Raw genomic sequence first — 72,089 nt, forward strand, 5'->3', positions numbered from 1 at the left:
AGAAAGTGGTCAGATTTCAGGTTTCATATTTTAGAAGAGAAAAGTGAATTTTTCAAAATTTAATCAAAAGGGGAAATGTCAGTTTTCTCAACCAAGGGGGAAAATAAAATATAATTTTAATTATTTTAATATTACTGATAAAATGACGATTTTACCTCTTAACCCTAACAGAAAATTTGTGAGAATATCCTAATAGATTAAAACTTAGGTGGGTACCTGAGTTTTTCATCTACTGCAGGTATATATTTGTCATTTTCACCAGAACTTGAGTGGAAAATTGTTCTTTTCAATTGAGGCATTTCAATTATTTCCAATCACACTTGTTTGCATACATTTAAATTTAAGTATTTATTGGTATGTTTTATTTTTTACTATTTTAATTAAGACGTCAAGTAGTGCATATTTGTTCAGGTTATATTCTATAGAGGGGTATGTATTTAAAAAGAGGTGTTACAAGGCAAGTTTCATTATCGAATTAATTTATTTGAGTAAAAATATACAATTAGATGATTATTATGCTGAGTTTTCGTATGTGCAAAGATTCCTTGTAAATCATTGAGTGAGCAAACTCAAGTGCAATGAGTCCCACAATTTCAAGGTTACAATAACAATCTATAGCCACAAGGACACCATAAAACACATAAGATCGAGATTAAATTCAACACAAAAACAACTATATAGGGAAACATGCCAAAGTTGTTTTCTTGACCTTAAGGACCACAAATACTATGTGATCTTGATACATTCAATTATTTTCAGATAAGTAAACAAGGGGATTCGAAAAGGGAGTTCTAATTTACGCTTAACAACATTTATGTACAATTTAGCATTGTTGAATTTACACTCATGATGAGGTTAGTAATAAATAGGGAGACATAAGCCCAGGCCTATGTCAACACATTAAGACACCCTAACTGAGGTACTTCCTTATGGTGGCAATTGTTTCTCATGAAGATCTACATCAAGCTTTTCACTAAGAGTAATAGGGGGACAAAGATAAGGATATTGTAAAATTGGTTGCACTTTATCGTTTCTATCATAGTATGATGGGAGTAGATAATAGGAAGGTCGCCTTTGATTACATCCTACATTTGGCAAATGATTTGGCGTTGTTTAATCGATTTTCATAGGAAAGCTTGGTGTGGAATATAAATGTAAACTCCATGAGACGGGTGGTGTAGAAGAGGTATGAGGACATTGCCTGTAAACATGCATCATTTTCAGATAACATCCCCACAATAAATTACATACTGATGGGATATCCATTAGCATTTCAAGTAACTTTATATGTGGATTTGATTATGTACATTTCATATATCCATTACTTTATAAATTTATAAAGTGAGCTTTTTCTTGGATGCATTTATGGAAATACAAAACCTTAGGTAATATAAAGGATTTCATCGATTGCAAGGTTACAAACAGTGCCCCTCACATGCTAAAATGAAGGATGGTTGAGCTCCCTAGTTAGAAGGATGTTAGTATAATTTTTGGGGCTTTTATGGTACGTACTGAATAATTATTTCTTCCTAAATGACCTTCAATATTTGTTCTGATTGTGTTGTCCTCATATATTTCAAGAAGGAAATGGAATACTTATGGTACATTAAAGTGATGGAATATATGAGGTATGTGGATGCACCAAAGTAGTATGGTAGGCTCGCTCCCTCTCCTTGCCCTGTACATACCTTTTATTTGATCATGAGGTCAAATACTACAATTGTCTAGTCCCTTCTTACGGTTGTGAGGTTACCTACTCTGGTTGCCCAGTCCCTACCTTTTTTTACAATCCCCTCCCCACATAGAGATCTACCAGACAAGGCTCACCATGTCCCAATGCTACTCAACTCCAAGAGAGGATCATCGAACAAGAGCATCTCTTGTGCAGATTTGTAACACCCCTCCCTAGAAATACTACCTACCGATAGAGAAATATTACGAATTAATATCCCGAGCGTTTATATTTTTTTCTTTTAAAATACTTTAAAATAAACGTATCACTAAAAGTGTTTACAAATTATTCTAAGAAAACTGAAAGTCTGGAAGCGAACAAAAGATGTATATACTCATATGAAAACTCACCTGAAAACATATGAAAATGTGAAGCAATTATATACAACTGTACCATCATCTCAAAAAGATCCAAAAGCAACAAGAACATGCGACTGTATGCATGTAATACAAACCAAAGATAACCTGCTCCAGCCGGATCTATTTTTACTGACCTAACCCTGCCTCGCAGCTACCTCGATCACCTGTACTTGTAATCATGACAGAAAAGGAAGTAAGTGATAAGAACACTCAGTAAGGGGAAAGAATTAAGTAAACTATTTTCTTTCCTGTTCTAAGTCACTCTCGGGACTCAACCTAACTCATAACCCCCCTAAGAGATTGAGGGGATAATCTAGTTTATTCTTTACTATTTGGGTCATACTTTGTCCCATCTAGTATCTATTTGATACTTTCTGGAAGCTAACTATAGGGATTTGACACTTTTCTAAGCTCAAGCTCTTTTTATTTCTTTCACTACACTATTTCTAAATCTGAATTGAGCTCTACTGCGAGCGGACCCTACTAGGGGTCTATGTCCTGCTACGAACGTGCCCTACTGCAGGCGGTGTAGTGTAAAGTGCCCCCTTCTAGTTTATAGCATGCATGCAGGTCTTATATCTTACTAATTTTGCTTCCATCTAAATTTATTCAAAACTCACTAGACATTACTCATGGGACGACCCCTAAATCTTAAGCCCCAAATTCCTTTTCTTGCTTTTCTTTCTTTTTCTTTTCTTTTTTTCTTTTTTTTTTCTCTTCTTTCTTTCCTTTCATTTCCTTTCTTTTCTTTTCTTTCTTCTTCCTTTCTTTTTTTTCTCCTCCTTTTCTTACTTTCTTTCTTGCCCAAAACTACAAAATACTGTTTATAGAACAGTCATTTAACAGGGCAGCTTTATTTTTTCATGCAATTTAATAGCCCAAACGGCTTCTAATTCATACAAGCTATATATCGTTGAAAAGAGGATTCAAAGATCTTTCCAACAAGCTATAATAGCACTCATAATTCAATAGATAAGGTAGTCAAAATGTGAGATAAAAGCAGTGGCAAAAACTATCTCGTCTATTTGTTTGGTAAAACAGTCCTTGTGGTTCATGCAATATTTAACAATTCAAATAATCCCCAATTCATACAAGATATATATCACTGAAAAGATAATTCAAAGATCTTTCCAACAAGATATAATAGCACTCATAAATCCTTAGATAAGATAGTCAAAACGTGAGATGAAATCAGTGGCAAAACTGCCTCCTCTGTTTATTTGGTAAAACAGTCTTTTTGGTTCATACAATATTTAACAGTCCAAATGATCACTAATTCATATAAGCTATATATAATTGGAAATAGAATTCAAGTAGCTTTCCAACAAGATATAATAGAACTCATAATTCATCAGATAAGGCAGTCAAAACATGGGACGAACTCAGTGGCAAACACTGTAAATATTATGTAACTTTCTGCCATGAACAAAATCACACACATAGACATCTCAAATGGCAAAACAACATTTCTCAACTTCAAAATCATCATTTATAAAATAGATCCAAAAAACCAAAAGCCTAAAATATGCAACATATCAAGGAGGATACCCCTTACCTTGTTTCAAGCCAAATATTTGCAAGTTGGCTTCCTTCTCTTTGTTTTGTTTCCTTTAACATCAAAATCACCTTAAATCAACATCAAACACACTAACATATTCATATAACATGCATCCAATACATATATATACATAGGTAAAGGGAAAAAGAAGAGATATTTTGGTTACCAAAGCTCCCAAAGTGTTTCCTCTTATTTTCCTTCCTTATTTATCTTCCAAAAGCCTTCCAAATTACCAACTTTTCTTCAAATTTCCAGCAAAAGCAAGAGGAAGGCTGCCTCCTTATGGAAGAGACGGGAGAATGATGGAAAAAAGGGTATAAGTTGCCCTTTTTGACTTTTTCTTCATTTATATGTAATCTTTATCCCTTTTCTCTTTATCTTTTTTTTTTCTTTTTGTATTTATATGCATATATATATTTATATAAACACACCCATACATAACATATATATATATATATATATATATATATATATATATATATATATATATATATATATATATATATATATATATTTAAAAAAATGGGAAGTATCTCAAAACAGGGTTAAAAGATGTAAATGCCCCTGAAACGTATTTGAGGGTATTACAGGATTTATGGAGTTAATGGATCAATGATTCAAGGACTTGGAGTAGTGTTTTTTTGCACAGTTACGAGATATCGAGTAGTGTTTCTCTACACTAAAGGTTATAATGGCAGAGCATTAGCGCATATTGGCTAGACATATTGGGACTCCCACTCTAGAAGAGGTTAGTATTATATATGATTTATATATTTAATTATTCATTATGTAAAAACATGTATGTAACCCATAATTATATCTAAATAATACAAGATGACATGACAAATATTATCATTAACATTTCCCTATATGATGATTCGATACTATTTAGGATAGCCTTCACCTTGGATCCCAATGACTTGTTTGCCTAGTCCAAAACTTAAAAGACGTTAAAAGTATGCATAGTTAAGTATCAAATCGGCCTCTAAGGCATAGGCAAGCATAAGACATCAAACAATAAATACTTGAGACTAATAAAGTCATTGAGAAGGCATCATTTTATATGCAGTAAGACTCAACTAATGATGACGAGGGTCTCATGGTGCTTTTTTTATTGGAGCCCAGGAAGAAGAAAGAATTGTGGGGAGTACTTATCAAGACAAAGGAATGGTTGATGGATAAGGTATGAGAGTTGATATTATTATTTTATAATAATAACAGACTAAGTAAAAACCCTAACTCATCATTATTTTTTTTTATTTTATAGCATATCGATAGCTATTTGGGAGTGTTATGACACTCAACTCCCAATGCAAATTGGACAAGTGTTGATACCATTTTTGTTAGGAGGCTACCTTCATTCATGAGAGAATGCATAGTGTTGGGTCAGAGTACAAGTGTGTTGACTCTAGGAGTCATTATGCTCTTATTTTATGATAACAAACTAATATGTCCCTTAGTATATTAACTAATGATTTTACTTGAGTATGTGTTTAGATTGCAAGAATTTATCTAATGCACTTAAAGGAGTTTCAAGATGAAAATGAAGACAAGACTCAAGTGAAGAATTCTTGAAGATTTGAAGTAAAACTCAAGTTTAGGTAGACATGTTTGTAATTTGGAGCATTTGTTTTGATTAGAATATTTATTTGTATGGGTAGCTCACTTGAAAACTCATTTTTATATTTTTCACATTTTGGGTTAAAATGTGGTTTTTCAAACTTATTGGGTTAAGCCAAGTTTTTCACTAAAGTTTATTAATTCATTTGAAATGATGAAGTTTTGTGAACTACATTTTCATATCTTAAAGTTGGTTTTGAAAGAATTTTCAAAAATGGGTTAAATTGTCACTTTTCAAAGTTTTAGGGGTCAAATCATGATTTTTGAAAATTTAGGGGGTAAAATGCGATCAAGTTCGATCTACCGAATTTGACCGATCGAATCAGCTTTTGAATTGTCCAGAAGCCATGTATTTTGGCTTCCAAAAATTTGGTCAACCGAATTAAATTCGATTGATTGAATTTTGGTTTGAATTTTCCAACGACTAGTGCCACGTAAGCTCCACGGAAGTGCCATGTCACATCCGACTGACCGAATTACATTCGATCGATCAAATTGTGTATTTTCTGGAAAACTAAAACGGCTATCTTTGTGCACAACGGTAACTTTCCTTATTTTCCCCTATATAAACCCAACCAATTTCGTTCGAAAAGAATTTTTGCCATAAAAAACTTTCATATATTTGAGAGCAAATTAGTTTTGAGCTATTTACTTGCAAATTCTTCTCTCTAATCAAAACCCTTGCTCATACACTTTGTAATTTCATTTGCATTGGGTTGTACTAAGCTTTAACTTTCATATACACTCTTGAGAGAGATCATATTTCAATTTCATACTAAAATTCGTGTTATAAAAGAGTGAGGTTCACTCTTGGAGAGATTAGAAAATTTCTTATGAGATAAATTGAGTTTTAACATTTGTAAAGGTTAATAGCACCTTGGAAGCTATTTTGGTTGTGAAGAAAAGCTTGGTTGAGGTTTAAGTCAACCAAGGATTAGTGGAATACTCTAAGGGAGAAAGCTTAGAGGAGTGGACGTGGGCCGGATTGAACCGAACCACTATACATCGCGTGTTTGATTTTCTCTTCCCTTAAACTCATACTTTATGTTATGTTGTTTTGATTGTATTGATTATTTGGAATATTTTAGTTATTCTCATAAATTGGATTAAAAATAGGCAACATTATTGATTTGAATAAATTGCTTTAATTCTCAAATTTAGTAAAGATTGTTTTAAAATTGCCTAATTCACCCTCCCTCTTAGGCCATTCGATCCTACAATTGGTATCAGAGCTTGGTTGCTCATTCTCATAAACTTAACCGTTTAGAGCAATGGCCATGAACCAAGGAAAATCTCATACCGTTAGTGAAAGGCTTACCCCTAATAGACAGCCATTGTTTGATGGCACCGGATATGCCCATTGAAAAAATCGTATGTCGATTTTCCTTCAAAGTGATTATGAATTATGGGATGTAGTACAAGATGGGCCTTTTGTTCCTAAGAAAGAAGTAGATGGAAAACAAGTGCCCAAAACTAGGGAAGAAATGACCCCTCAAGATAAGAAGAATATTGTCATTAATGCTAGAGCTATGAATGTGTTATATTGTGCATTAAATGAACATAACTTTAACAAGGTACAAGCTTGTACCTCTGCTAAAGAAATTTGGGAATTATTGATAGTGTCAAATGAGGGGACTTCACAAGTCAAGAAGACTAAAATTAGCATGCTCACACACTCATACGAGTTGTTTAAGATGAATGAAAATGAAACTATTAGTGACATGTTTGATAGATTTATTACTATTGTGAATGAATTGAAAAATCTTGGTAAAGTTTATACTAACCAAGAAAATGTAAAGAAACTTCTTAGATGTTTGCCTCCCTCTTGGGATCCCAAAGTGACGGCAATCGAAAAAGCAAAAGATGTGAAGACTCTACCTCTTGAAGAGCTTTTAGGTTCACTTCTCACTCATAAGCTTACTATGAAGCAACGACAAATTGAAGAAGTGGAGAAGAAGAAAAAAAGTATCGCCTTCAAATCATCCATCAAAGAGAATGAAAAGTTCCTAGAAGAGGAAGAGGAGACATCAAATGATGAAGATGAAGACATTTCACTCTTGAGTTGAAAGATTGGAAAGCTTCTAAGAAATAGAAAGCTAAGAAGAAATAGAAACTTCATAAAAAGGGATGCTTCTAAAAGTGAAAAGGGAGAAAGACAAAGGAGAGAACAAGTTGTGTGCTATGAATGCAAGAAGCCGGGACACATCAAATATGATTGCCCTCTCCTCAAAATTGGTAGATCGAAAAAGAAAGCAATGAAGGCTACGTAGGATGATAGCGATGAAAGTGAATCTGAAAATGAGGATAATGAAGTGACCAACATGTGTTTCATGACAATTACAAATAATGAGGTAACTAACTCTAACTCATCTAATACTTGTGATGATTTAGATGACCTAGATGATGAGATAGATGAAAACCCCTCATATGAAGAGTTATATGATACACTTGAAGAGATGAATGAAAAACTTGCTCTTTGCATGTCTAAAAATGCAACCCTTAAAAAGAAAAATTTTAATTTGGAAAAGGAAAATAAGTCCTTAAAGAAAGAAAATGAAAATCTTAAACAAAAAATCCTTAAGCTTAAAGGAAAAGAAAGTGAAGAAAACAAGTATTCCATTTTTGAAAAAGAAAAACAAAAGTTTGAAAATAATCTTTGCATAGTTAAAAGGGAGAATGAAATTATAGAAAATGAAATTGAAGTTTTAAAAAGGGGAGCAAAGGATTTAAGTGAAATAGTTTTAAAATTTAAAAATGGAAAAGATATTCTTGATAAAATGCTTGGTGTACAAAGGGAAGTCTTAAACAAAAGAGGACTTGATTATAAACCTTTTATCAAGACAAAATATTTAAAAATTTATTTTGTTAAAGCCTCAACTTCAAGTGAATCGAATATAACCTGTAATTATTGTGAAAATAAAGGTCATATCTCATCATCTTGCCCAATTCAAAAGAAACATCATAAGGGCACTGAGAAAGTGTGGGTTCCTAAGGGAACAAAAACTAACCACCAAGGACCCAAAATGATTTGGGTACCTAAGACAAATTCTTGAATCTCTCATTATGTTTAGGAACCAAAAAATAAAAGGAAGAAAAACAAATGGTTCTTCGATAGTGCTTGCTCAAGACACATGATCGGAGATATTTCACTTTTCTCGACAATAAGCAAGAAAGATAGAGGACATGTCACCTTTGGAGACAATACGAAGGGTAAAATTATTGGCATTGGAGATATTGGTAACAACTCTCATATTATCATTAAAAATGTTCTTTTGGTAGATAGTCTTAAGCATAATCTTCTTAGCATTAGTCAACTATGTGATAAAGGATTTAAAGTCATTTTTGAGCCAAATAGTTGCACTATAGAAAATATGAATGATGGAAAAACAAGTTGTGTAGAAAATAGAGATGGAAATGTTTACACCGTAGATGTAAAAAATGCATCTCATGAAAATCTATGTTTCTCCGCATTGCATGAAAATAGTTGGTTGTGGCATAGAAGATTAGGTCATGCTAGCATGGACTTGATTTCAAAAATCTCCAAGAAAGAGCTTGTAAAAGGTCTTTCGGAAATAGATTTTATTAAAGATAAAATTTATAATGCATGTCAATTTGGTAAACAAACAAAAAATTCTTTTAAAAGTAAAACTCATATTTCTACATCTAGACCTTTACAACTTCTTCATATTGATCTTTTTGGTCCTTCAAGAACCGCAAGCCTAAGTGGAAAACATTATGCTTTTGTTATTGTTGATGATTTTTCAAGATTCACTTAGGTACTTTTTCTTGCATCAAAAGATTAAGCCCTCCATGCATTTTCAAAATTTGTCAAGAAAATACAAAAAGAAAAATAAATGCATATTTCTTGCATTAGAAGTGATCATGGGGGAGAATTTGAAAATCATTTATTCGAAAACTTTTGTGATGAGCATGGTATTAAACATCAATTCTCTTGTCCTAGAACTACCTAACAAAATGGTGTTGTTGAAAGAAATAATAGGATAATTCAAGAGACGGCTAGAACCATGTTATATGAAAAAAATTTACCTCAATATTTTTGGGTGGAAGCCATAAACACCGCATGCTATGTTTTAAATAGTGTTTTAATAAGACCATCTTTAGATAAAACTTCATATGAACTTTGGAAAAACAAAAAACCAAATATTGGTTATTTTAAAGTTTTTGGATGCAAATGCTTTATTTTGAACACAAAAAAAAACTTAGGAAAATTTGATTCAAAATTGGACATTGGCATTTTTCTTGGATATGCATCATCTAGCAAAACATATAGAGTGTTTAACAAAAGGACACTAGTAGTTGAGGAATCCATGCATGTTATTTTTTATTAATCTAATCCTTCAACTAGTGTGCAAGTTGATATTGATGATGATCAAGTTAAAAATGGAGACCAAATGGAAATTCATGATTCACCAAATGATGATAAGGATGAAGCAAATCAAGAGCTAAAACATAAAGAAGATAAAGATAAAGATCTTCGTAAGGCTTGGAGGTATGCAAATGCTCATCCTAAAGAATTAATTATTGGTGAGGAAAATCAAGGTATTAAAACTAGATCAACATTTAATCTTTGTAATAATTTAGCATTTCTTTCACAATTTGAACCAAAAACATTTCGTGATGCATTAAATGATGAATTTTGAATTTTAGCCATGCAAGAGGAACTAAATCAATTCGAAATAAATAATGTTTGGGAACTAGTCCCTCGTCCGGATCATCAATCCGTTATTGGCACAAAATGGGATTTTAGAAACAAAATGGATGAGTCCGAAGTGGTTGTTAGAAATAAAGCTAGATTAGTGGCTCAAGGCTACAACCAAGAAGAGGGAATAGATTTTGAAGAAACTTTTGCACCGGTAGCTAGACTAGAATCCATTAGGATGTTTTTGGCATTTGCATGTTCTAAAAATTTTATTTTATATCAAATGGATGTCTAAAGTGCTTTCTTAAATGGATTTATCATGGAGGAAGTTTATGTTGAACAACCTCCTGGGTTTGAAAGTCATGATTTCCCAAACCATGTTTTTAAACTTCAAAAAGCTCTTTATGGTTTAAAACAAACACCTCGAGCATGGTATGAACGTTTGAGTAAATTCTTGCTTGAAAAAGACTTTTGCATTGGAAAAGTAGATACTACATTGTTTATAAAGAGAAAAGAAAATGATATTCTTTTGGTTCAAATTTATGTTGATGATATCATTTTTGGATCTACTAATGTCTCCTTGTGTGAAGAATTTTCTAACCTCATGAGCAAAGAATTTGAAATGAGCATGATGGGAGAACTCAAGTATTTTCTCGGACTTAATATCAAGCAAAGCAAAGAGGGTATCTTCATCAACCAATCTTCATACATCAAGGACTTATTAAAGAAGTTTGGGATGGAAGGATTAAAAGCTTCAAGCACACCAATGAGTTCAACTATCAAGCTCACCAAAGATGAAAGTGGGTCAAATGTTGATGTTAAAATGTATAGAGGTATGATTGGCTCTCTTTTATATTTAACCGCTAGTAGACCCGATATTATGTTTAGTGTGTGCTTGTGTGTTCGATTCCAATCATGTCCCAAGGAATCTCATTTAAAAGCCCTTAAAAGAATCTTCAAATATTTACATGACACTAGATTTTTAGGGTTATGGTATCCTAGAGAAACATCTTTTGACCTAGGGTGCTATTCGGATACCGACTTTGCCAGAAGCCAAATTGATAGAAAAAGTACTAGTGGTACTTGTCATTTTCTAGGTCATGCATTAGTTTCATGGTTTTCAAGGAAACAAAACTCCGTAGCTTTATCAACCGCGGAAGCGGAATATATTGCCGCCGGTAGTTATTGTGCTTAAGCCTTGTGGATGCAACAAACTCTTAGGGATTATGGAGTTAGCCTATCTAAAACTCCATCTTGTGTGACAACACAAGTGCTATTAGCTTATCCAAAAATCTCATTCAACACTCTCGAACCAAACATATAGAAATTAGATATCATTTTATTCGAGATCATGTTCAAAAGGGTGATATTTGTCTTGACTTTGTATCCACCGAAAATCAACTTGTGGATATCTTTACAAAACCTCTTAGGGAAGAACGTTTTTACAAAATTAGAGGTGAACTTGGGATCATGGAATCACCATATTAGCATTTGCACTTACATATCATTGTGGTTATGGTGTTTTTGCTTGAATTAAAAATATCAATATATGTTTTATGCTTCATTTTAATGTTTGATCATATTTGATGTTTCCTTTTGTATCAATTATTATTACATTGTTTTTAATATGCTTGATTTAAATTTTCATCATATTTTTGCATAGAATTACATTGCATTTCATGCATGATTGAATCAACAGTGCATAGTTGAATCATTTGGACTCATATATGTTCAAATTGAGAACACAAAATGCATAAAACAAGTTGACCATAATTTTACAAATTCGGCTACTGAATTGCAAAATCCGGTCGACTGAATTTTTTGCAAAATTCGATCGACCGAATTCTGGCAAATTTGGTCGACCGAATGGGCCAAATTCCAGCGTAAAAGGGCAATTTTCTTTCATTCTTTTCTCACAAAAACTCTAGCCCTCTTCCGATTCTCTCAACCTTTTTGCTCCACTCTTGCTTAATCCATTTTAAAACTCAAAATTTTTGTATCAAATCAATTCCCCACATCATTTCTACTTGTTCTAAGCCAAAATAACCTTCCAAAACACCACATTTTACCCAAAAATTCCCCCAAAATCTCATTAAACCCTAACCCTAGGTTTTTTAAATTTCATCCAAAATCCTCAAATTTTGTTGCGTTTTCATCAAATTGATCACAAAATCATCACTCCAAGCATCATTCTTCCAAGCTCTGAGCATCAATTTCTACATATTAGCCTTCCATCAAAAACCCCCAAATTCCATACCCATTTTCGGATTTGTTTCCAAAACTACCCCTTCCGGTCGACCCTTTTTACTTTCAAATATACCACTATCATCCTCTCATCCTCTCCAACTGAGGTGTGTAGTTAGTTTTCCAATTCGAGTTTGTTTATGCGAAATTATGATTCTGCCCTTATACGTACATTTGACGTAGCATTCCTTTTTTTGTCACATTTCATTGTGTTATTTGTGGTATTTCCTTTCTTGCTCTCTGTTTTATCCTTTAAAAATTTTCAATTTGTAATATGTTTGCATAAGTAGTTAGATTTTGTAGTTATTGTGTATATCCTCGTATTTTGCAATTATGGTTACCACTCGTCGTAGTAGTGCTAGGCGTTCCCCTAGACCATCTAGAAATATTAGAACTAGCTCTTTAGCACCTATTGCTCAAGATGAGCCTTTCGGGTCTCCCTTTGATGAGACTCGTTTTTGTTCTGCTCAAGATGCTGTGATTTTTGTTGAACGCTATAGTCGTCGTGGTTTGTGTAAAACTCGATGAGTTGATTTTAACTTGCTAGCATAGTTCCACTTCTAGCCTCTTTTTGATAGATTTAGATAGACTCGTTTTGTCACCTTAGGTGGTTTTGTCTATCTTACCCTTGTTCGTGAATTTTATGCGAACATGGTGTTTGATCGGCTTCATAACGAAGCCACCTCTTTCGTCCAAGGCCATGAGATTCATCTCTCTCCTGCTAGCCTTCGTGTCACCTTAAGTCTTCCAGTTGTCCGTGGTCCTCTTCCTCCCCCCCTCCCTTCTCCCCCCCGAGGGTGGCATTTTATTGACCCATTATATCTTGATGCCCTTCAAGCTATGACGGGCAATCCTGACCTTGATATAGTCTCTTGTCCACCCCATAAGCATCTCACTCTATTAGCCCGTCTACTTCATAACATTATTGGTTATACTCTTGCACCAAAATCTGGTCATTTTAATGAAGTCAGCACGGTTGACTTCTATCTGCTCTCACATCTCCTTCAGGGGCCTCCTATAGACCTTTGTCATGTCATCTTTGATTTGATGGTCTCTACACTATCTCATCGCACCCATTTTCTCCTTTATGCCCTTATTATCACATTGATTCTTTCGGAGATGGGTGTTTCCTTTCTTGAGGAGCCAAATATCGAGCTAGCTGCTGATCTATATACTGCTTCAAGCCTCCGTGCTATGGGCTTCTGATAGCACAATGATGTCTGGCATCATATTTCTGAGCTAGTACCTGGTGAAAGAGAGGCTGTCGCCGATCTAGGCACTGATATGGATGCTGAGCCCGAGGCTTCTGATACTCAAACTGATACTGATGACACTAACGATGAGGCAGATGAGGACCGAGACTCTTTTGAGTTCTAGGCACGTACTTCTGGCAAGAGATCTCGGATGGCTACTGGAGCGAGTTCATCTACTGAGCTAACCACCGTCTTAGCTACTGATCTTATATCTCTTTTATCTGTAGAGCTTGTTGAGGTTCGCTCAGATTTTACTGATTTTTGTGCTGAGGTTCGCTCTGATTTTACTGATGTTCATGCCAGTATTACCAATCTTCGAGGAGGCATCGCTGAGCTTCTTCGTCGTTTTCCTCTACCTTCTTAGTTTATCTATATTTTTCATTATCTTTTTGTTATGTATGGACTTTCATTATATACTTTTATTTTGCTGGTTTAGACATTGTCTTTATGCATTGCTATGGTTCTGGATGAGTATCGATATATTTTGACATTGTCTTGATGATTATTTTTGGACCATTTTTTGTGATCATTTATTTTTCCCTTATTTTATCTCTTTGCTCATCTCATTTTATCCATTGCCTTATTCTTTTTGATAATGACAAAGGGGGAGAAAAGTTTGATTGATGATTGATACTTTCATTTCATTGATATTGTGGATATTGTGGATATCTTGATAAAGATATATGTTATGGATATTTTGATGAGGATATATGTGATTGATGAGATTAATGTTGAACATATTATTATTTGCATATATTCAGGGGGAGGAAACTTGATTTTTTAAGGCAAACTCTTGCAAAATTTTTTAAAAATCAAGTGTTTCTTAACTTCAAGGAAATATATTCATTGATATATTTTATAAAATTCCTTGAAGTGCATATGTGTTTGTCATCATCAAAAAGGGGGAGACTGTTGACTGTAGGAGTCATTATGCTCTTATTTTGATGATAACAAACTAATATGTCTCTTAGCATATTAACTAATGATTTTACTTGAGTATGTGTTTAGATTGCAAGAATTTATCTAATGCACTTGAAGGAATTTCAAGATGAAAATGAAGACAAGACTCAAGTGAAGAATTCTTGAAGATTTGAAGTAAAACTCAAGTTTAGGTAGACATGTTTGTAATTTGAAGCATTTGTTTTGATTAGAATATTTATTTGTATGGGTAGCTCACTTGAAAACTCATTTTTATATTTTTCACATTTTGGGTTAAAATATCGTTTTTCAAACTTATTGGGTTAAGTCAAGTTTTTAACTAAAGTTTATTAATTCATTTAAAATGATGAAGTTTTGTGAACTACATTTTCATATCTTAAAGTTGGTTTTGAAAGAATTTTCAAAAATGGGTTAGATTGTCACTTTTCAAAGTTTTAGGGGTCAAATATGATTTTTGAAAATTTAGGGGGTAAATTGCGATCAAATTTGGTTGACTGAATTTGATCGATCGAATCAGCTTTCGAATTGTCCAGAAGCCATGTATTTTGGCTTCTAGAAATTCGGTCAACCGAATTAAATTCGGTCTACCGAATTTTGGTTTGAATTTTCCAATGGCTAGTGCCACGTAAGCTCCACGGAAGTGCCACATCACATCCAGCTATCCGAATTACATCTAGTCGATCGAATTGTGCATTTTCTGGAAAACTAAAACGGCTATCTTTGTGCACAACGGTAACTTTCCTTATTTTCCCCTATATAAACCCAACTAATTTCATTCGAAAAGAATTTTTGCCACAAAAAACTTTCATATATTTGAGAGCAAATTAGTTTTGAGCTATTTACTTGCAAATTCTTCTCTCTAATCAAAACCCTTGCTCATACACTTTGTAATTTCATTTGCATTGGGTTGTACTAAGCTTTAACTTTCATATACACTCTTGAGAGAGATCATATTTCAATTTCATACTAAAATTCGTGTTATAAAAGAGTGAGGTTCACTCTTGGAGAGATTAGAAAATTTCTTGTGAGAGAAATTGAGTTTTAACATTTGTAAAGGTTAATAGCACCTTGGAAGCTATTTTGGTTGTGAAGAAAAGCTTGGTTGAGGTTTAAGTCAACCAAGGATTAGTGGAATACTCCAAGGGAGAAAGCTTGAAGGAGTAGACGTAGGCCGGGTTGAGCCGAACCACTATACATCGCGTGTTTGATTTTCCCTTCCCTTAAACTCATACTTTATGTTATGTTGTTTTGATTGTATTGATTATTTGGAATATTTTAGTTATTCTCATAAATTGGATTAAAAATAGGCAACATTTATTGATATGAATAAATTGCTTTAATTCTCAAATTTGGTAAAGATTGTTTTAAAATTGCCTAATTCACCCCCCTTCTTCGGTCATTCGATCCTACAATTGGTATCAGAGCTTGGTTGCTATAATGTAATTGTTAGGTGTTGTGTCTCATTGGCAAGTGCATAGTTACCAAGTAATAAAATAGATATTGATCCCATAGAAATTGAGAGTCAACTACTAATTTGTTCTGCATACCAAATTAGCTAGGGAATCTGATCTAGGTTAAGACTATATTAAACTAATACAACTAAACTACTATTGGCTAAGCTATTAAACTAATGTGCCCATTTTGTTGTTAACCGAACTTCTATAATACGATCTCTAAGGCTTAAGATTTGACCGACAATCCTTTATAAACTTACAGTTAACCGTATATGTCTTCTCATGTTCGTGATGTATTGATGGTTGGTTATTTTATATTACCCTAGTTCCCCTTTCGAGGTTAACTAAACGTATAAGCCTTAAATATACACCTACTCTTGTGGTATTCAGTTAAAACAAACCTCTTAAGTTCTATGACATCAATGGCTCTACAAGGACTTAGTCTATCTCTAGAACTAAGTATTCAGGTTTAATGAATACAAGAACTAATTTTGTATCTATCTTATGATAGTCTACGCAAACCTACTGATATGCATAGAGTAAGACTCTTGACTTAACACAAGATAAGATGTACTAATTCACTAAATCAAACATCAGCGAAATATATTAATAATAAAATAAAGACTACAAGTTCGTGGGGATCAAATGATCCCTCTTAATCCCTAGAATCAAGAATTTAGCCTTTTATAGCTATGCAAAATAACACTCATATTTTTTTTCCATTGTAACTAGGGTGGTTCAAAATTGATTAATTGAACCAATTTGACAATATTTTGAACCAAATCAATTTTTTGTGTTTTCAAAAAATAATAAACTGAAGTTGAACTAGTTTTAAAATTAACTAACTTTGTACCAAACTAAAAATACTAATTAATTGAACTAAATTTTTGATTAATTGATTTTGAATCAAACTTGAAAAGATTATCCTACTTTATTTTTTTCTAATTTTTTAAAAATAAGTTACATACTTTATTAATTTTTTTGGTTCAATATTTAATATTGGTTTGATTCGGTTAACTAGCTTTGAAAATAGAAAAATCATTAACCGAACTGAAAAACTAGTTTTTTGATATTTTTTAATTGATATTCGAACTAATTTTTTAAATAACTTATTTGTTGGTTCGATTTTCAATTCAAAAATCAATTCGGGTTGGTTATCAAGTAATTTTGAACACCCCAAATTGTAACACCCATCATTGAAAGTCCTACCCTCTGTTGGAAATGTTATTCACTTAGTCTAAACATGTATTATTTAAGTACTTAAAACATTCTCAAACATGTGATAACTGCTAAAATACCCTTATTTAATATATGCGGTATAAACTCCAAGTATTATAATTAAAAGCAAATTGAATACAACCAATTATCATCCAAATCATTAACCAACATCCTAAAGTTTGTAAGAGTCCTTATCGTGTTATACCTCAACTGGCTAGTTGTCTCGACATCGCCATCTCAATACTTTCCTACAAAACAAATAAAAATGGGTGAGTGATAAAACACCCAATAAGTAAGAGTACTATCCTACAAAATAGCAATCTCAATTATCTCCTATTTTGTACTTATCTCACATTCCTAATGTATTGATTCTTTCATTATCTAGGGTTCATCTCTACCCTTTCTTAGATGACATAGAATGCATTGCATGTGTGTCATCCATTCTCTATGGTGAAAGCATTCATCCTTTATCTTATCTTATCTCTATGTCGAATAATTTAGGCTAAAATAGGGATTTGACACCTTATCCACATGAGTACTTTCTTAGGCTATAATAATTCACAATATACATGAACTTGTCCTAATATCTCTTTGTGGAAGCTAATCTATGAACTTTATCTTTTTCTCATAACACCTCTTTATAGGCGTCAACTCTTTATGGGTGCATATAGTGAATGATGTATCCTCTATATAGGTATAACACCTTTTTATTATCCCTCATAATAGACTTCTATAGAACATAAAAAGTTAGGCATGCCTCTCACATGTAATATCAGTCTATCTCTATCTCCAAATTCTTACATTTAACCTATTAAATCTTACATTTTCCCCCACACCAAAATTTTCATAAACCCACGAGATTACATTATTAGTGTGAACTAGAGGTGTGCATAATTCAGTTCAAATTGTAAAACCAAACTGAATAACTTAAAAATTATGGTTTGGTTTATAAAATAGTTTGGTTTAAGTTGAATTTTTTCAAATGATTTTTTTTAGTTCGGGTTACGATTTGGGAGATTTTCAAACCGAATCAAACAATAAACCGTATTTTTTTAAAATACATATATATAAGTATATTTGACAAAATTTTCTAATAAGCATTTAGATTTACAATTTGTTTTTTAATATTTATTTTATCATTTTCTTTACATTTATATTGTGTGTATGTGTATATATATATATATATATATATATATATATATATATATATATATATATATATATATATATATATATATATATATATATATATATATATATATATATATATATATATATATATATATATATTATTTTAAAAGATTTAAACTATAGTAGTTGAATCGTGTATCGTATGTAAAAAAATCTAATTTACCATATTGTGTATCATATCATATTATATACCTTTTAAAAATTAAAATAATAAAATATTAATAAAATAATAAAATATTATAATTGACATGTCATTATTTTAAAAAAATCACAAACACCTTTAACATTTCAAAGTTTTTCATATACACTTTTAATGCACTATCATTTTCTCTAAAAAAAGTATCAATTTGTATTGGTAATATATATCATATTATAGAATACATATTGTATCATATGATACGTTTACAATATCGTATTAATTTGATATATTTTATAATGTATATTGTTTTCCATCTGTATCATAGGATATGATACATATTGTGTATCGTAAGATATTGATAACTATAGTTCAAACCATAATTCAAACTTAACCAAACTGTTTTTTTTCAATTTAGTTTAATTTGATTTGTAATCTAAAATGGTTTGGTTTGATTTGAAAATTTTTCAAACCATTTTTTTCAATTTGGTTTGAATATACTTTTAAAATGCACCAAACCGAACTGTGCACACCCCTAGTGTGGACTCACGTATTTTTTATAACTTTTGATAAATTTTATATTCCCCCCTTAGCATATGTAATTCACAAATACAACCTAGTGCTAAAATACAAGTAAATGGGGTAAATTAACATATATATAAGCTACAAAGTTTCTTTGTAATTTCACCTGGTACACTAGATTATGACCCCCTTAATTTTTAAAATTTTCACATACAACCCCACACCAAATCTTGAATATGGCAATAATTGATAAATATAGAAGATATGAGTTTTATTTGTAATTTTCCCATGTAATATTGTTTTTATCCCTTAGTTTTCCAAATTTATGCCTATGACCTTAAATTAAACTTGCTAGCGCTACACGGATCGTTTTGGCAGGGAGTCTTGCAACATTTGTCCAGAGTAGAGATTATTTTCATTTGTAATGACTTTTTTTCTTTTACAATGAGCTTTGTCGGGGGAATCTATTTATCCCTTAATCATATTTTGAATATATTTCACGTGTCTTTGCTTGTAGCTCAAACCAAATGGGTGTCACCATCTTTGATTAATTTTAGAATTGTTTTGGACCCAATGAGTAACATTTGAATTATTCAAATGGTGAGGGATCTTTGGAGAATTCTTTCCAAGCAAAATATTCTTTTATTTTAGTATTCATCAAAATTTTGAATTTGATATTTTACAAGAGAAAATTTTTAGACATTCGTCTTGAGTCATTACTTCTTTGAATTGTTTGTATTGATTGGATCATCTTAAAGAGATTAGAGGATTCCAAAACAGTCATTCTCATTACTTTTGGCATAATTAATAAGGGAGCTTGAGTCTTGATGACCTTTGTCATCTTGTAGTTAAAACAACAAATTTTTCAATTGAAATTTTAATTCTTCCTTTGACTGGGCTCCAGCAAGAGATGATGAAACCATTGATTTGTTTTGTAAAAATTTGGCAATTTCAAGACTGATTACATTTTTCAATTGAGAGATATTTGATAAATATAATTGAACATTTTCTTTGGTGACATAAGAGTGGTCATTTTTTTCCCACCACTTCACTTTGAACTTTCTTGCTAGGTGTGGAATTTGGTTGTTTAATCCATCGGTTTTATATTCCTATGAAACAAATTCATGACAAATGAAACCTGAACAAGAAATGAAGGGTTGGTGGAAAATGAGATTTTCTTAAAAGAACATTTGAAGTTCAATTTGAAGAAATTAAAGACTCTTGAACAAATTGTGGAAATTTTTCTAGTATGACACCATATAGCGTCCACCATTGGACAAACCAAAAAAGAAATTTAAATATTATGTTTCTTTTTAAATAAATCATTCAAGAGTACTTGATTTGATTGTTTGGACAAAGCAAACATAAAACCAATTGTTTTGTTAATCCTAGTATGTATAACCAGAAAGGTCAAACACTTGAGAAAATTTTCTATGTTTTGATAGATCTTTACCTCATCCAAAAGGATTGAAGACTTTCATGATATAAAAGTAGGAATGGGTGATCAAGTCATGATTTTCTTTACTTTGGTGGTGTTTGAGTCCACAGGAATCATAATCCACTTAGATAAATTCATAAAAAATTTGAGTTTTTCTTAAATCATTTGGGATAAAATGAAATCCTTTTGGGAAACATTTTTTACTAAATTCTTGGATCTTCACTTTGAAATTAATTTTGTATGATTAAGATATTTACTGATGCTTCTTTTAAAAAATATTTTTGCCCTGATCGTAGAGTTTTTAAAAGAATTGAAATAACGTCTTCTTTTTGCTTTCAATATTCTTTGTTGCAATGATGGCTAAAGCCACTTCTAGAGTTTGTTGGAAGGATTCAATCCAGGATTGTATTCTCTAATCTCTGGAGTTGGGGGAAGAACTTGTTGAGGCTATGCCTTTTTATTTTTGATCTCCTTTTTGTTCCTTTTCTTAGGAGACAATTTCAAACCAAGTTTTGGTATTTTGGGGATTTTGAATATAAGATGTCTTTGTTTGTTTTTAGGTTGTGTTTTTGGGTGGCATGGTTACCTCCCATAAAGAAATTCACTGCTAAGAAAATCAGACAAAAAATTAGCTTCTCATTTGATGTGTTCAATTTCAAAGTAAAACATACATTAAATTACTTGTTATCATGCAAAAATCTATTTTGATGCAATATTTTAAACATTTTTTTTTTTGGACATAGAAAGTTGAGTAACTTCATGGAGATTTACTTAGTCTTATTAATTTTTTTAAATAAGTTGTTAATTCCTTTTTTAACAACATTCTTCTAATTTGACACTCATTTGGATTGATCTTATTTCTGTGGGAATATCTTTTTCATCGAAAGAATTTTCATAAGGTAATTCAATTATATGTTGTTTTCTTTTCTAGAAAGCATTTGGGACATTTGAGCATATTTGAATTTGAATTTGAATTTGAATTTTAAATTTTAATTCTTTTGTTAAATTTCTTTTAGTTAAAGTTGATCTTCTATTCTTTGTTGTTTTAGTTCATCCTTCAAATGTTTTTTATGTTTTTCTTTATTTTGGATAATATTATTTACTTTTCTTTTTTGGGTTGAAATTTCTTGGAGAATGATAAAATTTTGTTTTATCGGTTTGTAAGTAAATTCAAAAATTCTTTCTTCTCCCATAATATTGGTTTTAATACCATTATTATCAATTGTGAAAAATTGTATTTTTTTATATAAAAATGTGTTCCTAAAATCATTATTTCTGATAAATCATTTACTAAAACGAAGTTTGTTTTGAGGCAAATGTCTTAATTATAGACTTTTACATCAATCAATTTATCTTAGATGTGAAGTTTTGAACCGTTGTTAGACCTTATTGATTAATGTCTTAATTATATTTCTTTAATCTTCTTACTTAATCAACAATATCTGGACGTGTGTTCTTATTTTTAGCACCTCCAGCATATATATGTTTGTGAGGTTTTGAGTATTGTTTTTGGAAAATTCGTCTTACTACAAAGACAGTTACAATATTTAGATTTCTTAGTTTTTTTTTTTTTTTTTTGGTTTATGCTTTTTAGGATAAAGATTTTTGTGTTGAGAATCAAAGTGTTCACAAAATATTCTTAGTTTCTTACCTAATTGTTTTCTCTCTTTTTATCTTTGGTATGCAACTTTTTCATCTTTACATATTTTTATTCCATCCGTTTGAACAAAACTAAGTGTAATTGTCCATAAATTAAATTATCATTAAGTATTACTCCATCATATTGTTTTCTAATCTTTTCTGTAACATTTTCTCATAAAATATTTGGTGAGTCTACTAAAAATTTGACCTTCCAATAAACTTTTCCATTATATGACATTTACATTACTTTTACAAAGAAAATTTCTTTATATCATCTATAATCATACAGAGTTTTATATTTTAAATTCATTAATACTCTTCGACTTTAATCTTTAATGCTAGCACTTTTACAAAATGATAGTTGATTAATAAACTTGACAATTAATAAGTGAGGTTATTGTTTTGTTAGAAGAATTAAGTTTTGTTCTATAAACATTGTTTATCAATGTCATTTGTTTTAATGTTTCATTTATATTTATTTATAAAAAAGATTGACAATATATATATATATAATATATATATATATATATATATATATATATATATATATATATATATATATATATATATATATATATATATATATATACATATATATACATACATACATACACACACGAGGTGTGATTCCAATGATTTTAGGCTATATAATGTCAATCTTAAGTTTGATGCATAGAATAATTTTTTTAGTGTTTAATCTCAATTCAAGGCTTCAAACCCTAAACATGATTGCAACGATCTTGTTTAGCCCCTCTAGCTTTCTTACTTCATAGGTTTCATAGAAAATAACCCTTAGGGGATGTTTGATTTGAGTAATGTTTTATTATCAAAATATAAAGATTACCTTGAAGATAAATTACTTAGAAAATTACTGGATATAAATGATTACTATGTTTAATAAAATTTGGTAGGTATAAATAATTATTGTATTTGGTTAAAGATAATAAAAGATTACTAGTAAATTATTTTACTTAAATGCCCTTGAATATAATTATTTTTAAATATTTTTTATATTATTTTTCATATTAATTAAAAATAAATTTATTTTTGTCTCAAAAAATTAATAAATAATAATATAATTATAATAAAATCAAGATTACCCCAGTAATCTTTAAATATCTAAGGTGAAGGTGGTAATCAGATTACCACCTATATTACCTGTCACATCAGCATTGGTAATAAAATATTACTATAATTTTTTATTACTGATAAACAAAATAAGGGAATAAAATATAGATTACCAAGGTAATTTTAAAAAACCCAAATCAAACGCCCCCTTAAATTTTGTTCTTAACAAACCTCCTCATTTTAAGGTTGGGTGTTTATACAAAACTTTCTCAGAAATTTTGTGTGAACAGTAAAATTCCTTTTTGGGTTAAATTATTGACTTAATCAACTCTAAACTTGTTCAATCTACTTAAATCACATTCTAAACTCTATTAATTACAAAACAAATTCAAATCTTAATCAATTTGTAAATTTGAACTCTTAAATATAAATATACTCAATAATCAAGATTAACACAACATTTTCCACATGATTATACTTAAAATGTAATATCATTACACAAAATGGTAAAATCTTACATTTTTCCATTTCTTAGTTGATATCTAACTGAAGACAATGAAAAGAAGCTTGTCGACAGTGATGAAAGATAACAGCTAAGGTAAACTTTAAGAATTAAAAGTTTAGGAAAATTGTGTTTTTAAGCTTTGGAGTGTGAATGTAGGTGGTGCTTTGTCGAATTTTGGACAAAAATTGGCTAGGATTTTGGACATGGGCGATGAATGACGGACAACTCAGTTTATGTAGGTGGCATTCTCGTTGGATAGCAATTTGTTGATCATAGGTTTAGTCCTTCCAAATTTTGACATTTACTATAGCCTAGTCATTTTAATTAATAACCCTTTATTTTACTTTTTATCATAAAAAATTATTAATTTAAGCTATATATTCTTTTATTTCACATCCGCTAAATTAGGTTAATTTTTTGACAAATTATACTCTAATAAGAATACAAATTACAAAAACATAGTAAAAACTCGATGTAGAACAAGTTTTGTTTAGTTCTTGGCGGATAAAAAAATATCTAAATCGAAACATAATTCACTTAAGTCTTAACATAATTATCAATCATTAACGATTGGTATAAATACAACTATTATAAATATGTCATTATGTGAATAAGTAATTTTGAGTTAAAAATGAAATAACTCAAATCACATATTATTATATTAACATTTGTATTCGTATTTGTACTTGTTGTCAATACTTATACTATTAAAGTGCATCAAAGAAGGTGATTACAATTCTGTGTTAACTAAGTTTTAAAGTTTGGATACAGTTTGAAAGCCTAAAGTGAAACTGTCATTTATCTTTCCATCTTTCAAAGAAGTCCAAATGACTATTTCCCATCCAATGTTTGATGAAATGATATATTTATATCAATTTGTCCAAATATTAGAACAGAAATGTAATTAACTATATTTTATTCCCGAGGTTTAAAATATTACAATAACACCCTTATCTTGTCTAAAAAATTATTGCATCCTCATATATTTTTAAAATATAACTATAGCCCAATAGTTTGAATATGATATTTAAACATTTAATTTATTGCATTATGTTAATTTTTTAGAGGATGTAACTGTTATTTTTAAAACTATTGAAGGACATATTAGATATTTGAAAATTTCAAAAATACCTAATTTTTTTTTTCAAATTTCAAAAAACCTTTAAATTTCATTAACACATTTAAAATTTTAAAAATTGTTTTTGCCCCAAATTTACAGTTATATGTCATTAACACTTCTATAGATAGTTGTAGTAGTAAATTTTTTATTATTTTTATTGAAAATTATATAAATTAGGATTAAAAATTATTTTAAAAAATTTTGGAGACAAAGTGTTAGTTTGAGGGGTCTTTTGTTTTTTCAATAATTTTATAAAAGAAATTAACAAATTTTGTTAATAAATTTAATAAATAGGTAAAAATTGACTTTTTCAAATTTAAATAGTAAGAATTTGTTATTTCATCAAACATTGGTTGGGAAATACATTTGACCTTCAAAAAATTCAAAATTTTAGATTTACAAACAAAATGTCCATTTTTTGTAAGCATAGTCACAAAGAGGCTTATCAATTGGGTTAGACAAGTTCGAGATCCAATTGTTTGATTTTAAAAAATTAGTTTTAGGCTAAACATAATTTGGGTTTTAAGCAAGTCTAAATAAAAAATATTCTTATTAAGTTATCGTTCCTTTGTTCAAGCCCGAGGCACAATAGATTTCAAAAAGTAGTGCTTGTTAATTTATATTAATGTTATATTTGTGTATTATTTGTTTCACTTTAACTGAGTAAATTTGAAATGAATTTAAATATTAAGTGAACCTAAAACTAAATTTTGTGTGTGTGTGTGTGTGGAGACAAAGAGAAAGAGAGAGATTTTACAAGATTTCTCTAATTGTAATTTTTTAAATGGTTTATGTTTCAATATCAATTATTTTATACATTAATTTAATGTCTAAAACTATTTTTTTATCAATGTTTTGATAAAAAAAATATATAAAAATTATAATAATAGTTTATGGTGGTTTAGATTTGTCATTTTTTTATTGAAGAGATGTTTTATATGTTTTAAAATGGGAAATTAATTAAATTACCCATATTTTATGGGTAAAAAAAATTGCCCACATCTTTTTGGTTTAATAAAATGCCAAAAATATCAAGGAGTTAAACAAAATTGCCTCAAATATCTAATAGAGTATCAAAATTACCCTTGTTTCATTATATAAAAACTTTAACCTTATAATGCATTCACATATACAATTTCATTGATTATCTAACATTATGATTTCGATTTAAAGAAAATAAGTTCGTGATTATGATCGAAAAGAAAAAAAGTTCATAATATCAAAGTATTTATACATACAATAACTGTAAAAGTTATTACAAGTCAACAAGTCTCATGTCAATATATATTTAATCATGTCTATCACATCTTTATATTTGTGCATACTAACTTGAGCTTTAAAGTGCCGATTGATAGGGAATTTCATTTCCCCCTTTGTCTCATTCTTTTTTCTCTCTTGTGGTGGTCTTTGTAAGAAAAAAAATTGCAATTACATCAATTTTCTTTACAAATATTTTATTCAGAAATACAAACAAAAAATTTGAAATTTACTAGTTAAAAAACCTTTAAATGAAAAAAATTTCAATTCACTCACTGAATACAAAAGATAGCAAAGTATCCCCAAATTGAATATTTTGAAAAGGCCAAAGGACTATTTTCCACCCAAACTATACTGAATTCTTAAAGTTCCCCCGTTAACTTTGAAAATCTCATTTACCTACTCACAAGCTGTTAAACTTAACTGAGTCCGTTGCTCATATCATTTTCCCCCTCAAACCCTAAAAACTAACACTTTCTCCCCAACCTAAGTTTTCAAAAATTGCATTCTCCCCCTAGGGTTTCCAAACTTCAGATCTAATTTTTTCGACGACAACCAGCGATTTTCAAGCACCTACTCTCCCTCTTCGATGACCCCTCCTTTCGATTGTACACTTTCGATGTTGTATGACGTCTTCATCGAGACAAAGACGAATCGTCTTCGTTTCTGAACGAAGACGCATCGTCTTCGTCAATGACGACGCCTATGAGGGGAAGACGTCGCACGGTCGAAAAGAGGAGACGTCGGGGAGAAAGAGATGTTGCCTGGAGATCGTTGTCATTGTCAAAAAATTCAATCCAAAAGTTTGGAAACCCTATGGGGAAAAATAGTTAGTTGTTAGGGTTTGGGGGTAAAAAAGAAATTGAATTTAAGTTTATTTTTAATATTACAGATAAAATAACGATTTTATCCTTGAATCCGTCAATCTGAAGTTTTTTTTAACAGCCCATGGGTAGGTAAATGGGTTTTTCAAAGTTAACGAGTGGGAATTTGTGGAAAAAAACATACCTTGGGTGGGAAATAGTCCTTTGGCCTTTTGAAAAGTTATCTAGAATGCTTTATTTCATAATTTCAATGTTTTATGTAAACATACTAACAATTTATAAATTACAAGTCGAAACTCATTAAATTAAATGAAAAAATCCAAAATAATAAAAATGAGATCGATTTTCAAGATAATTGCATTACTAAAAAAAATAGATATAAAATTTGAAAAGTATACGTTTAAAAACCCTTAAATGAATAATTTTAATAAAAATTATCAATTTGCCCCCAACCATCAACACACAATTTTGTGTGGTGAAAAATGTTTGAAAAATTACAATTTGCCCCCACCACATGATTTGTGTGGCAAACTATTTGAAAAATTCACCTTTGCCGCCCCCCCAAACCCACACACATTTGTATAGTCTAAAGTTTAAAAAATAACAAAACCTCCCCATCTCACCACATTCGTGTGGTGAGATTTCACCTCTCAAACTCTGCTTTGCGAATCTCATTTCATCAAAAATCAACATTGTATTTATTTTAACAAAAAACCTCTAACAAAATTCATCCAAAACGTCAAGAATTTAAGTTATTCATTAAATATTTAAATCCAAAACCCTAGGCCTAAAAACACTCAAAAAAACTAGTCCAATCAACTTAATCTCTACACTAGAATGTATAAAACATAACAAAAATTGATTTACTAACCTTTGAGCCATTTAGGTTGCTGGAAAACTTATGAAAATCACCGATGAAGTTGGCCAATAGACAAAAGTGCGAATACTTGTGGTTGGGTTATATAATTCGTGTGTTGCTTTTTCCTTTTCCAGGATTCATTGTATTTAACTAAAAGGGCATTATCATCGTTACATGGTTATTGGGTTTATTAGTTTAATGTTGATAAAATTGGATAAATATGCTTTGGGCAATTGACTTTTGGGTATTTTAATTAATTTCCCTTTTAAAATGGGGAAAAGACTATTTCCCACCTAAATTTTAGCCTAAACTTAAAATCTTATCCACAACAATTGAAAAGGCCAAACGCTCACCCATAGACTAACTGTAGTCCAAATTTTCAATTAAAGATAGGGATAAAATCATTATTTTATTTATAAACTTTAAAATTTTGAAATTTTTATTATTTCCCCTTCAAGTTTTAAAAATTAACACTTCAATCCATCCTCAAAGTTTGAAAAGTTTAGATTTCACCCCTAGGGTTTGCTTCTTTCTCTAGCTACCATCATTCCGACTGATAGCTAGCGTTTTTCACCGATCTTCCATCTCTTGCTACAGAGGACGACGAAAGACGATCCTTCGTTGCCTAGATCTGGATGATGAAGTATCATCTAAAAGCAACGACGAAGAATGACAAAGTGTCATCTTTCGTTGTGTCACCTAGACGACGAAGAATGACACTTTGTTGTCTTTTGTCGTTGTGTCTGGACGAGGTGAAGAAGGACGATGAAGCGTCATCCTTCATCTCTTCTTCCAGATTTAGACGATGTTTTGCCGTCCAGATCTAGACAACCAAGGATCATCCTTCATAGTTGAAGATGAAAGATAGGTGGAAAGCGTCGGCCGTTGATCGGAATGATGGTAGCTAGAGAAGGAAACAAATCTTAAGGGTGAAATTTAAACTTTTTAAATTTTAAGGATGGGTTGAAGTGTTAGTTTTTAAAATTTGAAGGTGAAAATGATGAAACTTTCTAAGTTTTAAAGTTTATAGATAAAATAATGATTTTACCCTTGTCTTTAATTGAAATTTTGGATGATAGTTAGTTTATGAATAAGCATTTGAGTTTTTTATCTGTTATAAGTATGATTTTGGGATTGAAGTAAAATTTGGATGGAAAATTATTCTATTCCCTTTTAAAATTAGGGTGGGTTTACACGATCAGAGCTGAAATAGGATTCGATTTAATAAATCCGGCCCGGACTATAAATTTGAAACCCAAAATCTGAACTCCGAAATTTTTTTACTGAAACTTGAATAAACAGGACAGGACTGATCGAGTAGAAGAATGAATAGAAAATTCCTCCAATCACAAGCGCCCAACTCCCTGAATTTTACAATTCCAAACCAACCCTTTATCCTGACGCAATCTCTCCAAGTCTTCTCTCACTTACACCTTTTTCGTTCAATTTTTTAATTTGTGATTATTTTATTTTTTATAAAGAATTTTAGGGTTCTTTATTTTTTTTTTATAATCTTCTTCAAATTTGTTATGAGTTAAAAAGAACAATGCCAAACTCAAACCACCACGCTTCAATGTACCCTTGCGGGCCCATGATTTCTCACCAAGAAGAAGATGATGATGCCAATGGAGAGGAATCCATTGATAATCCTCCCCAGATTCACTACCAAAACGACACCGTCGTCTCGGTTATGAATGGCGGTGTTCAAAATATTGTTCCTCTCTCAAACGGTTCTTTTGTGCCGGGCTCCGACTTCCTTGCTGTTCCTGCTGGTTATAGCGCTTGTGATCAGCTTACGCTGTCGTTTCAAGGCGAGGTTTATGTATTCGACGCCGTTTCCCCTGATAAGGTTTAGTTTTCCTCTTTAAAATTTTCTTAATAATATTTTTTTTAATGTTTTGGCATCCGGGCTTTGCTTTGTTTCATGATTTTTAGTTCTAAGGTTTTGATTTTGGCCTCTGGGTACTGGTAATTTTGTGAATTGTTTATATGTTTGGTGCTAGTGTTTTGATCTCGACATATTTTTGAAGTGGCGCAGGTTCGGAATTTTCGGTTAATTTTTGGATTTGTTTATGTAGGCGCTCTTATTGATGATTGACTTTATGGTATGGTGTTTTTTGTGATTAGAAGTGTCTTATGCACTGAAGCGTGTTTATTAGATTTTGATTAATCACTGAAACTGTGGAGGTCATCAAACCATGGTCTGTTGATAAAAGTGTTGGCTTTCACTGAATGTGGGCTTTTAGTTTTGGCAATTCTGCTTTTAACATCTGTCAGATCTTTCTGTTGATTAATTCATTTATGTTGTGTTGCTTTTTAGAATATTAAGGGATCATGTGAGGCAGGCATTGTAAATTTTTGTTGTTGATTTTCGCAGGTCCAGGCAGTGTTGTTACTTTTGGGCGGATGTGAAATCCCTTCCGCCATTCCTGCCCTGGGGACAGTCCCAGTTAATCAAAAGGTACTTGATTATCTCAATTCTGTTATTTATCTTTCTGAGTCAGCATTATTTGGTTATTATTCTTATTGCTGCTTTAATATTTCTCCTAGGACATGGGTGACTTTTCTGCACGATCAATTCAACCACAGAGAGTTGCATCTTTAAACCGATTCCGAGAGAAAAGAAAAGAAAGATGTTTTGATAAGAAAATTCGATACAGTGTGCGGAAAGAAGTAGCACTTAGGTATTCTAAAGAGTGATTCCTATTCTATTGTTCGTTTTTCTTTTTCCAGATTGAGGTTCTCTTCTCTTGTGTGGAAACTGTGATCAACAAAAATAGTGTATAAACGTTGTTTGATAATAGAACTTGCTTAATAGACGCCTATCATTCTTTTTTCAGCCTAGAAATAAGAATGACACCTTGTTTTTTTGGGGGTCTTTTTTTTCTCTTTCCTTCAGTAGTTAATTAGCATGGGAAGAACCTTAAATTTATTTTGCAGCTCTAGTGCTTCCGTGATGTGGAGTAGAGAATGCAAAGAAAAGATAGTCAAACCATGTATTTCACCTCTTTTTAGTCTCCAGGCAAAGATTAATTTCTGTCCATAGAAAAACTGGGATAGACACACCTGTTCTGATGGAACACACGTCGAATTCCACAAAGTATTATGGTTAAATTTGTATATGTAACAATGATTTTTGGTAGAATTGGGAATCACTTAAGAGGGAATCTTCCCTCAAATTTTGTAGTAAAGATACCCGAAATGGGATGAATCATGCAGTATCGCCATTTGAAGATAATTTTTTATTCTCCAGTACCTTCCTAAAAATTTAAATTCTCAAATTGGAGGTCAAAATTTGTTATGAACTTATTAAAATCGTCCTTGTTTGTCTAAAATACAAATTTTCATGTATTGTATATGTGGAAATTGTTGCAATAATCTTGTGACTTTTTTATGTACCTTTTTCTTTTTGAATGCTATAATAAGTTTAGAGATTTTGAAGAACTATTGAGACTAGATTGTGGAACTAAAAGAAGAATGCGTGTTCTTTGCTCTACTGTCATTGTGTGCCATTTTATCTACTCTACAGACCAGCTCTTTTGCTCATTATGAATACATTGCTGACCTCCCCTTTGTTTCAGTTTCCCTTTTTTTCATTTTCTGTATCTCTTTTCTCTTGTTACTCTAGTTTTTGTTTTTCCTGTGATGTTCTAATACACCTTACATTGTCATGTCAGGATGCAGCGCAAGAAGGGCCAGTTTATATCCTCCAAAGCCAGTTCTGATGAACTGGGTTCAGCTTCATCGGGTTGGAATGGAGCTGGTTCAGGAACAGATGAAAGTGCACAGGAAATTTCGTGAGTGTCAATCTTTTAGCCATTGTTAAGTGAACCGTATAATTTTTCATATTGGTGTTATGTTTAGGAAAGGTTTGGGTGGGAATTCCAATTTTCTCGGTTCAAGATAAATGCTGATTATAGATTTCTTTTTTAAACGTTTCTTGATGCTTTTGTAGATGTACTCACTGTGGAATCGGTTCCAAGTCAACTCCAATGATGCGTCGTGGGCCTGCTGGTCCAAGGTCTCTCTGTAATGCATGTGGGCTCAAGTGGGCTAACAAGGTTTGCATTTTATAAAAATTTTCTTGTTCATTAAATTTTTTTTGTTTAATTAAATACATGTACTTTTCTTAGGAATTTTTGCATTTAGTGTCTGATGAATATTAGTGCTAGTTGGGTGGTTATTAATTTCAAGTCTTGTCTGTTGCATTGACTGTATACATGGTTGTTTTTTTTGTGAAATAGGATGATTAGAGAGCTGTGTAAAATATCACTCATTTCTATTATCTGTTACTTTTAAAGAAATAGTTGAGAAGCTTATTGTTGGACCGTTATTCTGTGTGTAAGCTTTTAAATCAGATGGTTTCTTAGGATGGTACCAGAGTAAGGTTGACCAAGTTGTCTTGTCTGAATATATTTTAATTAAATCGCATTAGCTGTATTTCTAATCCAAGGTTACCTTGTGGTAAAACCCCTTGGTTTCAACTAAGAGGTCAAGAGTTGAAATCCATTTTGAGCCACCAACGTGAAATATAATACCCACCGAATTTCTTGGCTGCCAAACATTGTAGGATCTGGAAAGCAGCCTGAGTTTGAATCTCCTAAAGTATGTTGGAAAAGTCTAAACATTTTTGGGTATCAATAATTTTTTTGTTTAAATGTACTTGTGATTATGGTTGTATTTGTTATTCTGTCCTTATCTATCAGCCCCAAATTATAGGCCCAGAGGTTTCTTAAAAGCTACTTTGATTCTAGGACTTTCAACATAGCATTGCGGATTCTCTTATAAGAAACGGCATTCTGTTTTGCTCTAGAGATAGATTACATAAGATTCACTTTGAAAGATCTTCATATTAATGGATTTTGAGAATATGGACTTCAATTTCAATTAGTGGGAAAATACATTTGAACTCTTAGACTATAATTTAAGCAGAAGTAATTTGTTTTCTTTTCATAGTAATGAGACTGAAAAGATATTGTCTGTGTTATCAGTGAGTATCTGTATTTTGTATAAGAGAAATTACTATGAAAGGGATTATGATGCCAACAATCTGTCCTGGAACATGGTGTTGGAATTGACTGTTAATATTTTCATCATGGTAAAAGGTGCTAGTATTCAAGATGCGCATCCAAAAGTATCCTTCAAGTAAATCTGGATGTTGAGGTAATTGAGTTGCACATGCACAGAGATGGATGTCGAACTTTCAATGAATGTGTCATTTTGATGAATAATCTAGGAATCTAGGCTTAACATTTATATGCTTTTTGTGAATCTTATTCCCAATTCTGAATGCATGAGAAATAAAGAATGAAAAAGTCTGGTTCTTATGCGTTATTTTGAGGTGGGATTATTACTTGTTGAGAGTAGTTCTCAGACAATCATGGTTTAACTGACTACAAGAGTCCACCATATGTTAGTATTTACTGTTGCTTTCTAGTCATTTAGTCTATATTAACTATTTTTTTTAACTTTGCATTTAGCTGCCATAGTTTGCCCATGCCTAAAGTTAGGGTCTCTAGGAATTTCTATTTGTTGATTCCAACCTCTCCCATATATGCTTATTATAAGCATCATATTCTGCTTATTTTAATTTGTCTGAATGATCTTAACGAGCAACATACTTATATCCTAGTGAATTTGGAAAATAATTGATCATGCTTCCCTGTTGACATGGATTATTGTCTCATATGGTACAGGGAGTTTTAAGAGATATCTCCAGGAACCCAGTGACTGGTGTCCAAGATCCTTCTGCAAAGACAACTGAACAGGTATGTCTCTTGTGGAGAGCTTAAACTGTCCATTAAACTCTGCCTTCTCTCTCTCTCTCTCTCTCTCTCAATGTAGCCAGTAAACATTGACTTTCTTGGTTTCATCAGAGTGATGGCGAAGCTAATGACTCAGATGCCGTGACCACAGCTACTGACATGACGGCTGCTGCTAATAATGAAAACTCAGCTATGCCTGCTGAGCAGTGAAGAGCAAGCAGTGAGTGACATACCTTGTGGCTCTTTTGGAACACAAGTAAAATAGATCTGAAAACCATATCTGTGTAATAAGTTCCCATCACAGTTCAGCTGCTGTATATAATTCGCTGCTTTATGTTATTATACAAAATGTATTATATAATTATGTTGTTGAGGATGACTTGAAAATTTTCATATTTTGACTCGAACTTTGTTAATTAAAACAAGGCCAAACGACTATTTCCCACCCAAGGTATGCTGTAATGACAAGTTTCCCCCCTTTAACTATGGAAATACCAAACACCCACTCATGGCCAGTTAAATTTAACAGAACCCTAACGCCTGAAAATTTTATCTCCTTTTGCCCCCCTAAAGTTTGAAAACAAAAATTTCCCCCCAGCCTAAGTTTAAGAAAATGGCAGTTTCACCCTAGGGTTTGGTTTTGAAATCTCCGGCGACCTCTCCGGCTCCGTTGCCGACGGCTTCTCCCTCCCGAAGAATCCTCTCCTTCCGGTGATCGGTTTCCTCCCATTTGGAGGCCCGATCGTCGCCGGAAAAGCGGTGGGAGACGAAGAACTTCGTCGGGGAAGACGAAGTTCTTCGTCTTCCCAGACGAAGACGACGGCTTCGTCTTCGTCTGGGAAGACGAAGAACTTCGTCTTCCCCGACGAAGTTCTTCGTCTCCCACCGCTTTTCCGGCGACGATCGGGCCTCCAAATGGGAGGAAACCGATCACCGGAAGGAGAGGATTCTTCGGGAGGGAGAAGCCGTCGGCAACGGAGCCGGAGAGGTCGCCGGAGATTTCAAAACCAAACCCTAGGGTGAAACTGCCATTTTCTTAAACTTAGGCTGGGGGGAAATTTTTGTTTTCAAACTTTAGGGGGGCAAAAGGAGATAAAATTTTCAGGCGTTAGGGTTCTGTTAAATTTAACTGGCCATGAGTGGGTGTTTGGTATTTCCATAGTTAAAGGGGGGAAACTTGTCATTACAGCATACCTTGGGTGGGAAATAGTCGTTTGGCCTTAAAACAAATACATGCAATAGATTTAAAAAAAAAAAAATTGTAATTGTAATTATCTAGTAATTTCATAAAGGATTAATGAGAAGAATGGTTTTATTGGCCCCCAAGCTCTGTTAGCTAATTTTTATGCTTAAATGAACGCATGGCTTTGAAATTCAGAGTGGATTGATCGGTTTAACTAGTTTGGTTGGGACCTATGATTTTATCCTATCTGAGTAGGGTGTTTGAAGTGTTGGGTCAAAGAGGTTAAACTAAAAATTTTCTTTTAAAGATAGATTTGTAATTGTTAGAACTTAAACCTAGTTCATTCAGATTTTGTATTTTGTATCAAATGGTTTAGTAGACAAATTTGTTTTAAATTTTATTTTTAATATAATTTAAATAGTATTTCAGTCTGACTGACGGTTCATCCAGGACTAGTTAAGTCTTCTTACTAGCTCACGCCCACTCTTCGTCTGAGCACAGTGATAAAAATTTTGGAAACTCTTATCGTAAGTACTTGGAACCCCTTTTTTTTAATTCGTCATTCGACTACTTTGACGTATTGTCCCTAGGCAATAATTGCTGACTTTGATAATTCCTTTGAGTAGTGTTATGTCCCGAGGCAATCTAGAATCTGAATTTGAAATGGGTTGAAACTGAGATCTTTTAAAAGGTTGGAGATGGCTGTGAATGAAAAAAATATATAAGATGCAGCAAACCCTAGACTTGGAAAAAAAAAAGTTAGTTTTAAAACCTGCGAAATATGAAAGTAAGAGGGAATGATGGGTTTTCAAAATTAAAATAAAATAAAATAAATTTAAATGACAGTTTTATTTTTAACAATTATAATAAAATTTAATAAACGAGTGAATATTTAAATTTTGAAAATTTAATAGATAAAAGTTCAGATATGTATTAAACCTTAGACGAGAATAAATCTTTTGACCAAATATATTAGAAAAAAATAAAAAAAGGGTTATAACATAGGCTTACAAAACAAACAATCAGTTAGTTAAGAAATAATATACATATTAAATTTAAGACAAAATATTATCCATATTGTTATGACACCTAAAATATTATCAATAAAATGTCCTATAATGTTAATGATGATAATAATGTTATAAGGGTAATATATGTAATATTTGTTATCTGAACAATGGACTATATTATAAACAAATTGCCGGAAAAGTGATATGCATATATAAATAATAATTTACAATAAAATACTCCGTGTATATATATATATATATATATATATATATATATATATATATAATCTCCTTATTTTTCCTCTCCAAATTAGGGATTGAAGAAGATGCTTGCAACTGCAGGCTGAGCCCAGCCACTGGGTCCTTCAAATTTATATATATAAGGTTTGAAGAAATGACAAATTATTATACATTATGTTTTAAAAAGTTAAATTCTTACCTATCACTTATTCTTAAATTCAAAACCTCTTTATTAAATTTGATTGTTATAGGTATGACTGTTTTGTCTATTTATTAAAATTATTTAACTATTATTAGTATTTAATAAATATTAAATTATTAATATGTTTTTTACTAATTTAAAAATTTATTAATTAAATTAAAACAAAACCAAAATTCTAACTAACTATAAAATATTATCTTTTAGACAATATTTTAAAGTTAAAAATTTTGAAAACGCATTTAATTTTATTTTTAAATTTCAAAAACCTCTAAAATTTTATTAATATTTTTAAAAATTATAATTCATTTCAAACATTTGAAAAGGATAAATAGAAATACAAGAGAAAAAAATTAATAAGAAAAAAATAAATTAAAATTTTTTTATAAAATAACTTTCTTACTAGCAAAAACGAATGACAGGGGAAAATATTGATTTTTTAAAACTTTAGAGCAAGTGTTGAAACTTTAGCAAACATTGGTTGGTAAAGCGTTCTTTGACCATAAATAAATAATCATCGTCGTCCCACACTGCACAATTGTCTTTTAAAGTCAGAAGCATACCTTAAAATTGCGCTTTTCTCTTTTGACCCTCACCTAGCCTTTCTTCACATGACCGCTTACGTCGCCGGCCCCCAATTGAACATATAAATTTGATTTTGATGAAGGAAACTTTTCTATCTCTCACCATTCATTAAACATCATATGAGATTGTTAGTTTTTTTTGTGTTTCTGTTTGGCATCCGGCTGGCTCACTGAGTAGAATTTTCTGACTAGGGTTTGTATTTGCCATATGAGAAAGATAACAGTTGTTAATTTAGATATGTGTTTGCGTTTGATATGGTAGAGAGAGAAATGTATGCAATGAATACACCACCATTTCAGTCGCTGCCTTACGGAGACCTTGAAGACCCTAGTAATATTAGTAACAATAACAATCATCATCATTTTCCGTCCGGACAAAACGACGCCGAGGATGCCGGATTGTTTGACTATAAAGTTGAAGTTGAGGAAAAAGAAGCTCAGGTCAGGTCGGTCAACCATGATAACACTAACGGTACACCTGCTTCTACTGAGTTAACTCGCACCGGTGAACTCACTCTTTCCTTCGAAGGCCAGGTCTATGTCTTCCCCGCAGTAACACCTCAGAAGGTTGCGCTTGCTTTTCCGTTTTTATTTTTGTGGGTTTTGGTTTCTTGTGTTTGTTATTTTAAAAGAATGTGAAATTTAAATTGTACCTTCAGTGAAAGGGGGTTCAATGTTTATATTATTTCTCATATTGACCGAATAATGTAGAAATAATTGAGGGCCACTTTGGACATTGTGGCGATGTTTACAAATTCAGTTTATTGTTTTATGAGCATATTTTAGAGAATGGAAAATTTTAGGAGTGCTGTTTTGGTGTATTTCTGTTTCTTGATTTGGTGGAATGCGCATGACAGGTGCAAGCACTGCTTTTATTGCTGGGGGACTGTGATATTCCTCCTTCTGTTACCAACTCTGAAAGTTTTCTACAAGAAAACGTCAAGGTGGTATCGAGTCAATACTACCTCTCTTATAGAAAATTATGTCAAGCTGTGTTGAATTGTCAATGTTTACTGATAATGTCTCTACTAGGTTGTGGGAAATGCCTCCCATGGGTCAAAGCTCTCACGAAGAGTAGCCTCTCTAATGAGGTTTCGTGAAAAGCGGAAAGAAAGATGCTTTGAGAAGAAAATTCGGTACAGTTGTCGGAAAGAGGTTGCTGAGAGGTAAAGTGCTAACTCTGTTCTATGAGTACTCCATTTTCACATAAGAAAGGGAGCACATGACAGGGAATAAGTGTTCTCTAATTGTTCTTTTTTTTTTAAAAGAACAGAGCAGTTGTAAAATCCTTAGTTATGCACTCTTAATTGTCCCTGTAAATCTCTACAATCTGCAGTCAGAGAAAATTAAAAAAAATGAAGGGTTTTAGATACTATTTATATATGATGTGAACTTCACTTTTGGTCTCCACACTTTTCTGTCAGAGAAACATATAACCTCAGTGCATTAGAACATATATCCTCAAAGTCAGACTAATGTTCAAACATATTAGGTGAAGGTATTTTTGTATATAAAGTTTCTGTGAAGTTTGTGTTGGTTCGTTGATATCTTTATTATTGTATACTTGTCTGAGTTTTTAATATGTGTGATTGGAGCAATCTATGTCTTGCTTTTCTCCAAAGTCATTAGATATCATGAAGTCTTGTGTTATTTGAGTCATTGTAATGGTGGTATTAATACAGTGCAATTCTATTTTTATCTCAGAATGAATCGTAAGAATGGACAATTTACGTCATCAAAGAATTCTTATAATGCAGATGCTGTAAACTCAAATCCAAGCAATGGTGCTGCTACTGAATCTGTGTGAGTTTTATTCTTGCTTGTTATGTGCAAAGTTTGGTTATTGAAAGCATTAGGTCTTTGATTGATGCTTACATGGCCATGACATTGTTTTCTTTAATTTTTCGTTTCTTGGTTAATAGTGGTTTTTTTTCTTAATTGTTTTATTTATATGTAATTGCAATTAGTTTACGAAGATGTCAACATTGTGGGGTAAGTCAGCAGTTCACTCCAGCAATGCGTAGGGGGCCAGCTGGTCCAAGAACTCTTTGCAATGCTTGTGGCCTTATGTGGGCAAACAAGGTAGATATAGTGAACTTATACAAATACTTAGCCTGAAATACAAGATAATTGAATTGTTACTGGCTGTCAAGCTGCTTAGCTCTTGTTTTTTCTCTTTATTTTTGGGTTCCTCCTACTGGGAATTATGTATTCCTATTCAATTATAAGGTGCAAACGTGATATTCTTTGATGTATTCAGTTTTAATGCACAGTTGCACATTGAGTTGTTAAGCTATATCTTAAATGGTTTGCTTGCATGAAGATGAGTAAATGAGTATTTGTTAGGATTTTAAGTGCAAAGTATGAGACTTGAGTCCCATATTGCAAAGTATGGGCATATGATTTTGGACTCTCCCATCTCAATAACTAGCTTTTGAAGTGTGGTTCTTTTAAGATTCGTATTATTTGGTATCAGAGTCATCCTCACATCTCCCAATTGCAATCATGAGGCATGGGTGGTGACGCTGACATTGTAGTGTTCGCCTTGGGCCAGCAAAGAACTAGTGTACAGTTTGCTTGCGTGAGTGAAGGGGTTGCAGAATGTGGTGGTATGTTAGGATTCCAAATGCAAGTTATAGGATTTGAATCTCACATTGAAAAGTATGAGCAACTAATGTGGAGTTTATATGGTCTTGGACTCCCTTATCTCAATAACTAGCTTTTGAGGTATGGTTTTCCTAAGATTCATATCATTTGGTATCAGAGTCATCTTCATGTCTCCGAGTTACAATCATGTGGTGCAGATGATAATATTGACATTGCAGTATTTTCTCAAGGCTAGTAGGGAGCTAACACACAATTAACCCTCATAGGCACTAGGGCTGTGGAGCGTGGTGGTATATTAGGATCTTAAGTGCAAAGTATGAGACTTGAATCTCACATTAGAAAGTGTAGACAACTAGTGTGGAGTTTATATGGTCTTTGACTCTACCATCTCAATAGCTAGCTTTTGAGGTGTGGTTTTTCTAAAGTTCGTATTAGTATTCATGTTCTGTTGATGAGTATTATATCCTGAGTATTATATCTTCTGGTGGATATAAATGTGTCTTAGATATTGTTTACCTCTTATAACCTGGACATTTGGTGGGCTTGTATGTGCATTAAGTTGTTAACTCTTGTTTTAATATATTATGATTTTCCTGCTGGCTGTAACTTACCTTTTACTTCGTTTCATTTGAAGGGAACCTTGAGAGATCTTACCAAGGGGGGAAGGACTTGTTCTTTTGAAAATGAGTTGGTATGTGTTTGAAAAACTGAGGTCTTATGCACTTGGAAAGAGAAGGCAACTTAATTTTTTTTCTTAACTATGTGTTGAATTTAGTAAAGTGATCAGGAGATAGAGTTGGTTCTGCAAAAAATCTAAAAATCAGAGAAGAGAAAACACTTTTATACACTTGTCCTTGAGCCTATTTAGCTTGAATGAAAAATGTGATTAGAAATTACTTATTAATGATGTTATTCTATTGTCATTTCTTGTGTGTGAATTAGTTTTCAATCAAAAGAGCTAGCATTAACAGTGATATGGGGCTCTTATTTCGATTTTTTTTCCCTAAATAACAAGCACAGATTATAAGATGACAACTCTGATAGTTGCTTTTTTAACTTTCAGGAAACTCAAAGTGATGTTAAGCCTTCAACCGTGGAAGTGGAAAATTCTTATGCCAATGAGGATGAGCAGGTTGATATCTATTTTCTTCTACAAAAACATGTGAAACTATTTTATTAAAGAAAAATATTACATAGTACATCTAAGAGCTTGGCCTAAAGAAACAGACAGATAATATTCAAAAAATCAAACTAACAGAATACCACTCACAAATTCATTTAAAATGTAACATGATCATAAGTTCCTGGATATCAATTCTGTGGAAGTCCTTTCTCTTTCTGAACTTTTTCACATAAGCCTTTTAGACTACATCAAGAAATTTTCATCCTAAAAAATCTTTCAAAGGTTTTATCATATTTTATAACCTTGAAACAAATGTAATAAGTCTGGACTAATTAATTTTCTGCAAATGTTTCTTTGAACAAAATAAAACAGTATGCTACTTTCTTTTTTCAGGATTAAAAATATTCAAACATTTTGTGTAAGATTGCTTCAATTTTACTTGCGTAATTGGTGATGATTTTTTCAGTGTTTTACAAGATTGATCTGTAAGACAGACTACATTCTACATTACCAGACTAATTATAGATGCGTGGAGGATGTCTATTTTTGGACCAATATGATTTGCAAAATTCTTAGTTGAAGATGCAAAATTTTGAATTTGAAAATTTGATCATAAATTTGCTTCTATAGTTATCTTTTTGGTTATGAGTTAGGGGAATGGATCTGAGACTTTTCTTTGACGCAAATTGGATTGACTACTTGAAATTTTCTGTTTCAACAATCAGGGAAGTCCGGATGAGATGAAGCCTGTAACTGTGCAACCGGAAAATCATTCTTTAAAGCCAAATGAGCAGGTATGACCTTTATCAAAAACTTGAAACAATATACCTTCTCTCTATATTTTGTGACTTCTTAGTAAAACTATCTTAAAAGGTGCATCATACAACTTTGTTATGTAGGATCCAGAATCAGATGTAGAACTTCTATCCATTTTTTGTACCAAGCATATGTGAGATTTTGTATTGCATGTATGATGCAAATAAATGATACATTTGGAATATTTTGGCATATAATAGAAGCAATTTCTCTAGATAAGATGGGTTTTTTTGGGTAATGCAGTATTCTTATGAGAATATATATTTATTTTTTTGCATCGAAAGAAAGATATAAATAGTATAAAAGAATTTCATTATTTCTCTACAAAAAGGGGCAAGCTGCCCCAAGAACCCAGAGGTTCAGAAAAACTATACAAGATGAAAACACATCACCCATTCCAAAATCATCAAATCTAGAAACATAAAAGATCCCTGTTCAAATTTTCACAAAATCTTCTTTAGCTACATAGTCGAAGCTTACCAATTGTGATGAATAGAAAAAGAAACTTCCCCGAACTCTGAGGCAACAAATGCAAAAATATTATCTCAAAATTTGACTTCATCCTAAATAGACCTGATCTCTTCCCCATGTATGTTTTCAAAAATTCTTGTCACCTTCTTGCCATAGACCAAAAAAGTGCCATTTCTACATAATTCCAGAACACAAAAGCCTTTTTTTGACCTCCCAAGACAATGAATGTTTCTATTACAAAGATAGAGAACAAAAGACTATTGTCCAATGTTAGTTAAACTCTTTTAGCACATATGTCCACTAAAATCTTGATGAGAGGTAGTAAAAGTTGTCATTGCTCATTACGTGTTCTTTTTAATCTGTTGAGAACTATAATCCACACTCACACCTTTGATCACCATGACAATTAAGTCCTTAACAAGCAATGACCACCATATATAGGGACAATCAAAACACATATGTATATCCAATTGAACCAACATTTACCAAGAAAAAAAAAGTCTTATACAAATGACTGCATTGAATTATCATCATTGCCACCGTCATCGTATGTTTCAGGAAGACATAACATAATGATGAAGTGATAGGAATCTAGAATAGTTAATTGAATCACTGTAAGACAATTCTTTTACTATTATAAGACTAGAGAACTTGAAAGAGCCAGATCACCTCCCAATAACACTTTGATATTTGATGCCTTAGCTACCACTTATCCTCCCTTCTTATTAACACTAATAATAAATTAAGTAAGAATTCATGGACTTCCCTTTCTATCAACAATAAAATAGTTGACTTTAAATTAAAAAAGGTAAGGGACATCAAACAGGTAGAAAAATCTTGTAAAAGGGATTGGGGTTCCTTGGTTTCCCTTATTATTTCTCTTTGTAGTGACTAAAATAGCTTGTTGAGCTCAACCCAAAAACAAGCATCACCTAGTTCAAAAGTCTTAAGGGGGGAATTTTAGGGATACCACAAATTTGACCAGAAAAGGTTCCCCCTGTAGTTTGATGCTTTTACCCTCATTAAACTTTATGGTCAACATTTTCCAATTGGCGCAAACTTTTCCCAAAGATCTGAGCCATTTGACACCCGAGATTACATTAAAACTCCCTAAATTGAAGAGAAAAAATTTTTGCATGACTTGCAATAGTTGAAATTCTAGCTCAACTCCTTTACGAACTTCACAACCTTTATTCTGATGTTCATTCCTAACTAGTACTCAAAATCCTTTGGTTGGTTCTACCTTTAGCTTCAATTTTTCCACCTGAGTGTTGGAGATGAAATTGTGGCTAGCTTCTCTGTCTACCAGCTCAATCACTTCTTGCCCTTGTATAACACCTTTAAGCTTCATGGTTTTTCCCAATGAGATCCCACTGATAATGGTTAGGGACAACTTGATTTGATTAGCCTGCAATGTTGAGTGCTCTTCTTTAGTTGATTGATCTAGAGGTCTGCCTTCCTCATCATCTTGGGACAACAACAATACCTGCAATTGGCAATTTCTACATGTATGACTAGGGCTGAATTTCTTATTACACCTAAAATATAGTCTTTTCTCTAGTTTCTCCTGAAACTCTACGTCTGTTAATGGTTTGAAGCCTCTTACTCTCTTTGGTGCAATCGATCCTCGATCATTAGCCATGAAATCTATCGAACCTCTACTGCTTTCTTCACCTCCTTTGTGTGTATTCCAACTTTTGGTGAGCTGCGATGGTTCATGGCTACAATTAAAGGTAACGGTTTGCATTCTTCTTACACAAAACTTTTGTTCTACATCATTGAACAACCTCCTTTTTGATCTTGATGCCCTTTAAGTCCTTCTATCACAACATTCCTTTCTTCCACATGTTGGGAAAATGCCATAACGTGATCCAAAGTTTGTGAACTTTGTAGCCTAATTTTAGTATTAATGTGTTTGCTCAAGCCATTCACAAAAACCTCCATTAGAAGTTCCTTAGACATGTTAAGTGGTGGCACCAATAGTAATTTGAAATGCCCTGTGTATTCTTTTACGGGTCTTACTAGCCATAAGGATATCAGTTCTTCATGAGCACTGCCTTCTTGAGATGGATTAAATCTTTCTAGTTGAAGAATACCAACTAGTTAGAGGATCTCTCTGATAGGCACCTGTGCAGTGCTTCACAACCAAATCAACTTCAGGCAGATCTACAGTCAACCACACAATCACTAATTAGATGGCAAAGCAAAGCAAGTATTTTTCAGCCAAAAACAAACATGCATCTATAAATTAAACAGGAAATATGTATTTTATTAATTGATTCATCAGTTTAATTGCAGCAATCTTTCATCAATTCAATGACTATTTCCTAGCTGTTACAATTGTTAATCACCAAACAATCACCGAGCTGTAACAGGATTTCTAGAATTTGCACAAGCACAAAATACAGTGATACTAGTTTCCCAGAGTTCCCAAAAACCCAAAACACAGCAAACTAACATTCTTCTTGCTCAGCTTTCGAGAGGCTGGCACTCTCCCACCAACATTCCAGTTTTTTCTCTTTTTTCTGCACGCACACTTGCTCCCTTTTTCTCTATTCCTTCAACTAATCTTTTCTTCTTTTCCTCTGATGTTGCGCCACGTGTCCTTTTCTCCTGTTGACTTGTTAATAGAGTTGAGGCCATTTTGTCTTCTTGTTTGTTGCCAATTGCTCTCTTTTCTTTCTTTTCTTTATTCCTACATGAGACATAAACATTGGCCCAAACATTCCCCCCTCCATCGAGAGGCACCTTGCCCTCAAGGTGGAAATGAGAAAATAAGAGGTGAAGAGCTCCCAAGAGTTTTCGGAGTCCGGAAGGTCTCTCCATTTAACCAAAATTTCCAGTTCTCCCCTGTGGGAGTATTGGAACTGTAGTATGTCTAAGGGTTGGAGCTATAATTCGCCTTCATCAGTCATGCATTCTTGAAGTAGCTGTGTAAAAGTGGAGGGGCCAACCTACTTTTTGAGTTGCGATACATGTATAACGGAATGTATTTTTGCTGTTGGAGGCAGCGACAAGCGTTAGGCTACTGCGCCAATTTTTTCTAGTATTTCATAGGGTTCGTAATAACGGGGACTAAGTTTCTCATTAGGTTTCGAGGCCAAGGAGCAAAATTTGTAAGGTTCCATTTTCAGCAATACCTTGTCACCAATCTGGAATTGGAGCTCCCTTCTGTTCTTGTCAGTGTATTTCATTCATTCTTGGGCTCGGGTGAGGTTTTCTTTTAATTCATCTAGAATTGTGTAGCGCTCATGGATCATTCTATTTATTTCTTTTACTTTCAAAGCCTTTTCTATCCAACGTAGTAGCACCGGTGGGTCACGTCCGTACAATGCTTTGAAGGGTGTCATTCTAGTGGAGCTATTATAGGTTGTATTGAACCAATATTCTGCCCATGATACCCAACGAGGCCATTGCTTAGGCTGTTGAAAACAGAAGCATCGCAGATAATCCTTTAAGCTTCTATTTACCACCTCCGTTTGGTCGTTCGTCTGAGGGTGGTAAGAAGAGTTGAATTTCAGTGAGGTGCCCGCTGCCTTAAAGATAGTTGCCTTGAAGATAGCTGCCTAGAACTGACTCATAAAAATGCGGTCACGGTCCGAAATGATGGAACGCGGAAAGCCATGTAACCTTACAATCTCTCGAATGAATTTTTGTGCCACATCCACAGCTGAAAAAAGGTGTTTTAGTATGAGGAAATGGCTGTATTTCGTCATTCGATCAACCACCACCAAAATGGTATCCACGTTCCCTGCCTTTGGAAGGCCCATTATAAAAGCCATCAAAATGTCTTGCCATATTTGAGTAGGCAGCGGAAGCGATTGGAGTAGTCTAACCGGTGACAAGGCTTGGTATTTTACTCGTTGACAGAGGTCACATTCTGCCACATATTTTCTGATATTAGCTTTCATTCCCTCCCAAAACAGAACCATGGCTGCCTTTTTATAGGTTCGAAAAAAATTGAAGTGCCCCCCATACGGAGAAGAGTGGAATTCCTTTAGAAATTTGGAGATGAAAGATGAATTTTTAGGTAAAACTAACCTGCCATCGTAAAGGAGTCGGTCATGCTTTGGTTGGTAGCCTTTATGAGAATATGGATCACTGAGCAAGTCATGCACAATGCCCTGAAGTTTGCTATCACTGGCCACCTCTCGTTCAAGCCCTTCAAAGCTCTCAACTTGAGCTGTAGTCACTGTCGCCAGCTGAGTTTCAAAGCTGGGATTTTTGGACAAGGTGTTAGCAGCTCTGTTTTCTCACCCGGGCTTATATTGGATCTTGAAATCGAATCTGAGCATCTTCATTACCCATTTATGTTGATCATTGCCAATAACCTGCTAATCTGTTAAGAATTTCAAGCTGCGTTGGTCAGTTTGAACCTTGAAATGGTGCTCGAGTAGGTAGTGGCACCACTTCTGAAATGCCATCACAATCGTTATTAATTGTCGCTCGTACACCGATTTATTTTGGCTTTGAAGGGATAATGCCTTGCTGATAAAGGTGAGAGGTCTGCCCTCCTGCATTAGCATTGCTCCTAATCCCTTTCCAGAGGCATCTGTCTCGATAATAAATTCTCTATAAAAATCTAGAAATGCTAAGACAGGCACCGTAACCATGGTTTTCTTCAATTCCTCAAAAGCTGTCGCAGATTCAGAATTCCAAAAGAAGGAATATTTTTTTAAGAGCCTCATGAGTGGTTTGGTGATTTTTTCATACCCTCTAACAAACCTTTGGTAGTATCACGTGAGGCCCAGGAACCCTCTCAACTCGTAGATCTCAAGGAATCGGCCACTCTTGCATTGCTTGTACCTTTTGTGGATCCGCCTTAACCCCTTTCGCCGAAACTAAGTAGCCCAAATAATCGATTTTAGATTTCCCGAAGGCACATTTTTTCTAATTTACTACAAATTGGTGGTCCTTTAACAGCTCTAATACTACCTTCAGGTGCTTTTTATGGTCTTCGAATTGTCAGTTGTAAACTATAATATCATCAAAAAAACCAAAACAAAGCGTCAAAGATAGGGTATGAACATATCGTTCATCACTCCTTGAAAAGTAGTCGGTGCATTTGAAAGCCCAATGGCATGAGAAGGAACTCATAGTGTCCATCGTGGGTTCGAAAAGCTGTCTTCTCCACATCTTCATCTTTTACTCTAATTTGATGGTAGTCCGATTTCAAATCCAATTTACTAAACACCGTCACTCCAGCAAACTCCTCGAGTAATTCATTGATGGTGGGGATGGAAAATTTATCAGAGATGGTGACTTTATTGAGGGCGCGATAATTTACACAAAACCACCACCCTCCATCCTTCTTCCTTACAACATTGGGTTGGAATACGGGCTAATGCTTGGTCGAATGACGCCATTTGCTAACATTTCCTTCACTATTTTCTCTATTTCATTTTTCTGGAAGTGGGGGTACCGATAGGGTCTACTATTGGGCGGTTGAGCATTAGAAAGTAACCGGATGGCGTGCTCATGATTCCTTTTAGGTGCCAGCCCTGTGGGTTCTCGAAATAGGCCACAATACTCCTCCAACAACCCAGCTAATCTTGGTTCTATTGTTTGCTCTTCGGGATTTCCTCCTTGAAACATTCCACTATATTCCACTAAATTCCTCTCTGCTCCCTCTACCAAGGTATGAACTATGGCCTTCAACGTGGGTTTTAATTTACATAAGTTGGCATCCCCTTTAAGTTCTATTCGACGCCCCCTCTTTAACTTCACCTCCCTTAGCTTACATAGTCAATCCACTTCCAAAATAATTTCAATACTATCCAGTTCGAAAAGAAAAAATTCATGAATTATTGATACCCCTTGGGATTTTATCTCTACCAGTTTGCATTTTCCCATCCCTTTGATTTTCCTTTCATCCCCTAAGGTGACAACAAACCTTGCCAATGTCACCGGTAGATTCAACTCTTCAGCTAGCTTTTTGGAAATGAAGCTGTGAGTAGCTCCACTGTCCAATAAAACCACCACTCGTCTACCCCCGACCTCACCAAAGAATTTCATTGTCTTGGGGCTGCTGAGTCCATCAACCGAGCTAGAATTCAAGGCCAGCTCCAATTCTTTTTCCTCCACCATTAAACTGCTTTCCTCCTTGGTTGCTTTTGTTCCTTCTTCTTCCTCTTCTTCCGATGATATCATGACTCGAAGCTGCCGATTTTTTCATCTGTGCCCAGGAAAATATTTGTCATCACATCGAAAACAAAGCCCCCTCTCCATTTTCGCATGAAACTCTTCATCAGAAAGCCACTGGAAGGACATCTCTTGTTGTGGTTGGCTTACAGACTCGATGGAACTCGTCGCTCCCCTAATGGCTTGTGTCTCTCCTGCGTTTGAAGGGTGAACGAATTTGGGTGGGTTTGACTGAGGGAGATCATTTTGTGGGCAGGTTAAAGTTGGCTGGGTTGTGGGCTGGGCGAACCAAGCGGGTTGGATGGTGGATTGGGTTTGTTGACTGTGTGGACCATAAGCTGGATTTTGTAGTTGGGTTGGAGTAGTTGGGCTCGGTTGGGAAACATAAAGACGGGTTGGGTTAGAAGGTTAGGCCTTCGGGTATGGGCGAGAGAAACGAACCCCGGGTCGAAGCCCCAACTTGGCGTTGATCACCTAGTTTTTATCTTCAACTTGCAACACTCTCTCCATCATGGCTTCCAGAGTTTCGGTGTGAACATCTTGACTTCCGTTCGGACGTCGTAAGCCAGTCCATTCATGAATAGCGTCGTCAACATCTCTTCAGCCATGCCTTTCACTGTCGCTGACAACATTTCAAACCGTCGACGATATTCTTGAACGGTACTAGTTTGACAGAGCGACAAGAGCTCCTCATAGGGGGAACGATCCTGATCAATCGAAAATCTCTTTAGTAGTTCATTTTGGAACTCTGTCTAGTCCAGAAAGGCCTGTCACCTCACCCTCCACTTAAACTAGCTCAGCGCCTCTCCTTCCATGCAGACACTAACCGCCACCATTTTCTCTCTTTCGGTCAGACAATTCACATCAAAGTATTTGTTTGCCTTAAAAATCCAATTGATGGTCCCTTCCCCATCGAACATCGGAAGATCCAACCTTCTAAATGGGGTATCCTTCCTGCCTATCTCTGATTGCTCTTCATCCCTTCTTCCCTTGCTGGTAACTTCGTTTTCCACCGTTCTTGCGCTTCCTCTAGCCTGTAGCATTGTCGCTTCCCTTTCAGGTGGTGAATATGAGGGAAAAGGTTCCTGCCCCATTGGGGCCTTCCCTCACTCTAACGTTTCCCTGCCTACAGTGGACTCCCATAAATCCTTTAGGTAACTTTTAATGGTTTCTACACTAGCCTCCAAGCCTTCCATCCTTTGATTCATTTCTTCCATTTGAGTACCCATAACCACCACCTTTTCTCTCACCGACGCCACCACCTCTTCCATCTTTTCCACCCTACTTTCCATCCTAATCATGCTCTGATACCAAGTGATAGGCACCTGTGCAGTGCTTCACAACCAAGTCAACTACAGGCAGATCCACATTTAACCACACAATCACTAATCAGATGGCAAAGCAAAGCAAGTATTTTTCAGCCAAGAACAAACATGCATCTGTAAATTAAGCAGGAGATATGTATTTTATTAATTGATTCATCAGTTTAATTACAACAATCTTTCATCAATACAATAACTATTTCCCAGCTGTTACAATTGTTAATCACCAAACAATCACCGAGCTGTAACAGGATTTCCAGAATTTGCACAAGCACAAAATACAGTGATACTAGTTCCCCAGAGTTCCCAAAAACCCAAAACACAGCAGACCAACATTCTCCTTGCTCAGCTTCCGAGAGGCTGGCACTCGCCCACCAACATTCCAGTTTTTTCTCCTCCTTTTTCTGCATGCACACCTGCTCCCTTTTTCTCCATTCCTTCAACTAATCTTTTCTTCTTTTCCTCTGATGTTGCGCCATGTGTCCCTTTCTCCTGTTGTTGACTTGTTAATAGAGTTGAGGCCATTCTGTCTTCTTGTTTGCTGCCAACTGCCCTCCTTTCTTCTCTTTTTTCCTATGTGAGACATAAACGTTAGTCCTAACACTCTCGTTTTCCACCAATGCAACCAGTCTAATGCCGCACCTTCTATACACACAACAATGACAACCATTCTTTCCTTTTGAGAAAGTTGGTTGACATTGAAGTATCGTTTTACTATAAAAATCCAACCCAAAGGATTGTCACTTGTAAAGACAGGTAATTTTAACTTTCTGGGTAATTTTAACTTTCTCCAGCCGAAAAACCTTTCAACTTATTATCTTGTCCAGCTATCTTTTGTTCCCCTGCGTTCTCACATTGTTGCTATCCACATATCAAGTCCCACAATTTGTGCAAATAATCTTTCATTGATACCATGTTGGCATCAATGTCAATTATTTTCTTTTGACAACTATCAAGTCACCTTCCAGCGTCTCCATCTTCTCTTCTATGTCGCCATGTCCCAGTTTCATATACTCTAATACCAATGTATAAAAGTCTAGAATACAATTATAGTAGTAATGGGAAACATGTAATGTTTTATTATAAAAACAGATAACACACTCTTTTGGCAGTTCGAGGAGCCAAACCACCTCCGTATAACACTCTGAGAACTGATGCCCTAGCTAATACTCATCCTTATTTTTTATTGACACAGAGAATAAATTAAGAAAGAAATCATAGACTTTCCTTTTTATTGACACTAAGATAGTTGACCTTAAATTAAGAAAGTAAGAAATCATGGATTTTCCTTTTTATTGCAGATTAGAATTAGAAATCTAGGATTCTCCTGATTCTTTTCTGATTGAGACCTTTGGGATTCGCTCCCATTCTTTGTTCAATGATAAACTTGCCTTATTAGGGGCCTAACATAAAGTTTAACTTCTCGCATTCTCTCTGTGGATAGAAAACTGAAATTGTAGTGCAAAACACGTGTTTCACATCTCAGTTGTAGAATTAATTTTTCATTTTATGGTTGGATAAGATATTGATTAATGCTAGCTTTTAGTTGTAATATTGTTATTCTTAATCTTCTAGGATTTCATGTATTTGTTATGGTTCTGTACCATAGGTTGTGCATTTAATTTACATTTTTTAATTCTTGCAAGTAAAACCAACAATATATTTTTGGTTGTCAAATAATAGTTGAACAATGAGCAGTATCTGTTGGAAAGTGATGATGGTATTACAAATCATTTGCCCATTGAAGTGGAGAACTCATTGATGAACCTTGACGAGGAGGTATATTTTTTTTGCTAACATATAATTTCTGGGATAGAGATTCACAACCAATAATCTGATTCAGTAATTTTTTTGCAAATATGTGCTGCATATTTGCTTAAGATGGTTGGAAGCATTTTTGAAGCGTATATCACATGAACATTAGAGAAACCAAGATTAATTGCAGTATGTCTAATAGCGTTATCATTGTAGATGGTACTATTTCTCCCTAGATTTAAAGTTAGAACACAATTGAGATTGATCTTATAACTCATCGATTGAAAGTAATTTAGTATAGTAGTGGCTTGAAAAGAAGTGATAATAACATCGTAAGTTGTCTTAATATGCAGCAGGACTTGCAGGACACAATGGACGAGCTTGCAGATGCTTCGGGATCAGATTTTGAAATCTCTTCGCATATCAATGCTCAGGTGTTGATTTTATAACCTAGCTTTGCCCATATAATGAAAACTAGTGAAAATCATAGAATGCTTCAGGTGATACCCTTTTTACAGGTTGATCTCGACAGTTCCAATTTGATAACTGACTGGCCGGAGAATTGAGATTGCGCCATGTGTTTGTGATTGTGACATTGCATACTTGCTAATAAGATGAAGGTATTTAAATACTGTATCTACCTAAAGATAGCTTGTCTAGAGGCACAGATTAGACGTATATAATGTGATTAAATTTAAAACCCTGAAACTTTTGTCTGCAATTTTTTGTTCCCAGTGAATTCAATTCAGTTAGTTGCACTATTGTCATCTCATTTTATAACTTTTTTGTTTTCCCTAAAAAAATATAATTCTTTTCTTTGATATGATTTGGAAACTTGAATAGAGTGAAGGTTTTTATATATTATGCTTCGTTAATTCATTACTGAAGGAAATCTGTATGCCATGATTCACAAAATCTATAAAATTTAACTCAATCGAGAAGTCAACAAAATTACGAGAAGTTGAAACTAAATTCTAATTATGATAAGATATAAAGGATGATAATAATTCACTTGCTAAAATGGCAATATTAAGCTATTTATTTATTTATTCTTTTTGATAAAGTGAATAACATCTCGTTTAAGCAAAATTAAATTAATGATCAGTACTTAAATATTTTCTTATACATTATCTTGATAGGATAACCGATAACCCCAACGAAAAACAAAAAATGTGAATACTGAAATGTGGCTAATAAGTGATATGTGGAAAATTAATGAAGTGAATAGACAAATATAATCGGCAACTTGAATTAAGTATGAGTTTGTCATCATCCCTAACTTTCTAACAGGTGTAAACTTAAATAAGGGATATTGAATTTTTTGCTTTTTTTTTTTTTTTTATCGTGTATATATATATATATATATATATATATTACTTATCTCAAACTCTAAATAAAAGTATCACAATAACAATTTATTTCTTTAAAATACCTTTATTAATGAAACTTATGCAAAAAAAAAAAAAAGTAGTCTCCCTTTTTTCTTAACTTTCTAGTAAGGGAAAGAATCTCTATAATATAAAAAAAAAAATCTTCAACAAAGAAGATACTGGTGATCGAACAATTAAACTCATGAGAGAAAGTCATTAGAGAGACGAAAATTGTCAAATTTTTTTAGAGAATTCACATGTGAAATATAATATTGTTATGATTTTATGTTGTTAAATTATTTAATATTGTGATTTCATATTGTTGAATTATTTAATGTTGTTTAATGGTGTATTAATGATTAAAAAAATACGAAAATTCAATTTTAGATAAAAACCAGACGAAGAACAGGTTGGCGGAAAGCCAAAGGTTGACATTGTCACCAACTTGTTCTTTGTTTGGTTGTTCTTTTAGAATTGAATTTTTATATATATTTTTTATCCATCAATACAACATTGTAACAACATTAAACAATACAATAACATGAAATCATAACATTAAACAATACAAACATTATAAACTCACAAAAAAATTATATTTCACATGAAGTCATAAACATGAATCTTTTTTACATTATTTGATTTTCAATTGTTAAAGAAGAAAACATAAAACATAAGAAATTGAATCAAAACTGACTTGAATTTAGATGATTTTGTTGTGAAATCTTTGCAAGAAATATGAATTCTCCAAAGAAATTTGACAATTTACATCTCTTTTTTCCTTGTGTTTATATGAATCCTTTATAATGGCTAGTGATTCCTTTCTCTAAATTTCTTTCATGAGATTTATTGTTCAATCATATATGCTTGCTTCAATTATTTTTTAGAGTTACATATATTTTTTTCTTTGCTTAAAGGATGATGAAAAAGTGAGAATCTCTCTGCATAAATAATGTTAATGGGGTATTTTAAAAAAAAAAAAATACTATTATAGTATTTTTGTTAAGTAAATGGGTTGTGTGGTATATATGTATGTACTGTTGAAAGAAAGGCCAAAATATTCAATATGCACTTAAATAATCCTTATTTCTCCTTACAAAATTTCATTTAAAAACACAAAATCAAACAAAATAGGGCATGTTGTTAGGATTGAAGATGGCAGAAAAATATTTGCATTGGATTGAATAGTTTCTTATTTTGATTTTGGAAAGATACTTGAAATGTTGACACATTTCAACAGTTAGCGTAAGTTACATAGTTGGTGTAACTTTATGCCAAGTGGAAACAATATGGTATGAGCAAGTTTTATTTTATTTTTTCAATTGGGGTTGATATGATTTTCTTTTTAAGCCATGCATATGTCAATCATGTCAAATCTCGAGTCTAACTGATTTGGGGTGTGAGAGGGGTAATTGTAAACATTTTATGCTACGAGGGATTGAAAAAGTGGTTCATTATAATAATTTCAAAACATGGGGAACCACTTGGTGTATAGATAGGCAAAACAACATAAGATCTTTGGTGATTGAGCCATTGTTTGGTTCACCTTTAGTGGGGAATGAACATATGCAACATCCCTTAACAACCCTTATCATGGCAATCCCACACCACAAATTCAGCCAAAGCATTAATATTTTAAATGCAAGTAATTAAATACTTACAACAATCCGTGTGTAGAAGCAGTCAATGTTGCATGAAAATGCCCATATTGCAAAACTTAAAACCTTTGACACTTTTTGGGTGGGTTCCAAAATCATGTTTTGATGCAAAAAATATAACACCTCTCTTTTGACGATATCCTCCGAGGAGAATATGAATTTGAAGATGTGTGTTTACTTGAAATTCTCAAAACCATACATATATCTTATTTAATGCATCAAAAATCAAATATTAAATATGAGCCAAAAACATATCTTATAAAAGAATGCAAAATGTGTTATTTTATATATATGTATGTATGTATGTACGTATATGCAATATCTACCAGTGTATGCCCTAAGAATCATTTATATTGTCGGTTTCAAAGTATTTCATCTTGTATATGATTTTTTAAATGATTTATTAATAAAGAAATAGTTCTTTTGTTCATATGCATACGCTGTTTCTTTTATTTTATGTATATAAACTGTCCAAATGACTCACTTAATATAAATTGAATATCTAATTGTTCCTTACGGACGTGATATAAATTGAATAATTATATCATATAGTAGACATATTGAATATATCTGTTGAATATTATAAGATGACATTAATGCAAGTGATGATGATGGTCATGTCATTAGGGTATTAGTATAGATTAATAGTTAGAGAACTATTTTTTGAATATAACCAATAACGATAAATTACATGGTTATTAAATCGTAATCAATGACTTATTGTAAGATCGTACTAGTGTACGACATAATCTTTTGACCAGAGACGTCATAGTTAGATCTGATCGGATGTGTGTGATTCATATAGTGTATATATAAAGGTTAACCATATCTCATAAAACAAACCATATTGATCATATGTTATTTGTATGTGGAGAAGAATGATGGTCAAGATGAGACTTGTTGACTCAGAAAGTATTGGGTTCTGAATATTCATTGATGCGATTCAGATCTGAGTTCTAACACAAATATCGATAAATATTAGAAATAGAATCTTTGGTCAAAATATAATGTAAGTCACACAAAGGATGTTTGTTATGACATATTCTAAATATTTAAATCGATGATTCATAGATAATCAAAATTAGGATTTTAACAATCCATGAGTCTGAAGTCGATCTGGATTAGACAACGAAATGATATTACCTACATGGAGTATACGATTGGATATTTTAGGTTCAATGATGAATTTCTTCATCGTGGTTTAGCGGCTATGATACATTGCTAGATATTTACCATAGTCATTGAGTTTTCAAATATACTTTCGGATTGTCAAAAAAAAACTCACAGTTACACCACAATGAACCTAAAAGGTCACATTAATAAACCAAGTTTCCAAAAGGGAGAATTAATTATATGGGATTGACTAGCACCTTCCGAAGGATAATAAGAATAATATAAAATGCTATATGGATGCAAAAATAACATCTTAAAAATTAAGATATTAGTAAGATGAAATTAATGTCGCTAAAATATATTATATATATATATATATGCATGACAAATCTTTAAATCAATATTTTGATGGGCAAAAGTAGAATTTTAGAAAGCTACAACTAACTACTACTGTAAAAGAATGAAATTAGTTTATTCAAAGTGAGTTAGTTCATTTTAAATTAAAAATTCTCTCATTAAATTGCAAAACTCTCTCTTTTCTCTCTATCTCACAATAAGGGTTGTATTTTGCCTTGGTGGTGGACTTTCTTTGGAGTTCTTGCAAGTGGGAGGCTCATTCCATCATCCTATATCCATATAAAAGGCAAAGGAATAGGTAAAATCCTTATCCTTTCTCTCTTTTGCAAATGTATACTCTTAGTCTTTCTTTCTTGACACGTATGTTTGTTTTGCATCTATTCTCTTCACCCAATCTTTCAACATCCACATAAGTTATCCATACATATAAAAAAAAATGTGCACAATCTATAAAACATATCATGGTCAATAAATTGAAATGCATAACATAGTAATTATATATTGAAACAACAATGACAGACATGTCATTCCTCATACAACTCTTAAGCCAACTGACATATTCTACTCTTTTTGTCCTATTCACTCATCTCCTACCTATAAAATAACATAAATGAATGAGTGTGAAAACGTTTAATAAGTAGGTGACTTATCAAACATCGCATCAAGCAGGAAGCTCATCATTATACTTAGTGTTCCATTTCATAAGTATTGCATAATTTTAACACATAGCAATTGTAATTAGGATTTGTCACTCATCAATTCTCTTGATGACATTATACACTTTTTATATCCATATATCTCTTGAAATCTCATATGCCCACTCTTAGATATTCTATGACATTCCAAATGACCATTCTTAGATATTCTATGATATCCCAAATGCCCATTCTTAGATATTTTATGACATTTCAAATGTTTGTTCACGGAGGATCTTCTTATCCCAAATGACTAATTTCCTCGAATCGCTTCGATATCATATAGATACTCATTCTCTTCTATTCAACATCCAATATGTCTCATGAAAGTATGAAAATTCATATCTCGACATTTCATTTGTCTATTTCTCATCGTTTCTGCTAGGTGCACAAAACATATACTTCTCACTAATATATGCTTCATAAGCGTCGACACCTTAACCATGCTAGGACTCACTAATATAGTTATCTTTTCCATTACACAATTCATAAATGGACTGCCATAAAGCCATCCAAAGATGATTCCTACTATGGGCGCATACATGAAACACCTTGTCAACCACATGAGAAACATTGGTGTAGTTCTCTTTTCCAAAAATGGTCCCATAAGAGTCTCATCGATCAACTTGTAGAGATTGCTAACTAACTCATCTTTTGCTACTATCATAATGCATTTGATTAGCTTCAATTGACCATTCCCACTAGTAAATTTCAAACTGTGCTCATCGAACTTTCCTATGGAGAGAAGACTTTTTCAAAATAAATCTTGCGAACACACCTATCAAACATCTTGATTCTCACATTTCCAACTCCCACTACTTGACACTCTTTATTGTCACCCATGTGAAAAACACCACCATTACATGCCTTGAAACCATTTTTTGTGAAGAGTCATATGAAAGGATTCTCTAGAATCAAGAATTCATTTGCTAGAATTTTTTGCTCTTTTTGATGCAGGCAAAACATCTCCATCTTTTGAAACATTACATGATTCTACAATATTTTTATGAGAACTAGTATCACTTTTAGAATCCTCACCATAAACCTTTTTAGCTTTATAGTCTTTCTTCAGATGTCCTGATTTGCCAGAATCCCAACATTTCACTTTTTTCTTTCCTTCAGATTTTGATCTTGATTTGCTTTGGTCACCATTGTCTTGACTAACATATATGCCTCTCATAACCATAACATCACCATGAGATCTTAGGTTGGTCTTCCTTCAAATCTCTTCAGTCAAGAGTGACATTGTCATGACAACTATATTAGGAGACTTTACATGGCTTAAGTTCATGATTAGATTATCCCAAAAATTTGACATGGAACAAAGTAGGAGGTTGACTTTTCCTTTATCATTGACTATAACATCAAGAACCATGAGCGAACTAAATAGGTTGAGATGTTCTTGGACTGATGTTCGATCTTTCATTTTCAAAGTATAAAGCTATTGTTGCAGTCTTCATAAAGTGCAAAAGTTGTACCATCAAAATGTGGAATCTCAAACTTGGCTATATTTTTTGTAGCCATGGTTATGAATAAATTCAAAAACTCAACTCACTAAAGAATGCTCTGATACCAAAATAATAGTTATGTGTTTGACTTGAAAAATAGCCAATATAGAAAAATAAAGTACAAAACAAATTCACATAGAAAAAATAAATGAATAAAAAGAATAAGATTGATCTATGTAGTTTAGCCATTATGGCTTACATCCATAGATGAGATCTCTACTGATATTTTATTGATTTTGAACAGTTATACAAGAGAATAAACCATTGAAAATGATTACACTTCATACACTACTTCAAATAGGACACCCATATTTATGTAAAGAGCAATGTTATGTGTACCCATTTTTGATACACAATTCATGTACACAGTGATGTGTCATCATGTAATTAGAGGATTTTAAAACATGTGTCATCATATGAGAAAAAAACATCCAATAACATGATAACACCTCATCTGTGTACCAAAAATAGGTATACATAGTTTTATTGTTTATGTAAAAGTTTCAACAATTCAGAAAAATATGGGGATAATAGATAAGAAAAATTTTGTTAATGTAGTTTCATTTATTCCTGAAATATTTCAATGTATATTTTGATCGTAAAGACTTTATGAGTGCACATGGTATCCAATCTAAAAGCATTTGTAGTCTCATAATTTTTCTGGTTACATGAATTATGTTATCTTAAATCATAGATTAGAGATCATAAAATACCAACAATAATTACATGACAAAGATGGGTATAAAAACCTTGAACCATATCTAGAAATTTATTAATTAGATATTGGATAAATGTAGGGGACGTGCTTGCGTGACAAAACTCTAAATTTCTAGTACATAAGGAGCAAATGGTTTTAATTTAATATATAATTAAAATAACTAGTAATATTATCAAAAAAAATATTTTATTTGCAAAGCAATTAAACCTATATTTTTATATTATTTATAACTTGATATTTTATTACAAATTTTCTCATCAATAATAATAAATATAATTAATTAAAATAATTATATTAAAAAAAGATGAATGCCATTTTAGAATATTTTAAAGGCCAAAGGACTATTTCCCACCCAAACTATATTGAATTCTCAAAGTTCTCCCCGTTAACTATAGAAATACTATTTATCCACCCATGACCGGTTAAATTTAACGGAACTCTAGCCCCTAAAAATTTAATCTCATTTTCCCCCCTAAAACTTTAAAAGCTAACATTTTATTCCCTAAGCCAAGTTTGAAAAGATCGCATTTCCCCCTTAGGGTTTAGTTTCAAAACCCGTTCACTTTCTCCGACGCCATCGCCGACCGTCTCTCCCTCCCGACGGTTTCTTTTCCATCGACAGCCCACCTCAACTCTACCCTAACCCATCCGACGTCGAGAAACATCGTCTGAGAAGAGAAATCAACATCACTTTCATATTGGACGACGAGTCATCTCGTCTTCATCTGGGAAGACGATTTCTATCTTTTATTATTTATATTATAAGTAATAAAAGATTTTGATAATATTTTATTATTAATTATAGATAATATAAGAGATAATTTTAATTTTATTATAATTATATTTTCATTTATTAATTTTTTAATATAAAAATAATTTTATTTTTAATTAATATAACCAAAATTTTAAAAAATAATCTTATTTTTAATTAAAATTAAAAAAATAATTATATCAATATTAATAATAAAAAAATATTATAATCTTTTAATGTTATATAATATTTTACCTTATTAAGGATTAAACAACTTTTTACTTATAATATTTGGCAGACGGCCGAATATTATAGTAATCAGCATCACTTTCATATTATAATATTTGGCAGATGAAGACAACTCTCAGAAATCACTTTCATTTTTCAAAAATTTTAAACTAAAAATCCCCCAACATGTTTATGCGATTCTCTTCTCTTCAACGAAGTATATTTTTATTTATCTTATCTTTTTTTCCCTTCAATTTCTTTTCAACTTCTTAATTTGATTTTCAACTTCAATATATATATCATGAAGCAATATATTGCATAAGTCTGGGACTTCTTCAATTTCTGCTGGTGTTTGTCAATTGTATAATCAATATGAAAGAACCATAGAAACTACTTGAATCTTTCGTGCCATTTATAGAGTTAAAGACCTTGAACAAATAATTATAGATACAAATATAGCCAACTCTCTAACCCTGTCAATGACACAAGGTATTTACATAATTTATAATGGCTTAACATCTAAGATAAAGGTTTTAAATTACTTAAACACTTTTTGGAACATTAATTATTTGAGATTATTTAGTTTCCTAACCAAAGTGTTCAAATCTTGAGTAGCGCTCCCATCAGGTCCTGCAGCTTTCATTATAATCTCTTTCAGTCCTTCAACATTTTCTCTCATTTTCTTTCCTCTTTCATCACCAAAAACGACCTTCAAGCTCTTCGCAACTTTATTCTTGGTGAATTCCAGGCCCTCAACTGTCATGCCAATGCCCCAAACTTCCTCTACCATCCGTCCATTCATCCTATGATCTCCGAACAATGGCCTCCCGATCATCGGGACTCCATTTGCAATGCTCTCACACACCGAATTCGCTCCAAAATGGGTCACAAAAACGCCTATTGACGAATGCCCCAGAACTTGAATCTGAGGTGCCCTCGGAACTATCTTTCCAAGCTCGCTAGTTCTTCGGAGAAACTTCTTCGGTAACTGCTCCTTTTTATCATCCCTCAGGGACCAAATAAAAGGGATATTAACTTCTTCCAGGGCCTCCGCTAAGGCTATTATTTCATCCTGAGGCGGCGTCGCCACAGTACCAAAAGCAATGTAAGCCACAGACTTCACTTTTTGTCTATCAAGCCATTCCAGGCAGCCTGTTTTATCCCAATCTGACGGCGGCAGTGGTGGGGGCGGCACCGGCTGGGTCAGAAATCCCAGATTGAGTAAGCCTGGAAGCTTGCAGTTGAGATCATCCATAAGTTGAGCCGAATAAAGTTCTCGATAGAAGTTCATTACAACAACAGAAGCTTTTGGCAAGACACTTCCAAGTTTACTAAGAACAGAAGAAAAAATTGATTCTTCCCGATCACCCGACAATATTTCATCGGATAAATCCGAAATTCTCATCATGGATAATCCTGGAATAACGTCCAGAGTTTGATCTTCAATTCCTGAAACTCTACTTTTGTTGTTGATGCAAACTTGGCGGATAACATCCGTGTAAATATGAGCAGATACGTTATACGGCATGGCAACAAAAGACAAAAACCATGGAACCTGTAAAGCCTCAGATATCTCCCCGGAAAATGTCAAGAATCCATCTGTGAGCAAGCAACTAATTTTCAGACCGGTTGCCGCCACAGCCGCGTCAATGCCTTTCCAGAAGTTGGCCGGTGCCGCCTTCATGAAGAGCTCCACGGCGTGACGTGGGTTTCCTGTTAGCTTATAATTCTTTGGCGGCAGTCCGTCTTCCACATCATAGAGTTTGACGTTATCCGGGAGGTAAGTTTTTGAAGTTGAAATGAGAGATTGATTGGATTTGTTGGTGCTGAAGAATGAAAATTGGAGGCTTGGGGCAGCAGCTGCTAACTTGAGCATCAAGTTGAAAGTTGTGAGAGCGTGGCTACCGAATGGGAATGCCAAAACGGCGACGTGTTGCTGACTTGAGGTTTGAGTGACCGCCATGGATATCACTTGAAAATGAAGATAGCAAATGGACTCATAAATTCTTCCAACAAATGGAATTTTTCTTTTTTTTTTTTTAAATTTCCAAGTGATTTAAGATGTGTATATAGACATTGAAAGATCAAAGGTACGTTGCAATAATATTTATTGCTTGAATTAAAACATTTAGGAGAAAGAAAAAGTAGAATTATATTGAAATGAACTAATTTCAACTTGTTGATTGCAGAAATAAATGGCTTCATGAAGAAATAAATTTCACAAATTAAATAAGCCAAGTAGGAGTTTCATGCAGAAATAAATGGGTTCATGAATCAGTGCAAGTTTCGTTTAAAATAATAAAATCAGTAAAATAATATGTATTTATTTTGAGTAGATATTTGATATGTGTTAACAAGTGATTGAATGATTTCGAATTAAGAATAAAGTAATATTTAATTATATGATGATATATTATATGTATATATAATTATATATTCAAAAATAAATACATATAACATTACTTAAATAAAATATAGTAACGTATGCCTTGAAAAACATTCAATATGACATTTATATCGTATCATAATAAAATGCGGTACTTAGTGGCTTACTTTCCATAACTCATTTATATCATATATAAATGTTGTATTTAAAACACTTTGCTCGCATTTGCATTAGGATATTAAAATAATTAATCATTAATATTTTGTAATTTGTGATCGCCATTTTATGCACTTATTCATTAATTGCACGTAAAAAACGTAAAGTATTATTAAGACATTAGTTATCTCTGTCTCTCTCTCTCTCTATATATATATATATCAATGCGCAAAGAGTTTGAAGAGAGGAGAGAAGAAAGAGAAATTACCATAAATGATTTTAAAATAAGAAAATTGCTTCTAATTTGACATAATAGTTAAAATGAAACATGTTCATAATTTACTTGATTTCAATCAAAAAAATATGGAAACTAATTATATATTTTCTTATGTAGAACTGACAATTTTTAATACAATCCATTAATCTGATATAATATAACACAATATGAAAAAATTAGATTAGGGTTAAGTTTTTAACATAAAATTTATTTTGGATACACGATTCGAAATTAAATTAGGTATACAAATGTTTTTAAAAAATTATTACTTTAATAAATTATATATAGTTATATTTTTATATAATTATAATTACTTATATTATTATTTATTTTATTTAATATTTTATTTTATTATTAAATAGTAAAAATTTGATTTGATTAATTCAATTATAGATATGTTTTTTAAAAGTCTTATTTATATTATAATTATATGTTGTATCTTTATAATAAAAATTTGAAATTTTTACCGATTGTATATTTGTTTAATTATAATTACTCATATTATTTTTTAAATTTTTATTTAAATATTTTATTATATTATTAAGTATTAAAAATTTGATTTGATTAGTCAAATTATTATCGTATTTTAAAAGTCTTAATATGTAAATTTTTAGAGTATTTTCCAATAAAACAAAATGTTACATTGTGTCTTTAATTAATAACAAGTTGAGGTAATTTGATGAAGAACTTAGAACAACAAAAATGCTTAGGAGAGTAAAAATAATAGATAATTTCAAATTAAATTGGGTGGAATAGGGTCAACTTGAATATTATATGATTGGGTTAAGGTTAAAAAATTTCGATACGATTTTAATTCAGATTAGGTTAGAGTTAAAGGTCTCTGACATTAAATTCAAACTGACATGATATTAACACGACCTAATGACACGAATTATCAAGTTTACTCTTATGCTCAAATATCAAAATTTAAATTTAAAATATTAGATTTTTTTTAATATATATATATATATATATATGGAGACATATGAATAAAAAATAATATTAGAAAAAATATGGATAAATATTTTTGATCAAAAGACTTATTCCCACCTAACGTATGGTAAAATCTTAAATTCATATCTGTTAACTTTTAAAAACTCAAATATCCACTATTTTATTAAAATCCACTATCAGGGTTTAAGATAAAAATGTCATGAACCTAAAATATTAAGAAAAAGCTAAAAATTTATTACATCTCCCCACTAGGTTTAAAAATGTGACAATTTCCCTCCAGTTTAGTTTTAACAAATTAATTTTCCCCCCATAGGGTTTCCATCTTTTTCCCTTTTGTAGTTGTCCCCCAAAATTTTGAAAACTTCCATTTAACCACCCATCTTCAACTTCAAATTACTCAAAAATCCGATAACCTCTCCCTCCATCTTCAGTGTCATCCTTTGCCTAAGAATGAGCTGATGTCGACCTTGCCTTCTCTTTGACCATGACACGATGCAATTTCTCCTCTCTCGGGTGCATCACGCATCTCCTCTTTAGTTAGTCACTGACTTCAAGCATGCAAGTAGGGATGCTAGAAACATAGACAATAGAGGGAGATGTTATAGTAGACAAGGAGAACCAAAGAGGAAAACTCAAACATCGTGCTAGAATCATAAAGACCAACTAGAGAGGAGATATGCGATGAACCCAAGAGAGGAGAAATCGCATTGCATCATCATCGGAGGATAGCTCAAGCGTCAGAGAGAAGACAAGATTGACATTGGCTCGGTCTCAGGCAAAGGATGATGTCAGAGTCAAAGGGAAAGATATAGATTTTTGAGTAATTTGAAGTTGTAGAGGGGGTTGAAACTGAATTTTTCAAAAGTTTAAGGGGGTTAAAATGGGAAAAAATGAAAACCCTAGATTGGGGAAAAGGTAATTTTTTTAAATTATGTTAGAGGAAAAATTATCATAATTTTTAACTTAGAGGTAAATGTGATAAATTTTTAATTTTTTAATATTTTTAGATAAATGATACTTTTACCTTTAATTCTAACTGTGAATTTTAACAGAATTGTGAGTATTTAAATTTTTAAAAGTTAATGAATATAAGTTTGGGATTTCACCCAACCTTGGGTGGGAATAAGTCTTTTGGACAATATTTTTTAACGACCTCTATTATTTATCTGTATAATCAGGTTTGTGTGATTCTAAGATGAAGAAGATAGATGTTCCAAGATAAAAAAACATGCAAAATCTCCCCTTTGGGTTCACATTGTTATATTAAATGACACAATTAATTAGGTAGAGAAATTTGAGAACTAGTACTTTTTAGAAGAGCGTCAACTGTCAAGAAATTAGAGATTTTCATTTAATACAAAATTGAACGAAATTCGCCCTAGTGATACATTTTTCAACATTAATTCAAAACTCACGTTTTAGATATTGCATGAACTATCCTCATTTGGACACTTTGAATTTAGTTTTTCAACAACCCTTAGGATTCCCTAATAAAACCGGTTCTTATATGTATATTATATTATATTATTTCTAATTTAAAATTATTAAATTATTTGATAATATATTATTATTTATATGAAAAATTATATATATTATTTATATACATAATTTTATTAATAATCCCAAATACCAACACATTTTCTAAATCATCCCATGCCCAAGGATCCCAAAATGGAACTGTTCGCTCATTAGTCCCATACAAGCAAACTCTCTCTTAATTTATTTAAATTCAATGTTATGTATGCTTACACATGACACATGGCTTTGTATATAAAATTCAAACTATAAGTTGGAGTGTATAATATTAATAAAATTCGTTTTTTTTTTTTTAAAAAAAAAACTCTTACCTATTCTTTTTCCCCAATAAAATCAAATTGGTTGTTCAGGATTTTCTGTTTCTATATCACTTTTTTAAATATATGACATTAAAAACCATTTTGAATTAATTTTTCTTTTTTTAATTATGTATAAATACTTTAAACTTTCCCGAAACTATTAAAAATCTACCAAAGAAAATCTTATTCTTAATAATTAACAACAAAAAAAAAAGGTCTTTTCACGAATAAGGTCAGAGTTATAGTGCAAATACGTGTCATTCTTTTTCCAAGGATGGTTGAATGGTTTTGGGAGACAATATGCATCAGCTGCCAAAATTCTAAAATATGTATCCCCACATTTTGAATTAACATATTTGTGTGGACGCATGATTTGACCTGTACTCAATTATATGATTGACATTTTCTATAAATTTGGGTTGGATTAAATATTTGCATGAACTAAGGATATTACTTCAATGCATCTGCCTAATTTCTGTTTTCCACTTTGAAATCAACTGAAGGACTAGCACCCCTTTTTTGACTTAACTGTACTTCCAAGGGAAGAAAATTTTAGACGCCAGATCTAATGTCTAGTGGTGTTTGTTTTACCTTTTTCTTTGATTGATAATGGTCGATAATGTTCTTGGTCTTTCCTTTTGTAGTTGAGTCTCTGAAACCTAGCCTATTCGTTAGCCAACAGGAACAAATTTGGAGGTTTTGCCAGTTAACTGAGAAGAAGTGCAACTCGTAAAACCTCATCGTTGATAAGAAGCTTCGAATAGCTGATCTTATCTTTGGTTGTTTTCCACTGAGGTAATGAAATGGTTTGGCCATAAGTACATTTGTTCTATCTTACTTCTTCCATTGAACCTTTATGTCAGCTGACTGGGTTGGGTCAAACCCATTGATCGTTGACCTATGTATAGATATACCTATTGACTTAATGGATCGGATGAATGGGTCATTTCAACTCGATTTCAACCTACACAAGAAAAAGAAGAATCCTAATTTCTAAACTCAGATTGTTATGCCAAATTTGGCAATTTCGATTACCGATCAAACCAGAAACTATGGGAAAATGACCGACATGGTCCATCGGCTCTCCTCATTTCATTTTTCGATTGTGATACTACAAGCAAGCTTTAAATCTTGGACGTTACTGTCCAACCCTACACAAGCAATTTGGTCTAATTGTGGTCTGATTTTCATAGGATTTATGGCTCTAAATTTGTAAAAAGGGCTTGTGGAACTACAATCAAGGTTTTCAAATCCCAATTCAAAAGAATTGGGTCTCAATTGGCACAACATAATAAACCCTAAAATGGAAATTAAACATATGTACACAAATTTCATTCACAAAGCCAAGTTCTATATTCTTAATGTACAGACTTACCATTTTTGAACAATATATGAATTGACCAAGCAATATTAAGAACTGTAATTTCTCATAATGTCAATTCAATTCTTAATAAATCCAAACGCATAAGATTATAAAACAATGAAGCTAAATTCAAAGAGTTTTAGACATGTCTGATTGAGTTATCTCCTGAAGTAGATTGATTTAAAATTGATTATCAACCTATAGCAAAGGTCTTTCTTCCCAGTACCAGTCATCAAAATGCAATAATTTTAGATGAGGTGTAAGTATGTATTATGCTTTAGGAATGGGCCTTAGCTAAAATTTAATAATAAGTATATTGGGTCCTCTCATTAAAAACCCAATAGAGTACAATAATTCACACTTATCACCAAAATTAAAAGGTTTAATAAAAGTATAATAAGTTTTTATAATATAATTGCATAATACTGATGTATACGCGGCTCTATTGTTATTTTTGGGTTCCAAGCCATCCTTAAGTCTCCATGCAACCTTTGAAACCAAGAAGAATGAAGTTCTAGCAAATCCCAAGTCAAATGAAGCATTGCACCTTCAATTTTGGCCCAAAACCACTTTTGGATATAGTCTTAATACATCCACCCAAGGTCCAAATGAATAGCTTGCTCCAATTGATCCAAAAGTGCAACTTTTGAAGTCCATCAATGGCCCAAACGTCCAAGCATCTTTTTGAGAAGCCCAAAGAGCCCAAAATTGGGCTTTAGTTACATTGGAACTAACTTAGAATTTAGTTGTTTTAGTTAGGAAACATCATTCTTAAAGTTAAGGAAAAAACAACTAACTTTTGTTTTTAGTTAATTACTATGTATGAGTTTGGTTTAGAATGAATGACTTAGCTTAATTCATGTCATTTTAGTTGACTTTTGTGGGAAATATTGTATCATTGCCATCCATGCCTCCTATATAAAGGGGTGGATCTTCATTTGTAAAGGGTTTTTTGTTTTTGTTCTTGAATGAAAATTTGAAGAAAACTTGTTGGCTTTTTTTTCTCATTTCCTTTATCCAATCATTCTTGGTGGAAGACCCCAAGGTTGGTGGAACTTTCCTTTATGCTTTGGTTAATTTTCTTGTTACCCTTGAAATCCAAAGTGTGAAGATTTGAATGTGTGTTGTATGCCTCAGGTACTGTTCACAATGTGTGATTTTGCAATTTTCAGTTTTTGTCAACAAACTTTGAAGCTAGTTTTGAATATCTTGTTGATTGAGTTGTGGTTGACATTATATACCGTTAGAAAGCTTTTTGAATGTTTTTTCCAATAATATATAATTTGCATGATTTGGAGGTCATTTGATTAGATAAAAATTGAAGACAAATTGTTATTGTGCCAAATAAATAGTAACTTCTAGAATTGAGTTTGTGTTGTTGCATTGTCTTGATAGAAATGCACCAAATACCCAATAAATTGATTCTAGATTATACATTTATCTGGTTTTATTTTAATCGAATTAAAAACATAATTAATGCATCCCTATATAAGAAATTCCAATAGTAAAAACATTAATTAATATTAAATTATTGTTATTACAAATCAACTAATAACTAAGAAATAAAAAAATATTGTATATTCATGCATGTATTTATAAATACATCCAATTATAACTAACTTACAAAATAATATAGAATGTATTAACCATTAATGATAAAATAGTTGTATTTTCTTTGTTAATCAGATGTCAAAATATTTAACATTTTCTTCACTATTTGGATATCAAAATAAGTACCACTTTCACGCTAGTTACATGACAAAAGAAGCAAAAAAGGTATATGCTTAGGAGACAAGTAAGAAACAATCATTATTAGCAATTACGAATCATATCTATTAAAATTTACTCAACTATATATTTGTGTAAACTTTGGAATATAAAAACGTCAAAGTAAAAACATTAGAAAGATATGGATCGCTCATGATTTTTACCTTGAATGAGTGGGTGAATGATTTCCAACAGTAAACCACAGTGTAAATATCATATTTATTAATATCTTATAATACACGATACATATTCTATGATACGATATGACACAAGTGTAAAATGATACATATAATAAGGTGTATCGAATTAATATAAAATAGTAAATTATCATACGATATAATACATATCTTATAATACAATACTTATTACTGATATAGATTGATATACTTTCTAGAAAAAATGATGATGTAATAGAGGTGTATATGAAAAATTTTAAAATTCAAGGGTGTTTGTGATATTGTCCAAATTGATGACGTATTAATTAGATTTTTTTATTATTTTATTTTTTAAAAGTCATATCACACGATACAAAAATCAGGTTTTCTATACATAATGTGATACATGATTCGACTACTATGCTAAACACATTTTCTTGTCATTTCAAGCAAACAGTTAGTTCATATACTTTCTCTTAATACTTGAAACTTTTTTTTTAGTTTTTTATACTTTTTTATCTAATTGTCTAAATCTGTCTTTATATTCTTTAAGAGAATTTGCAAGTCTCTTAATTTAAAGGCTTGATAGTGCTTTCTTCTTTGGCTTTGGAGCATACCAAAATCCCTTAATATATCTTGACTGAGTTTCAAGCACTTGGTTACAAATTACATATGTGGTTAATGGTTTGTCTTCTAATGAAGCATTTTCCTTTACAATAAAACTATGTATATATACTTTGAGTATTGTAATACTCACAAGTAATCGTAAAGACATTTTAGTCTCTTCTTTATATTTAGAATTATGTTTGGAGTATTACTCAAATGGATTTATAGTAGGAACGATCATCCATTATAAGAGTGATGTTCGTTCATACCTAAAAAAGACAAGAAAGTCATTTCACACGAGTGCATGAAAATTGTTAATTAAAAAAGAGCACATGCTCGTGTATCATGTCTAGGCAGGTTTTTATTTAAATGCAAAATTTGATTGTTTTGTAAGAATTTTTACCCTAGTAGTCATCCAACCTAGAGAGAAAAAAGGGAAAAGAGAGAAAGAAGGACCATAATCACTTGAGAGGAGCCCACGGTCACTGGAATTCCTGTAGCAACGCCAAAAACTTGCAAGCTTTAAATGAAAGGGAAGTATGGTGACCCCTTGGCATGTTTATGCAAGATTCATGGATATTAGGGTTATGCTTACCTATTTATTGAATAGAAATAATCAAAAATGGGTTCAAAATCATGCTTTCAATCTAGGTATATGGGGAATTGTTATGATGATTTTAGAGAGAGAATTTGTCGGTGAAGGAGTATTAGTCTTTACATGTAGGACTGTACACCCTTAAATTTTTCCCAGTGTATTGAATGCATGAAATCATGGTTATTATGATGCTTACATGTTAAATTCAATTGATGCTATGAATAGTTGCTAATCTAAATAATGGGCACAAAGATAGTGTTAATGATATGTAGTGATGTGTTAGAAGTGATCATAGTTGTATCTTGCTTCTTTGGTGTCTTAATAATGTGTTTTAAGAGGTTTAGAGACTAGTATGCTAGCCTAGATGTGTGTTGTTGCCATGGCATTTTAGTCTAAATTGCTTATAGACCCTATGACGCGATTTCCAAATCGTGACATATCATCGTGGATGGTTTAATATACACCCATGTGTCATCCAAATATAAGGAATCTCTAAGCTTCCCTAACTCATTCTAAGGGGAGACATGCACAATCATATGGTATAGGATGCATGCCCGCGTATGGTTTTCAAAAATGAACGACATGCGTCAGAAGACACATGGCTTGTGCACGTGATTCAAACTGCATGAAAGTGTTGATAGAAAAGTTCCCCAGTGTATCAGTTTCCTACATGGGCAAGTGTTTAGTGCCACTTGCCCTATGTATGTCTTTTGAAAGGCACACGGGTGGGGATTGCCAATACATGATCATGTATCTTTAGGCAAAGTCAAAAAGACAATAACACCCTTAGACTACGTGTATAGAAGGGGAAAACTAAGAAAGGAGAACAAATAACAATGAAAGAATAAAGAATAATGAAAGAAAAAAGAATAAAGAAATCAAAAGAAGTTTAAGATAGGTGCCAACTACGTGGACAATGGTACAAACCCAAACCGAGTCAAATAGGTCAAAAGAATCTAAGGATAGTGGCACATAACTAGATAGTCATCAACTATGTACGTAAGTGGCAATACTAATGATAGCATTAGAGTCGAATACTCAAGAGATATATCATGCACTCGACACTAAGGTGCATTGCCTTTCAATTCAGTCAAGTGTGCATGACAAAGATATAGCTTTTAGTTATTTCTCATGTGATCAGTAGGATGCACCATATATGTACTTGAGGCAATGACCATCTCCAAATAGTTTAGATGACATTTCTGATTAACTTATACGATAAAGGAATGGGTTGCTACCAAATTTTTTTCTGTGTGATCAGGGCATCCTAGTTAGTTAGCCTAATAATCCATATGACATATGTGCAAGGTACGATAGTTAGTGACACACAAAGTGTCTTATGTTTTCACTAAGGTATTGGATATGTCGAGTTCAATTTAGGCCTTAAGGATCCTTGTGGATGACCTATGTCAAGGCACAAGAGTCTTGAGTTGTGATCATACCCAAATTCATAAGTGGTATGTCAAGTTCATCAACTTTATATGTTATTTAAGACATCATAGTTAGCTAGCCCAATAGGTCATATGACATATGCACAAGGCACAACAGTTAATGAACATGTAAGATGTCATATGTTTTCATCAGGATATCAAATATATCGAGATCAACTTTGGCCTTACTAGTCTATATGAGATGGCTTATATGTTTAGGGCACAAGGGTGTCGAGAATTGATGGATGAGCAAATAAGAGAGACAAAAACATCCATTTCAACCACATAGGTATTTAGTAATAGAACACAAGGATTTCAGTTTTATGCTTTGTGCATGATATCGATATGTCATCAGTTTACTGAGTGTTTTTACTTATACATTCCCTTTATGGTTTTGTAGGTAGAGGTAAGTAGCGAGATATACGAGGAAGCCAATGGTCCAATTGATCTGTTGCATAAGGATGAGGGGTAAAGTTATCATTTTTTTAGAAATTGTCTCTTATATGTGTTTTTGTTTCCATTTATACATTACAAAGATTCTTGGTTACTTTTAGACCTTTATTTTGTGGTAATGAAAAGTTTTATGACATTTAAAGTATTTATCTAGTTGACACATTTTTACACACTTTTAATTATAAGTGAATCAATTACATACTCCATTGTTTTTAATTAAGAAATCAAATAGTGCACATCTCTTTAGGCATATTTTGTGTAAGGATATGTTCTTAGAGAGGGGTGTTATAAGTATACAAATAGATACATACTTACATGTATTATCATATGGTGAGTGAATTTAAATTAAAGATAAAATAACAATCAATCACATAATGACACATGTAAGCATATAACTTAGTAAATTTTAGGACATATGCCCATTCAATATGAAATAAAATGTAAAACAATATCAAATTTGTAAATTTAAGTGACAAATCCTATCTTGCACATGAAATAGAAGATTTAATTAAGAGCAATATCTATGTTACTATGTTAGCATAATAACATTAATCAACATGATTCTAGTAATCAATCTGCATAATTTAAACCATCAATCATAGTATAATTTTAGTAATCAATCAACATTTAAACAGTGCATATATTTTCATTCTTGTATATAAATACCCTTTTATACAAACTTTTAGTATATCAAATGAAATACAAAACAATATATTCATATTATTAACATGGTATCAGAACTACTAGGATTCGAGTCTTGTCGAGGGTAGGAATGAGTAGTTTGCAAATATGTAACATTAAACATACATTTACCCCTCATACCAAAGCTTTTGGCTCTTTTCTAATTTTCTTAAAATTTTTCAATTTTTATTTTGTTCTATTGTGCACACTATTCTCTTACTA

At 32.4% G+C, this 72,089-nt stretch overlaps 3 protein-coding genes across 5 annotated transcripts; 2 read left to right on the top strand and 1 right to left on the bottom strand.

The window, feature by feature from the left end:
* The first annotated feature begins 28,871 nt into the window (after positions 1 to 28,871).
* Positions 28,872 to 33,756, top strand: LOC123213721 (GATA transcription factor 28-like). Its single transcript, XM_044633209.1, has 7 exons — positions 28,872 to 29,447; positions 29,976 to 30,059; positions 30,149 to 30,282; positions 31,276 to 31,395; positions 31,554 to 31,659; positions 33,295 to 33,366; positions 33,475 to 33,756. The coding sequence occupies exons 1-7, from the start codon at positions 29,145 to 29,147 to the stop codon at positions 33,571 to 33,573; spliced, it is 918 nt and encodes a 305-aa protein (XP_044489144.1). The 5' UTR covers positions 28,872 to 29,144; the 3' UTR covers positions 33,574 to 33,756.
* Positions 33,757 to 36,531: 2,775 nt separating this feature from the next.
* LOC123213720 (GATA transcription factor 19-like) lies at positions 36,532 to 51,575 on the top strand. 3 transcript variants are annotated; one of them, XM_044633206.1, is made up of 11 exons: positions 36,532 to 37,146; positions 37,437 to 37,523; positions 37,612 to 37,745; positions 38,284 to 38,382; positions 38,547 to 38,661; positions 39,821 to 39,877; positions 40,250 to 40,318; positions 41,035 to 41,103; positions 50,743 to 50,838; positions 51,168 to 51,248; positions 51,333 to 51,575. In XM_044633206.1, the coding sequence occupies exons 1-11, from the start codon at positions 36,835 to 36,837 to the stop codon at positions 51,378 to 51,380; spliced, it is 1,167 nt and encodes a 388-aa protein (XP_044489141.1). In that variant the 5' UTR covers positions 36,532 to 36,834; the 3' UTR covers positions 51,381 to 51,575. The 3 variants fall into 3 exon arrangements, with proteins under 3 accessions (XP_044489141.1, XP_044489142.1, XP_044489143.1); XM_044633207.1 differs by having other exon boundaries at positions 51,171 to 51,248; XM_044633208.1 differs by lacking the exon at positions 50,743 to 50,838.
* An 8,199-nt stretch (positions 51,576 to 59,774) lies between these two features.
* Positions 59,775 to 61,172, bottom strand: LOC123214260 (anthocyanidin 3-O-glucosyltransferase 7-like). The gene has a single exon (XM_044634035.1). The coding sequence runs from the start codon at positions 61,170 to 61,172 to the stop codon at positions 59,775 to 59,777; it is 1,398 nt and encodes a 465-aa protein (XP_044489970.1).
* Positions 61,173 to 72,089: the final 10,917 nt, after the last annotated feature.

The sequence above is a fragment of the Mangifera indica genome, chromosome 4 (assembly GCF_011075055.1).
Source record: "Mangifera indica cultivar Alphonso chromosome 4, CATAS_Mindica_2.1, whole genome shotgun sequence".
Lineage (NCBI taxonomy): Eukaryota > Viridiplantae > Streptophyta > Magnoliopsida > Sapindales > Anacardiaceae > Mangifera > Mangifera indica.

Coding starts and splice junctions, on each gene's coding strand:
- LOC123213721 (XM_044633209.1), top strand. CDS start 29,145: ATGCCAAACTCAAACCACCACGCTTCAATGTACCCTTGCGGGCCCATG. Junction 30,283..31,275: donor CGGAAAGAAGTAGCACTTAG/GTATTCTAAAGA, acceptor TTGTCATGTCAG/GATGCAGCGCAAGAAGGGCC. Junction 33,367..33,474: donor CTGCAAAGACAACTGAACAG/GTATGTCTCTTG, acceptor TGGTTTCATCAG/AGTGATGGCGAAGCTAATGA.
- LOC123214260 (XM_044634035.1), bottom strand. CDS start 61,172: ATGGCGGTCACTCAAACCTCAAGTCAGCAACACGTCGCCGTTTTGGCA.
- LOC123213720 (XM_044633206.1), top strand. CDS start 36,835: ATGGTAGAGAGAGAAATGTATGCAATGAATACACCACCATTTCAGTCG. Junction 37,147..37,436: donor CCGCAGTAACACCTCAGAAG/GTTGCGCTTGCT, acceptor TGCGCATGACAG/GTGCAAGCACTGCTTTTATT. Junction 51,249..51,332: donor CTTCGCATATCAATGCTCAG/GTGTTGATTTTA, acceptor CCCTTTTTACAG/GTTGATCTCGACAGTTCCAA.